Consider the following 70,669-nt stretch of genomic DNA (forward strand, 5'->3'; position numbering starts at 1 on the left):
TTCAAGTGGCTAATTCTGACAATGCAATTTACAGACGTGCCAAAGGCGTAGCAGCACAGAGCCAGGTTGAAAATAGCATTGGTGGTTATGGAGGAGAGAGAGTCGATGGCGTTAGTCAAGTTTATGACAAGGATGCAGAGACAATAGAGAACCACCTGAGTGGCAATCATCCAAATGACTCGCTTGTGGCCCTCCAGTTGGGGGCTGGAGAATTCACTGGAGCCACTTTCCATTCTACGGACGTGTTTGCATAAGTAAACAAGGATTGCCACGCAGGAGCTTACCATTAAACCAACTGGGAGGGCCACCAGAAAGAAACAGCAGAGTCCAAAAAATACGCTGGTAGTATTTTGTTGAGACACGTCGGCACCTGATGAATTGACAGCAGTGGTATTATAGAGGGTGGAGTTTGAAGGATAGACATCCAGCACAAGGACATAGCTGGACATCGTGCAGATAATGACCAGGCTGACCACGAGGCCCCACTGCAACCACTGCGAGATGTTCTTTTTGATCCTGAAGAAGAGGCTGGATTGAGCTGGGAGGATTTTAGCGCAGTAGAAAACGCACAGCAGAGAGGTGAACCAGATGCTGGTGTATATAGAGACCACCAAGATGTAGAGAATAGTTTTACAAGCCCACTGATGCTGGCATTTATTCAGGAATGCCAATAGGAACCACAGCGTCGATGACAAGCAAAGGAGGGCGTTGGATCCGGCCACAGAGGCCACAGCCAGGTTCACAGCACCACTTCCCTTCACCTGTCCTTCTCCTCCCCAAGGTAGCAGCAGGCAGAGAATGATCAGCAGGTTGCTCAGGACTCCAGCACATGTCAATATGCAATGCACAGTTGTGCCAATCACAGCAGAATTCATAGTGACACGGTGTGCACAGGTGTATTAGTAAATCCTTCACTCCAAAAGAGAGAGAGAGAGAAAAAAACAGTATTAAGTGCAAAATTGACATCTTAAAGATTTGTACCCTAAATGTCTATTTTAAATTTTAACCCTCATTTATTTCTACTGTGAGTCCATATGTTCAGTTGTGCTGTAGTTCTATAGTCAGTAACAGTCACGTGATATCATATTTTGATCCTCAATACAGCGTGTAGGATGGACATAGTTTTTATAATGTTTAAATAAAATACATTTGTGTTTGCAAAGTCCACTCTGGTTAATAGTGGAAACATGATTGAAGTATAATAGTCTCTAAACAGTAAGTATTACCAAATGCAATCCTGAAACAGGCATTATATAGAACTTTACAGTGTATTTAATTGGCACAAATTTATTTTACCATCTATATACAGCCCTTTATTTTGTTGGTTGAGGTTTCTCATTGTTTTAAAATGCAATATATATATATATATATATATATATATATATATATATATATATATATATATATATATAGTGTGGGTCCTTTGCTTCTTTTGCAATTCAAAATAAAAATCAGAGAGGACTAAAGGGACAGGGAAAAAGATAATGTACATTTTAACAAAGAACAAACGCTTCCTATTTTTGGAAGGAGAAATTTTCTCATTAATCTTACAAAATGAAAAAATAAACAGCTGGAGAATATTCCAGAGAATTTGGACCCAGTATGTTTATTATATTGCAGTTCTAGGATCTAGTTTTGTAAAAGGTGTTCAAAGTACAAAACGTTAACATTTCTCTTTTTCTATTGAAAGTTTGCCTACAAGTGATGGCCAAAAAGAAAACATTTTAATACATTTTAATAGAATTTGATTTAGAGTTTATAGAACTACCCTAAGATATATTTGCAATCATCTGTTTTGACCTGAAAATTGGACTAAATAGTACTGATACACATAGAAAAATAAGAATGAGGAAACAGATCATATACCCACGGTACTTCCATTAAATAATACATTTTTTATTTTTTTGGACATTAATTGTAGGCAGAATTTCATTGTATAGCCCCTTATCCCATTCAAATTAATATAGGCATCATTACCTGTGTGAAGGAGTCAGTACAGCACCAATTAGAGGGTTCAGAAAAGTTGCTCAATGTGAAAACTCCAGAATTGTTCCGAGATTTCTTGCTGGTAATAATGCCTGACAGTTTTCCTTTATTTCACAGAGACCAGCTCGCTCCCAACCTTCTTCAGAAGCTCCAAACAGGTTCTCTACACATCAGGTGAGTCGAAATTGCACAATAATAATAATAATAACATTCATTCATTTGCATTGGGAATAGCCAACAGTTTGCATGTCAACCAGAATAGCTTTAGTGTTTACACAGGTCACATCACTAATTGCGCTTTTGATAAATGACATTCAAATCAGCCAGTAGGTCACATTGATTCATTCATTTGCAGGTGTTTGCAGGGAGAGTTTCATTAAGCATGTTCTCCTATTCACAAACACAAGGCAACATACAGATGCTTGGGGATTAGGAAGGTGGAGAATCAGTCTCCTCCAATGTGGCCAAGTGTGACATGATAGAAAGACACCACACTGGGTTTGACAGACACAGGGTTCATTCTTTGTAATACCAAATGGAATTTGGTTAATGATTTGGCTTCAGTTACCCAATTAACCACCAAATACATTTTTTATTTGAAGCTGTATTTATGTAATTTGATACATTCTAAATCAATATTTCTTTGTAGAAAAAAATATGAAACCCTTCATTTTGGCTACAGACAGTTCTATTTTGAGGACAGTCTAGTTTAGACGTGCCTGTAATCAGAGCAGGGAAGCTCAATACATAGAAAACGCAGCTTTATCATCATTGTGGGTAGTAAAACACTAAGACATTTATCATTTTTAGGCTTCAGTTTGTTATTTTATATTGAGGCATCATAGAAGCATCTGAAGGGCTGGATTTGCAGAATTAACAGTTCTATTTAGACTAACAAAATTAAAGCAAGTTCTCATAACAATATAGTTAATGAGAAAATTAATCAATTTTTTTTTTTAACACGTAGAGAAAGGTCAGTGTCGGTTTTATTGAAGTGATATAGACAGGCCCTTTGAAACTTTGATTCAGTGGAGACTCACATCAATCCTGTACTATCAAAGAATACCGACTTAGACTCCCCATTGAGGTAAGTGGGCAGGCAGTTCCACTGTTGTATAATTTCCAATACGACACATCCTGTTCTGTAGGTCAATTTCATTGGAATGGTCAAGCTGCAGCAAGACCATGTGACCCACATCAGCAGTTACATTTTTGATATAGGGTGGGAGTTCTGAGCCAACGTAAAAAAACAAAACAAAAAAACAAAGAACCAAATATTTTTTATTTGAAGGACTTATCGTTCCACCTCAAAACCAAATTTATAAGAGTTAGAATTCTGTAACTCGCCATTTCACATCTTATTATACTCATTATCCTGTCGTAAACATGATTAATAAAAACTGTCTTGTGTTGTGTGCCTGGAACCGCCTTACAATATTATTTTACCCCACTGGGAACCCTTGCTTGCTCCCTAAAAATCTTGGTACCCCTGTAGATATGCTCATACCCTTTTCAAACACATGCAACATTTTCAGTCTGCACATGTTTTCACAGCTACTTCCCACGGAGAATGACTGGGTGGGAGATTTGATCTCTGTGATGCTCCTAAAAATCAATGGTCAATTATTATTATTTTTTTGAGCAGATGCCCTTATCCAGGGCGACTTACAATTGTTACAAGATATCACATTATTTTTATATACAATTACCCATTTATACAGTTGGGTTTTTTACTGGAGCAATCTAGGTAAAGTACCTTGCTCAAGGGTACAGCAGCAGTGTCCCCCACCTGGGATTGAACCCACAACCCTCCGGTCAAGAGTCCAGAGCCCTAACCACACATCCACACTACTCCACACTACTTCTTTTCACTAAAATCTTATATATTTAAAGATGGGACAAGATGACCAAGCAAGGGGTTTGAGTGATGAGAAATGGGTAACAAATGCTGCCCACCCACACACCCAGTTATTCATCTGCCCATGCTTGGATTCTAGTGTACATAGAGCACTGCTGGCGTGACTCATAAATAAAGCATTTCTATGATGGTCATTAACTGCAGCTGTTGATCAGTCTCTTCTTGGTTGTTCCTTTTTCACACACGCTGCATACAATGCACTGTCTTTGTGTGTAAGTTCCTGCAAAGTAAATACAGAATATTAGTATTTCTACCTGCACTGTCTTGAATAGTGTTGATTATTCGTATTGAATCAGAAAGCAACAGTACCTGGTACTCACTTTCCAGATCGACATTGGCAGCGTGGGCCTGAAAACAACAATACATTATGGAAAACATCCAAAATGTTGATTGATTTTAATTTCTCTTTCAGCAATATCTAGCCAGCATATAAAAAAGTGTTAAATGTTGTTACTGACATAGAACACAGCGGAACACAATGGTGCATTGCTGGAGAATAATCATAGGACACACAAATGCTGAATGATCTGAGGTCTCAGAATCGTGGCTTTAAAGAGGCTCATAGTCATTAGCAATGCGATATGCATATATGGGACATTTTTTATCACATCACATTTCTGTTTAGATTTTTTATTTAACATCATGTAATCAAAGAAACAAACAAATTACATTGTAAAAGTCTACCGGAAGCCCTAACAGTAGTACAGTATTTCATGTTAGATTCCGTTTTTTATATGGAAAACTACAAAGCGGTATGTAATTCAATATGCTAACATAACATTATTCAGCAGGTTTCATTCGATTTTATGAAGCAAAATGTGTTAATTCTATAGGGTGATGCAAAACTTTTGTCCATAGCTGTAATGACATATAATGAATCAACTGAACCCAGATTTATTACAATTCCTGTACAGCCTATCCTGTGTCCAGATATCATTCCTTGCAGAAGGATATCCTTAGCAAGTTTCATAACAATTGATAAAGAATCCAGAGAAAAGTAAGACCTATATTTTACACTTAATTTAATATGCAGGACAATTTATAAAGACAATAGCCGAAATGTTTGTCTACTTGACTTAGTATTTCCCTAATTTATCATAACTGGTTCTCTAGATGGATTCAAAAATATAAAGTGCGACACACACTCTAAAAGTGTATTTATTTATAAAACATAAGAAAGTTTACAAATGAGAGGAGGCCATTCAGCCCATCTTGCTCGTTTGGTTGTTAGTAGCTTATTGATCCCAGAATCTCATCAAGCAGCTTCTTGAAGGATCCCAGGGTGTCGGCTTCAACAACATTACTGGGGAGTTGGTTCCAGACCCTCACAATTTGCTGTGTAAAAAAGTGCCTCCTATTTTCTGTTCTGAATGCCCCTTTATCTAATCTCCATTTGTGAGCCCTGGTGTTAATGGAGATTGAAACAGGCATGCCTGAGTAATAATTATCGCTGTTTACCTGATAATCTGATTCATGTCTATTGGATTTTCTGGTGGCACTAGGTTTGGATTTCACTCTTTCTGGAAGGAAAATAAATAAATGTGAACAGTCTGGTCTGGACCCGAGCGACGGTTTGTCTTCCGAGGGAGCAATTCAGTCTCCATTCCTCAACCTGCCCTGGAATGGAAGACCCATTGCACCCTTAACGCTGGCTCATTCCACACCTTGATAAAGATTACCACTTCAGAAATGAACTATGAAGATATGAAGCAATGTAATACAGTGCAAGGAACTGGTATATCAGTCCACTGAATTGAATGGAAAGGCAAAACTGCAAATCATATTGTACAAAGACGAATGCCTTGCCATTCAACTAAAGGGCAAGCGCTGGATTCAAGAGGCAAGCGAGGAGGAGATATATTAGAGATATGTTACTATAGAAACAGAGGAAAAGGTCAAATACCTTGTTGAAATATGTGAAAACCACAAAAGGCAACACAGGAAATGGCTGTGACAAAGAGCGAGGTACCGAGCAGTGTCCAGCACAGGGGGAGGGGAACAGATTCTCCTGTGTCTTCTGAAAATAAAAGAGAGATCACCGAGACGCACGGTAAAGATTATTTGCAGTAGTGTGCAGCTATGGCCAAAAGTTTTGCATCCCCCTATAGTCTCAATCCTAAAATTTTGGCCATAGCTGTATATTTACAGACTTGGTTAAAGGGAGTTTTCATATTTTATATTATTTTACAAATAAACCTTTTTTTGTCAAACATTATCAAAGCTCCTCTCTAAGTGAGCTAGTGGTTTCTTTGCACGCTGTTTGGTTTTGTTTGTTTGTTGTATTTAAATAAATCAATTAAAAGCTGTATTGGAAGTGGTTAAGTGCAGCGTTTGGCCCCAGACAGAAAGAGACATCAGTTGAGGTTTAGCTGTGCTTTGTTCTCAGTATCTAATTCCTCATAAGCTTTGGTGTTTTCCTCAAATGGATTTTCACTTTTACTCATTAGAAACCTTATGGGACTCAAGCTTGTTTCTGATTAGCTGAGCAGTGTTGATAAACTTAAAATATATGCATTTTATTTTTGTCATAAATTCGCTTCAATTTATTTTAAACATATGAAAGATTTAATAAAATGGGGCATTATACCAAATGAGAATGCTGCTGATAACTAATCTTAAAACTTAATGTATTACTGAAGCACTTTCAAATCGTAAACCACACTAGGGAAACAAACAATATGCCATTTGTCATTAGATTCCATTGGGACTTGGGAGGGGCAAATATTGTACCAGAAAAACAGGAGTCTCTGCTCATTCTCAACATTGTGGAGAATGGGATGAATAAACTGATTGAAATCAAATAAACAGTGACAGATGATGTATAATAAATACTATTTATGAAATGTGAATCTTATTTTTCAATGCAAGGATGGAAACAAGACTCCTATTGCGTTGTAGTTTCATCCACTATGCGCTGGTTTAATCACAGTGTGTAGGTAACAAGCTCAAGGGCGTTTTTTATTAAACTCATTGTAAAACCAGGAATGGATCAAATTGCTATGCAATGGGAGTCTTATTTCCATCTGTGCAATGGAAATGGTAATGATTAGTCAATACTAGTATCTCCGAACCCAATTCCATTTATACAATGCAAGTGTATTTTAATTAGTTTTTACCAATCTGCAGTAGTATTTTTAATGTCAAACTCTGGAAACCCAGGTACCTCACCAAATAAGTCACAGCTAGATTTTAAAAGCGCATTTTACAAAGCCATTATCAGTTACTCATTTTAATGTTAATACTGGGATAACCAATGACTGGAGATGAATGCAATCTAGAGAGATTCCTTCCCCAGTGCTGTTAAAATGCTCTTTGTTGCAAAGATTTTTCAGTTTTCGTTTTTGCCAGGGACCCTAACAAAATGCACAATGTTATTTTCGAAATGTTCCTTTTACGCCCCCAAAACTGTTTTCTGCAAATGCGAAAGCAAGGTGCAGATTTCAGTAGAAAAATGATTTGTAGGATAGATAGGCCTAAACATCTCACCTGCAGACACAAGATGGGTTGAATTTCCGAATCGGATATCTCCTTTTACTCGGACAGTGCAGAAATACAGAGCAAAATCCCACTCAGAAATATTCTCAATCTTCAGATTGACTGTCCAGGTCGTGCGGTTCAGAACGGAAGAGAAACGAGGTCCAAAGCCATCGTGGTACTCTGGGTCTGGCTCAGAGCTTCGGATGTTTAAAGCATCTTGAAAGATCACAACAGGTACTTGTTCGGGATGCTGCCTGCACCATGATGTCTCCTGGCCATGCCGGACATCGCATTGCAGAGTTACATTTTCTCCCTGATGGACCTTCTTAGTGATAGCGTGCACCTCTGCTTTAGGACTGGAAGTACCTAACCCCAAACAAGAAAACAAACGCATTTGAAGTTGAACATAAAATATTTTTGGTTTTTCTTTTGTTTACAATGCTTTACAAAGCAAACAATTAAATAAAAAAGGTGGTGCAGTTACAGTGGTACTGGTCCAGTTTATATTTTCTCTGTTCTGGTGTAATACTGTCATTTACATATACACTGCCTGGTCACTTTATTAGAACCTGCATCTAGGACAGGTTGGGTCATCTTTGGTCTCAATCACAGCTTTGACTCCCTTGTAGTCTCGTCTCAGTCATTCATATTTCAGCTGTGGCTGAAACGTCCCTCAGTCCTCTGCCAGTCACTGTGTGTGTGTGGCCAAAGCTGTGACTCTTGCCAACAGTTTCCCGGTCGTTTTTCTAAAGTGGATACACTTTCTTGGAGCAGCCAACCAACATGACTGCCTTTGCTACTGCAACACCTGCTTGACTCAACATCAAAAGAATGATTTCCCCGTTTCTTATAGAGTGTTTGCAGTGGTGCTGTTCCATCTACCTAATTTTCATCTCTACACAGGGTAGAAGGGTCCTAATGAAATGGCCAAACAGTGTGCAGCATAGACCAAACTTCACAATGTAGAGGAACCACAGGGAGCATCAAGTCCACAAGAAGATAACAGTTATCCGAATAAATACAATCTGTGATGGAGTCAAGGTTTTATACCAAGTACCTGGTTGTCTTGAAGTACATTCAATGTGTTCTACAAATATTATAGGATAAATCTAAGGTCCAGGATTTTGAATAAAGCAGTGTTGCTTCTTTAGGTCTGACTTCAATTGAAAGGAGAAAAGCAAATACTGCATTTTTTCAAAACTGCCGTAGAACCGACTCAACAAAAAGGTATCTTAAGCACTGTCAGGTGGGTTTTTTTCATTTTCTAACATTAATACTCAGAGTTTTACCTATCATCTTTAATAATAAATATAGAAATAGTATTAATTTCATATGAATACTCACATATCATTAAAAGTAAGACTTGTGGAATAATCATTTTTATTTCAGGAGCAGTTGTTTGTTCATGAGTAAGTGGTTTCAGACTTCCCTTTACAAGCTTCAAACTGGCTGGGTGTACACTTTATCTCTATTGGTTTCTAGCTTTAATGGGCAAACAAAATGACACCTTCAGACTGATTTCCTGTCCACCTACCACAATTGAAATGATCACTTTCGAAAACAGCAAAGTGTCATGCTATGTGTTTCCTTATAAGGATAAATAGGGCCAACGAGAACAGAATAACCACATATTTCAATTCGCCATCCCACATGAGTCAGTACAGCTTCATGGCCTCTGGAAAAAATATAACTAAAATAATAAGTTGTATTTAAAAGGGGGATACCATATCCTGGAACAGTACCACTGTTAAGCATTTGGCTGTTGTGCTTAATTACCATTTAAACAGTGACAATATGAAAAGTTCTCTTTCAGATATTGCTGAACAAATTGAAACCGAAAGACAAGTTTTCCAAGCTGCTGATCATTTTAGTTGATAAATAAAAAAAGGATGAGGCATTATTAGATCTTCAGCTTACCTAGAAGGAGACTAGCATGTTTTTAACCCCTTCAGGTACACAAGGATTTGAGTAAAATACACCTGAGTGTGACTCCACTATCAAGAAAGAGGAAACAGACCATTTGGATGACCTGATCCAGCCTGTCAGGACATTTTAAACCCTGTTTCGTGCACCTCATTGCAAAAATAAGAAAGTTAGCATAGTTTGTAGGAGGTTGTGTGGTCCAGTGGTTAAAGAAAAGGGCTTGTAACCAAGAAATCCCCGTTTCAAATCCCACCTCAGCCACTGACTCATTGTGTGACCCTGAGCAAGTCACTTAACCTCCTAGTGCTCCGTCTTTCGGGTGAGATGTAATTGTAAGTGACTCTGCAGCTGATGCATAGTTCACACACCCTAGTCTCTGTAAGTCGCCTTGGATAAAGGCGTCTGCTAAATAAACAAATAATAATAATAATTTGTATTTATGAGACACTGAAGAGAAATGTGTGTACAAAATAGTATAGAATATGAAATTAGCAATGAAATGCTCAATCACAATTTGACAAGCAATTCTCCATTGTATCATTTCTGTGACGTGTTTGGCTTTAGCTGGTTTGGGTTCTGTTTTTGAAGTGGTTTCAGTATCGCTCTCTGCCTCTTGTTCCGTTAGGCTTAGCCTCTCTCAAATCTCTCATTTTAACGTTATTTGTTTTGGACAGGAGTTATGATTTAAATAGACACTCATTCTAAACTGTTAGATATTTGAGAAGACACGGCAACTATCTTATTGAGGTTAACATTGAATAATTGTTCCATTTAGAATTATAACTCCAGGCTGACATCTGCTGTCTAAAATGTATATTGCGTTAAAGATAGATAGATAGATAGATAGATAGATAGATAGATAGATAGATAGATAGATATTACAATTATTAAGTGTGTCCTAGTTGCGGTTTACATAGCAAACAAAAAGTAAAAATTAAAAAAGCACTGTATGACACTGTGTGATCATACGCGTCATACACATGGGAGGGGTTATACCAAAAAAAAAAAAAAAAATCATTATCATATTATAGATGAGTATCCCCCCCAACTCAACACGACACGACCATCAGGACAGTAAAAATAGCCATAATGTATAAGTTAGTGATGAGCAGAAAAGTCAGCCGCACAAAGAGCACAGCGTGTGGTTTTCACTAACTCTACTGTGCAGAATACTTTTTTTTGGGGGGGGGGGGGAATATCTGAACTTTCTTCCAATGCATCCGGACGCGTGACATTTGCTTGAAAATTGGAACTGTCCCGACCATATAGGGAGTGTTGGCATGTATGCTACTACACTACACGAAAAAGGCATCTTGAAACTCAGGGGAGTCAAATTCGTCCATTCGTCTTTTCAGTAGCGCGGGAGATTGAACAATTCCACGCCCACATATTACAAAACCTCGCCCCTACACCCTACTTCCCTTCAAAGTGATCACTTCCAGGAGTGATCACTTTGAAGTGGAATAGGGCGCAGTGGTCGCAAAAGTGTTTCAGTTGAAACACACTTCAGCGTCATGATTCACAGCCAGGAAAAGGCGTCATTATTAATCAGCACTGGAAATGTGTACAGACAAAAAGAAGATGTGAACTCGGGAGGTCATTGTCATTTTTGTTTGTTTATATATGTGGAAGAGAGTAGCTGTTAAATATTGCTATGTTTAAAGTAGCTATCCATTTTAAAGCGCATGCTAATAAAACTTTTCGTGTTGTCTATAATATGCGTGCATGTGTCTTTTTCTGGGCATGGCAAAGTGTGTGTGTGTGTGTTTTTTGGGGGGGAGGGGGGAGGGGGGGGGGGGGTACTTGATTATTAGTAGAACTACAATAAAAAAAAACCTTAGCTAGTTATTTATCAATTAAGTTATTTTTATTTCAATGTCCTCTGCTCTCCAGAGTCTTGGCGCTCAAAATGAAATTCGAGCGCCGAGACTGGAGAGCAGAGAAAAAATGGAGATAATTGCTATAGCCGCAATAGCCATCGCTATATTTTTAATAATAAATGAAAATCGGAAGATGGGATCTGCAATCAGAAGGAGAGCCCATCATCGTCGTCGTGCAGGGGCATTAATGAGGTTGGCCAGAGAAGTAAGTTGTAAACTTAATAAATTAATTAAGTGTGATTTTATGAAGTATTATTATTATTATTATTATTATTATTATTATTTATGAACCTGAGGCAGCCCTATATACAAATGTACCATGGCTTGGTACTTGTGTACCACTGGATTTTGAAAACAAGCTGATACGATATAATGTTATCCGTGTGAAAGTACAATGGTACTGTATAATATATGTATATATCCTATACCATCAGTGTACAATGGTGTGTTGGTAGTATCATGCAGTATCACCATAATACATTAGCATTGTAGCCTACTTTTTATTTCTAAGATAAGATGGTATCTAATTGCAACACTGTACTGTCTCTAGTATAGTGTAGCTATATATATATATATATATATATATATATATATATATATATATATATATATATATATATATATATATATATACTATTGTATTATTATGATTGGACTGTATTATAGTACCATAATAGGTTACATTAATGGTATAGGATATATACATAAATGATACGCATGTAAATTAAACCATTGTACTTTCACACTGATACCATGATACAATTGTACCTTGTTCCAAAAATCCAGTTGTACAAGTACCATGGTACATGTTTCATAGGGGAGATAGTATGTATCCATCTAGTTTGGATCGTCACTACAAAAAATATACCAATAAATCATAAAGTAATAATCATAATAATGAGTATTGTTATATGGTAAATAAATGCTATGTATAATACTGTCTATTAAACCAGTCGGAAGATATACGTAATAAAAGAGAAATTCCAGGCGGAATTAACCCGCGTATAAAGAGTTCAAAATGTAATACCGATTAGTATTCCTTTTTTTAAGGGAGACTCAGCCAAGAAGGCGTCAGTACCAACATACACGCTGAACAAAATACTAATTACTAATATTAACCAATACAACTGAGATATGCAAATATACATGTTGTCATTTAAGATAAACATAATAAAGTGAAAACAGTAAAACCAGGCGGAGTTAACCGACGTAGAGTGAAAAAATGTAGTTCCAATTAAAATTATGCAAATTATTCCTTTTCTTAAGGGAGACCCGCCCACTTCCGCCCTTCGATCTTCATTCGTAGGGCGCATTTTCATGAATTGGAGCACAGCCCTAAACTCACCACGCTAACACAACCAGCAGGAATATGCTCTTCCTAGTCTGATTCGTAATGGAAACCGGGTAAGACTTCTTTGCAATTCATAGTTCAAAGCTACCATAATAGTAAAGTGTTCTGCAGTAAATTGTTTTCATGTAAGGGTGCCAGTTAAATAGATGCATTCAGTAACTACATTCGTGTGTTCAGTATGGCTATCGTATAGAAACTTAAAAACTTAAAAACATGAGAAAAAGCTTTTATTTTATTTGATCATTTTTAAAGGTTTCGGAATTCCAATGTACAACAGCCAGGACCCTTGAAAAACATTTTTAAACGAAACGTATTGTTTTAATGTGTTCCCTCCTTTTCTTTTATCCAAACCTAGACAAATATAATATTTTGCTTACTTCACCCAGATGCTATTCTGTATTAGCTGTTTAATAACCTTAATCTTAATCTCAAATGTTTACTTTTTTGGGAAAAATAAACCCCACAGATTTTAACAAAAATAGGATCCAGCGAATCCGGGTCCAATGTTACCCACAAATGTTACATAAGTGTCTTTTCAAATCGAAATGGTTATGATTGACCGACAAGGAGCTTTACTGTGTCTGAATACAGATACTGCAGTTTTACCAAATAAGAACAACCACCCAAATACATGCTGGGAAAACACAATAGGATGTGCAAGTGCTTCTGTCTCCTCAGCTACCCTTCTGATTGCTGTGCCGATTGTAGAATATACAATATCTGTGCATTTTTTCGTAACAATTATGTACTGCCATATCTTCAAAATACTCTGGACAAAAGTTACATTTACTTTCAAGGCTGGTGCATTTTTTTATTTTTAATTTTTTGAAAAATCTGTAAAATTTCACCCGACCCCATTGGCTCATTAAAAACTTTTCTTGCGGAAGGCGGTCGAATATGTCTGCTGTATGAGAATCCAATCCTGAGGAATGTAGTGAGCCACTCCCCCTACGTCATTGCTTCAGCTGGCCGCGGGAGATTTGGTTGTTGTTAAATATTTTGCAGTTTCCGGAAAAATAGTTAGGATTGGAAATGTATACTTTTTTGTTTCTGGTTTTGCTCGCGTCGTGTGGTAAGTAGCTACAGTTAAATACTTTTTGTAATATGAATGTTGTGTTAGGGCGCGCTTTGCTTTTTGCAAACATCGCAAACCCAGGTTATTTAATCGCTGACCGATCCCTGTTTAGGAGACCGGACGGGTTGTTACACTCTACTCTTTTTTTTGTATTCTTATTTGTAGACATTCTAGGAGGTTCTGTTCCTAACCAAGCAGAAGAGTAATCTTTCACAGAGAGATATTTTAATATTGGTTTAACTTTACGCACAATATGTTTTTTTTAAAAAAAAATGGCGCACCTGAGAACCCGCCCCGTTTGGTTGTCACAGATTAGGTTGCTTTTACGATGGGAAAATAATGCGATATTTGTATTTTTTCATAATAATGAATAACATAAATGTTTTTATTGTGTAATGCAGGATTACATTTGCCATATATGATATTTTCTCTTTTCATATGAACATAGGCTATATATGATATGACTAAGACTATAAACAGACTATAATATTTTCAACTGAGTTGAACCCGTAGTACAAAATCATATCCATAGAAAAAAAGTCTCCATAGAACGGGGGACAAACATCAAATAATTCAGTTTGATATATCTGCTGACAGAGTCAACATGTTGGAGTAAAATTATAGGCCCATATGTATGCATGTACAGCTGTGACCAAATGTATTGCATCACCCTATAGCAGGGTTTCCCAATTCTGGCCCTGGGGACCCCCTGTGCCAGAATTGTGCTTAATTAGACCTTTTTGATTGTTCTCAGCTCTAAAAAGTTGCTGATTTCAAGTTACTTATAACATTGTATAGTTAATCTCCAATTGTTTAAAATCTGAAGAGTTTAAAAGGTCTAATTAAGCTAATGAATAGTCCAGTTAAGGGTTCGATGAAGTAATTGTGGGCAGCAGTGTGGAGTAGTGGTTAGGGCTCTGGACTCTTGATCGGAGGGTTGTGGGTTCAATCCCAGGTGGGGGTCACTGCTGCTGTACCCTTGAGCAAGGTACTTTACCTAGATTGCTCCCAACTGTATAAATGGGTAATTGTATGTAAAAATAATGTGATATCTTGTAACAATTGTAAACCCTGGATAAGGGCGCCTGCTAAGAAATAAATAATAACAACTTGGTTGGAATGAAAACCAGAAGACACAGGGGTCCCTCAGGACCAGGATTGGGAAAGCCTGCCACAGATATCTTGCATTTGGCCCAGTTCAACATGATGATCACTTCAAACAGAACTCGATACCACTAGGTCCTATAACATGATAACAAGCTCTCAAAATTTGACTTGCAGTATAAAAAAAAAATCAAGGTATAGGTCCTGTGACAACCAACTCTGGTCTTTTTTTTTTCTAGACTCCGAGGATGTTAAAGTTGTTGCGAGGGCCGGGGAAAACGCAACTCTGCCCTGTGTGGTACCAAAACACCTGCAAGGAACATCTTTTGAAAACCTGATCGTTACGTGGAGCACACTGGAACAATCGCAGCTCTGTAGCTCTCGCAATGCTACTTCTAAATGTAAAGAGGATGTCAAAGACAGAGTAAAGATGGTAAACCTGGACCTTTTTATTGCAAACGTTTCATTATCCGATCAGAAGTTGTATTCCTGCACAGTAAAAAGAGGAGGAGACCGTAAGGTTGTAAATGACGTCAAGCTGTTAGTAGGTAAGTAAATGTGTAAAACTAAGAAAAAAGGAAAGGAAAAAAACATTAAAAAATAGGTCTAAATGAAAATATAAAGTCTATTTAGGGAGGCTATGTGGTCCTATGGTTAAAGAAAAGGGTTTGTAACCAGGAGGTCCCCGGTTCAAATCCCACCTCAGCCACTGACTCACTGTGTGACCCTGAGCAAGTCACTTAACCTCCTTGTGCTCCGTCTTTCGGGCGAGACGTAATTGTAAGTGACTCTGCAGCTGATGCATAGTTCACACACCCTAGTCTCTGTAAGTCGCCTTGGATAAAGGCGTCTGCTAAATAAACAAATATTTCCATTCCCACTTTTCTTCCCAGTGTAGCACATCAAACTTTAGTTCACTTCTTGGTTTTGAAGTAGTATTGCTGTTTTCTTCCTATGCTTTAAGGTGAAATGATTCAACGTTGTATTAGAAGCTGCTTCCTTTTCACAAGATGTATATTGTTACAAGACTAAAAGCACTACATAATAACTTTCTTGGGTGATGTATAAATGAGATTTCGTAGTTGGTACATGTGGTTTAAATTCAGAATTGTGTACAAGGATCAGGCAACACATGTAATATGTCCCTCCACCACATACTGGTTTGAAGATTTAAGTTCTGAAGATTTATCCTGCGTTGTCTTGTGTTTTTTCTATACTCAACCAGAGATTCTCTGAAATGATCAGCAGCAACGGTCAATGACAAGGATGTTGATAGTGCTCATACAAATCATCAGAAAAAATAAAATAAATAATTGCCGTCTGTAATCTGTACTTTTAAATGTGTTTTATTTTCCAGAAAACTCCATCACCCCTCTACCTGACAGTACAAGCACTCCAACCAGCTCCCTGACTTTAGGTGAGTTAATATGTTGGGAGCAGCTCAACATTTTTCATAAGTGAATATGTTTGACCAGATTTCTGAAGGTCCTTTCCCAAACTTGAATTCTTTAAAACGTTTAGCAGTTAGAGACATTACCACAGAGTAACTCAATCGTTTCAATACCTGTCTCGGTAGAAAAACACATGGAAGGGAGTATATTATAAATAAAAATGTACGGGGTCAGAACATGTACTCTCACGATATTATATGTAACAATAGAAAGGGTACGCTGTGTGAAAACTTTATTTTTAAGTGAATAATCTGAGACGATGCCATGCTACTCACTGGGTGACTTCTACCAGGAATGCCAACATATTATGTGCACAGTCGTATGAGTTTGTGGTTGCGGAACAGTCATTTGATATTGCCTGCCATATATCGCGGGTCCAATATAAATCTGCTATAAAGCTGCGATATTATTATTATTATTATTATTATTATTATTATTATTATTATTATTATTATTATTATTTATTTCTTAGCAGACAGGGCGACTTACAGTCGTAAACAAAAACAAATTTCAAGGTCCAGTCAGGGTCCAGTATAAATCCTCAATGTAACCTGCTTTTTGTCATTTTTTATATAAAAAGCAGCACACCGTTTTAATTCGTACAGCGGAGGTTAATTGCTCCTCATCAACTTCAGCCTCTTCTCCTTTCTCAAATGCACAAACCCGCTGCATTGAAAGAATCCATTCCCAACAACAACACAGGAGGCTTGTTGCTAGGGAGCTGACATCACTGCCCTGTGTCTTTTGCTAGTGCATTGCTGCCACAAGTGAAAACCTCGTTGGCTAAAATGAAAACCGCTTCAGCAAGTAGATATTTAATTTGCTTTGTGCTGTTGTGCAATACGTGTGTATATGATAACAGTACGATAGTAATGCTTTGTTTTTAATTGTTTTGTATATTTGTTTGTTGTGCAGTAAGAAATAAAACAAACTGTAATTCTAAGTGCCTATGTATGGTGCAGCTAAGGCAGGCGCAGTATAGCGAGGGGTGGGTGTATCTGGGTTTGGTTGATCATAAACCTGCCCAGCTATCTGAATTCACCAAGTCCTGTAGCACCTTGTCAATTTAATGCCCTTGCTTTAGGTATTATAAAAAGAATATTGACGGTGCTCCTACAAATCGTCATAACAGACGCAGAGGGAAAAAATTCAATAAACAAATTGCCATTCTAATCATGTTGTGCGAGGGAAAAGTCATGAAAAGAACATGTGTAATCTGTGCTCCTATGTGTTTGTATTACAGACTATCGTATAACCCTTGAACCTGACCAGACAAACAACACAGCTGCAAACACTAGCAGTACCACAACTTCAGGCAAGTCATTGTGTAGAAAGGACCCTAACACTGTTCATTAGTGTATATGTGTGACAAGGTTTATGAAGGTCCTTTCTTTAAACAGTGTAGCACTTTCTATTGAGTAGGGGTGGACAGGTATAACATTTCAACTGTGTGATACCCGTCAAAAAGAATTATATATATATATATATATTTAGAAATCTAACTTCCTTTCATGAAATTCTTTAAAATGTGGCTATTTTATAATTCACCAAGCTGAAAAAAAAGCCACGGCAATGTTCTCTTTTTTTTTTTTTTTTTTTTTTTTTTACTGCTTTAAATGTTTTATATAGACAATTTTAAAAACACCCTAAAATTGTACAATATGTTATACTGCCACAGTATGTATTGTTCTATTAAGATCTATCCTTTGCTCAACACAATGTGGCATTGCAATGTTAACTTACTGTATTTTATAAAGTTGTTTTTTTCCCCCAATGTGGCTATAGAGCAGTCTGCACTTCTAAAGTGGTCTGTTGAATTTGGATAGTCCTGTTTTTGAACTTGAATCTCATCTCATCCCTCATTTCTATTCCCTTCAGACTCAAACTCGATCAAGGACTCCATTATTTGGTTTGCAGTAGCAGTAGTAGTAGTAGCAGTAGTAGCAGTAGTAGTAGCAGCAGTAGTAGTACACTACATAAATAAAAACAAGAGACAAACAAGAGACAACGGAGACCCACTGCCAACGGACTTCTTCTTACGGCGAGAACCAGTCCATTTGAAGAGAATCTGCACACTGAAGAAACTCCAGTCTAATAAGAAACTGATACAAATCTGAATAGGGTAGGGTGAGGGTGGGGGTGGAGTGAGCTTTGTGGAGTAGTGGTTAGGGCTCTGGACTCTTGACCGGAGAGTCGTGGGTTCAATCCCAGGTGGGGGACACTGCTGCTGTACCCTTGAGCAAGGTACTTTACCTAGATTGCTCCAGTAAAAACCCAATTGTATAAATGGGTAATGTATGTAAAAAATAATGTGATATTTGTATAATGTGAAATAATGTAATCTTGTAGCAATTATTAGTATTTTTTTCTTAGCAAACGCCCTTACCCAGGGCGACTTACAATTGTTACAAGATATCGCATTATTTTTTACACATTATGTTTACATACAATTACCCACCTTGCTACAAGTGTACAGCAGTAGTGTCCCCCACCTGGGATTGAACCCATGACCCTCCGGTCAAGAATCCAGAGCCCTAACCACTACTCCACACTGCTGCCCCAATTGTAAGTCGCCCTGCATAAGGGCGTCTGTTAATAAATAAATAATTTAAACATGCTGGTTTCTCAAGCTGCATTACACCAGCTCTATGAACACTAAGGGGTAGATGTACTGAAGTGTTGTGCCTGTCGCAATAGTCACAAACGAGTCGGAAGTCTAGGGTGAAATGTGCTAAGCATGAGCAATGCTGTTGGGGAATGCTTTGCGTCAATACATAATTATGGGCGTTCTGCATAAATTTGCAAAAAGGGGGTGGGGATAGTGCAAATGAGGGCTGTCAAATATTATAATGAGATGTACTAAAGCTGCCGGCAATTGCGATACTTACAATTGCATCAATTTGTTAAGAACTTTTGAAAGCACGTTTTGAACAGTCGCAATTGTTGCTGGCATTTCCCAGTCCGCTTTTTCTCATGCGTTGCAAGTTGTGCTCAATGCATTTTTGAGGCAAACAACCAAGTACCTAATTTTCATTAAAGTCAAGGTGTACTTAGAAGACTGCAAACATGTGCCACTAACCCCTCCAGCTCATTCTGAGCATCTGTATAGGACCATGATCTATTTTGTGTTAGTTGTCTAGGCTACTAAAAAAAAAAGCTACAATCATTTAGTTTCAATTTTAAATAATCTTTTTTTCGCATTGTACACCCAATGTGTATAATGCAGCAGCATGATTTATTTTTTGTTACCGGTAGGCTAAACTAAAAAAAAGTGTGCTAGGTATTCATTTGATTTTATTATTGTACTGTACACTGTATAGGCCTACTGTACAGATTTATGTTTTTGTTCATAATGTAATGTGTAGCGTACCCAAAACACATTATTATTTCAGTGCAATGATTTACTTTTAAATGCATTGAGCACTAGAAATATGTGTGTGGAATTTTATTGTATTGTTTTTAAACCCGATGCCTCCTTATGTCAGACAAACGTGTCCGGTTTAGCAAAGGGCTGCTGTATGATTATGAAAAGCTTTTTGGGGTGAAGGTGGGGGCCCCACTATAGAATCTGATGGGATTAAACTGCCTTATCATATATATAATATATACAGTATTAAAATAGGTACAATGAAGACGGAACAGAATGCATGGTACAGATGACGTTTACATTTAACAAAAACAATGTTATTTTGATTCTTGCACCCTTGCATGTATAGACGTTATCCTTCGGGCACCCTCTGCTGCAGCAAACCACAACTCAACTCCCGCTATTTATATGAAGTGCCGCATGACTCTCGCACTGTATAATGCTAGAGATCTAGCTAAGAAGAGGCAACAGTTATTTAAATTAGTATATTGCGCCTCTTGTCATTAACATATTTTCTACATATGACAAAATGTATGCTTTGCGAAGTGTCGCAACGAAAATGCAAATTGGTATGTTTGCGCTGTGACTGGCCCATCTAGTACATCTACCCCTAAATTATCAGTGAATGATGTGAAATCTGTCCTGCTGACGGAAAAAAACTATTTATGTCTCTTTAAGCTTGCCCAACCCCCCAAAAAGCAAGCCCTATTTATGTGAGGGGAAAGAAGCACTTTTATATGTTTATTTATATACATATTTATATTATTTTTAATATATTTTACCCTGGGGTCAGCAGGACTGCCTTTTTTAAAGTATTTTTTAAAGGCATGTGATGGACAATGTTGTAATAACGAGGCAATATAACACGTTTTGATTTTTAATAGGAATAATAATATTAATTATATTCTGCAAAAAATAAAGTTTGTCTCGTTACCTTTTCTCTGTTGTTCTTTTGCATTAGTGGTCTTTTCTTATAACGTCAACACACTCTAATTTTGGGGCCTTGGCACCGATGACATGATCTCTGTTCCAGGATGTGTCATAGCAATAATAAGCTGTGGGGGTAATTATGGAAAAAAAATGAAATACTAGATCGAGCTTCAAACAGGGTACACATTTATTGTTGTGTGTGTATATATATATATATATATATATATATATATATATATATATATATATATATATTACACCTTTAATGTTTACTGTACAGGTATAATGCAATTGAAACACATTTTTATATAACAAACATTTTTAAAACAAAAATTCCTCTCTACCTACAGGGACAGATCGATAGTGGTATACCAGCATTGTAAATGAATCCAGATCTAATATGATAGCAAGATCACACCTAGGTTAGGCTTCCACCAGAAGACAAAAATAAATAAAGAAAGAAAGAAAATCAGAAAGCGACTTCACATCCTGAATCAACTAATCTTATCCCCAGGGGAACCAAATTACTTGCTTTGGGAGCAAATCAAATCCCAAAGTAGTGTATGTGAAGGCAGGTAACAGCGCTGTAAAAGTACTTCCTGAATAAACACATGGTCCATGCTGCATGGATTTAATGTGCTCTAAGGCAGCACATGTTTGTAACTAAGCTATTCCCTGTTGAAGGAAACAAGGAGATAAATACCCATCAAATCTATTTTCACATACAATACTCCCAATGTGATTCATTTGGTATACAAACTATTTCTGGTTTCATTTAGGAGCTGGATGAACTCACTCCCCCCAATTTTCCTCTAGTGTAAAGACAACGGTAGCAAAACTAGCGTGAGTGCACTCCTCAACCCAATCTTTGATTCTCAGACTTCTTTATTTCTACTTTTACTTGAGGGACACGGCATAGAATATTGTGTGTAAACAACCACTACAAAAACATGTTTTTGATGTCACACTTTTAAGAGAAGTTAAAAAATGATATTAGGGTTCAATCGCTCTTTTTCCTCTCCTCCTCCTCCTCGCTGGAAGAGTCTTCGTCCCTGATGACAGCTTCACTCAGAGCCTGGAGGTGATCCAGAACAGAACTGAGAGATTCTGCAACAATAAATACAAAACAGGACCGTGTCACACAGCTAAGGCACCAGGAGAGGTTTTTGGTTTTTCCGAAGATAAAATAAACACAGACAGAAGGATACCTAAATATATTCCCAAATGATGGTACTCTGGTAAAGAATTTCAGAACCCAATTTCAACACAATTTGATGGGAAGTTCTTTCTATAATGTTATGGCCGTAGAACAGGGTTGCTCAACCCTGGTCCTGGAGGGCTGCTGTCCCTCCTGTTTTTTGTTCTAACTGTACAATTGATTAATTGGACCAATCGAATAAGCACTTAATTGGTCCTATTAAGTAATTTAGGGTAACAGTTGGAACAAAAATCAGGAGGGACACCGGCCCTCCAGGACCAACCAGGCTTTAGTGAGGGATCCCAATATATTTATTTAACAAAAAAGAAATAGATTTCTGAAGTAACTCTCTCCCAACTTACCTTTAGATAAAGGTTTGGTGTCAGGCCTTGGAGCCTGGAGCTTGCGCAAAGGTCTGGCCAGCTGCCCCTCATCAGTAAGGGCTGCAGAAAACTGGAGAGCCGCAGATCTGTTGTTCTTATAACGATTCAGGAGGCCCTCTTGGCGCAGGGTAGCCAGGAGATTAAAAACATTTACAATAAAGACTGAAAACCAGGATTAATAGGATATATGAACACATCAAAGCGTATTATGTTCACACACAGCATTTGAACAAAAGCTTTGAATTGTATTCAAAATGTCAATGGGAAAATAAATGTATTGGGAAGTTCAAGAAGCTACAGAGGTGAAAGGATCTAGGAAGTGCAGGTTTAACAAATTACAGCTATGGCCAAAATTTTTGCATCACCTAGAACATTAGGATTGAGACAATTAAAAAAAAAAAGAAACATCATTTAGATCTTTTATTTAACATAATTTAATCAAAGAAACTATAAAATGATATCTCATGTCATTTATTTATTTTAGCTAACGCTAATTATTTTTCAAATTACGTTACATATATATTTAAAGATGGGACAAGATGAGCAAGCGAGGGGTTCGAGTGATGATAAATGGGTAACATGCTACACATTTCTGTGGGCACAGGGATTAATTTAAAAGTGATCCTTGGCAAATTTTGAGTAGTATATAGCTATGGTGAAAAGTTTACATTTAGATTTTTTTTTTATTTAACATCATGTAATCAAAGAAACTACAAAAATATATTGCAAGTGTCTACCGGAAGCCATAATAGTAGTACAGTAGTATTTCATGTTAGATTTGGAAATGTCACATTAGTTTAAATGTTTGTCAGTTTATTATTATTAATCAGCCAGACATGCTTGGTGAGTCCAATTACTGGCATTATTTATACGCAGCCCCTTGAGTGAATTGAATAGGTTACGTGATAAAGAATTACACTGAATTGCAGTATAATTCAAAGAAACTTTCTGACAAGGAATCTTTGTCAATGTCTTACAAACAAAAAACACTACAACATTTATATTCTTGAAGAGGGACTGAGGGTTAATTGCCATGACGTGGTTCTATGGAAAAAGACACCAAAAAAAAGCCTATATGTGGTTTTGAGGAGCTTGCTGTTGTTTTTAACAATAGCTGAGTGTGGTTTTGAGGTTGCATGTAGTTGCTGAGAAAACTGTAAGGCTATGAAGGGGATGCGTCTGATTTACTGCGCTCAGGTTTCATGATGCATTGTTATGGATATGTAAAAATAAACTCGATTTTCTCAATAACGTGTTCAATAGGGGATTGATTTCATCCCCAGCGGGGATAAGAATTGTAGCCATTTTTAGACGTGGGCTTTCTTAAAACTGGAAAAACTGGAAGAGTACAGTAACTTTTCATCAACGAATCAGATTATATTACAAGACACTGCAGCTTTAAATAAATTATTTTAGGTCGGTGTGCTGCTTGTTTATTAAGTGTTAAAACTGTGGTCAAGTCAGCAGGTGTGCAAACAATGCGCTCATGATGAAGTGTCAGAAAACTCAGGCTTTAGGCTGACGCACTGCGTTAAGAGCTCAGGCATTCTGAACCGCTGCGTACGTGTTGCGTGGCCACAATGAATATAAAGTGTGAACCAGAGGATGTGACATGGTTACTAATTCATTTACAAATCTATGATGTTCTGCGTTGTAGTTAGCCTACTTAAAAAAAAAATGCTGCTGTATTTAACTTTTATTGTGCTTTGTAGTACGTGGTTGAGGTGCAAAAACGAACTTTATTTAAAACAACAACAAAAAAAAAAACACACACCCACTTTCAAAATCAGTAATAGCAGCAATTTTGATTGTGATTGGACGCAAAATAAAGAAAGCATCTGTGATCTGACATGAAATGGAAATGAATACCTTTGTTAAAGGTTGATAATCATGTGATTCGTGTCTGATTCTGTGCATTTCAGGTCTAAATCAATGTATTTGGATAGTTGCTTATCCAATTGTGATGACACTTGACCTTCTTTAGCAGCAGTTATTGACAATATCAGAATCGGTTTTATATGACCTGTCCATCAGTTCATCCATCCTCTACTGTACTTTCTACATCACACTCATAAAAATAAACTCAGCTATAAAAAAAAAACAAAAATGTCTTGAATTACAAATTTTTATTCCTTTCTGAAAATGGTCTTCTCAAACTCAGACCCACACAAGCTTGACGGAAGTGTGTAATAATCAAATCTGACCTTTAAAAGTACATCTTTGAATAAGACATGTTTAAAAGCTTTGTGATTAAGCCCAGTCCTCTTGTTTGAGGGAGAGAACTACAAGGTAAAGCTGCATGGTTCTGGATGTTTATACTGAGAGATACCAGACAACCCAGGAAAGAGTTAATTATTTGCCCCGGTCGGAAACAATATGTTAAATCGTCCAGTTGTTTCTATTGTATCCACATTTCTATAAAGTACAAAACTGTATCAGTGTGCCCAGAAAGTTAACAGTAATGCATTAGGTAGCGCCATTCAAAAAACAAAATAAACAATCTTATGGTTTATGTGTTTAATAACTAATATTCTGTTTAACTTTCTGTACCATGTCTAGTTAGCCTTTTTAGTTAGACCCAATTGTGTCTTGATAAACAGACATTTTTATTTTATATATATAAAATCTGATTTATGATCTAATGGCTGATAAATGTCCCGGTTTTTCAATGTAAATCCTGCAACCCTAAATCAGAGACATCTTTCATGTTACCTGATTATGAAGACTGGACTCTGGAATTACATATAGGCTGTATCAATGCTATTTTAGAACCAATCAACTGAGTGCTGATTGAAAGCTATGAGTTCATTCTGTGTTTGAAGTCAGCGCTGGGACCTGTGAGCTCAATCTTTAGATCAAGGGAGCAGCAACACGTGTGCAGACCTGTGTGCCTCTGTTAGTGCAAAGAAATACCTGCAAAGGAAATGTGCTGTATCTCTAACCAGCTTGTACATCTAGACACCAGCAGCAGATTTCATATTTCCATGTGTCTCGCAGCACACAGAACAGCAATGTCTGGAATTAATAGCATGTCAAGAATTCTACTGTTCCTCATTATCTGTGAGTATAATCTTTTCATTCTAGTGGTGTCATTTAGATATTTTAAGCTGTGGTAAACATAACACAATTATTACATTTCAATTATTTTAAAAAAGGTTGAAAAAATCAAAACAACTCAGTCTTAGCATTAAGTAATTGCACGCACAGTTATCATGTTTTTTTAATTTGTTGCAATCTAAAAGCTGCAATAAGGGTGGTGGCATCATGATTAAAATGTAATAGTGAGGTAAGACACCGATCCAATCAGAGAACTGTCTGTTTCTGTTCATTTTGGCTGTTCCAAGGTAATGCTAACATTACAGAACAATTAGACATTTTGAAACAGCAATATTTTCTTTTCTTTTTAGAAAATACTGATATCAAATCCCTTAATTATATGCTTCATAATTATGAGCATTTATCCCAGACTTTAATTAACTATTATTTTTTTAAAGGAGAAAATTCCAGTTATGCTACAAAATGGGAATTTGAATTTGACCTTATATTACTTAGCTGTTTTGCTACCTTACAAATCTTTGAAAATCAAGCCCCCTGTGGACTCGTGTGCTATTCTTGTGTTTTTATAAGGTACAGTTCTGTGTAATTTTCAACCAAGTTTTATAAATCATTAATGATTGAATTTGAAGCATTTCTCTTTTGCCTCTTGATTGTTTCACATGTGTGGCTCCAATGTGTTTCACGGCTCACATTTCTAAAACATGTCCCATTAAAACATGTCAACTTGTGTTTCTCCAATAGTGGTTTTACAAGAAACATGTGAGACAAATATTAGGTTAAAATGAGAATGAAACAAGATAAGATAGAGATGAGCAGCACATTTTTACAATGAAAGCAAATTTAACCAAACTCTTTCATAAAAGAATTGTGTTTTACAATCAAAAATTGCATTCCAGTCCTGACACCCACTACAAACTGCCATGAAGGTGAACCAACATAATTACATGAAGAGGCTGTACTGTATATTGTTGAGATTTAAAGACTGGTGGCTGGTGGATCTACCATGTTACCTTTTCATTGCTCTTTTATAATTTGTGTACTATACAGTTTGTTTGAGGGATCTAAAAATGTCAAAAGCAGCAATGAATTCCCAGTTTTAAAATGACAAGTGAATTTTAGTCTATGTTTCAAATGCACGTCTGTGTACATTATTATTAAATGGTGATTTTTTTGTTTTTTTGTTTAGTTGCTTCTTATCTGAAACACCAAGTCCAGTCAACGGCAGTTAAAGAGGTCCTTCCTGGAGACAATATAACTCTAAACTGTGACATCGAACATGACAGTGAAACCTTTTGGTTTGTACTTTATCCACAACAAGCTCCGATTAACATCTTTCACAATGCTTTAAAACTAATAGACAATACATCAAGCCCTGTATACTTCAATGGCTTCAATGAGTTTCATTTTTACCCCCTGCTGAACCGCACGACCTGGACTGTCAACATGAGGATAGACAATGTTTCTCAGCAGGATTTCGCTTTGTATTTCTGCATGGTTCGAGTGATAGGAGAAATGAAATCTGGAAATTTAACAAAACTTGTGTCGGGTAAGATTTCTCTAATTATCACTTAATATAAGAACAGAATACACGCGTGTGTCCAGTCTATCATATTTCTGTATGACATGATTACATTCTTCAACATATCTTCTTCCTAAATGTAATTGTAGAGTTTGCCATACTACAGTAATGCTTGTAAGATGTTGATGAAAGATGCACAGGTCTTCTTTAACATAAAGTGTTGATTATATCATCATTTCAGGGTATATGAAGGCTGTCTGTCAGACTGTCCATCTGTTTGTCACACCTATATTTAACATTTATCTAGAGAACAGTTTATCGTGATCTGGGTATATGTGGAAATGATCTGTCTGTTGATCTGTATGTTTCATCTGGAGAAGCCCTTGTAAAAATGTTTTTACTTTTATTGAGCTATTATATTATGTTCAGCTAAGATATGGTTTCAATATTTTTCAATATTTTTTAAAATTAATTGAATTAATATGTAGGTTATAAGCTCATATATGCACTGGCTACTACAGAAGATAAAAAAAAAAGATAGACAAATGTTAGCCAACACCTTCGTCATAACTGATTTGGTAATTTGATTATGGATTTATGAACATATGAAAATAAATAAAATAAAATAAAAATAAAAATATATTATTACTATAATATATTATAGTAACGCCGCATCTTTTCTTATTAAAGTAAAACAACATGCGTGCGTACAAAACCTCTGCTGATAAGAAAACACATTTTAAACGTAGATTTCATTATAGCTGAAATTCGTAAAAATATACAGAATTGCGTTATTTATTTATTTATTTATTTATTTATTTTAGCGCATAACTCAACGTCAGAACCGAAAACAGAAACTAACAATGGTAAGGAATCCATATTTATTACGGGAATGAAAAAAACAGTCATTAATTAGTAGGCATGAGAGACACCACGGAGTCGGTGAATGTTGGCTGCAGTGGAGATTCTAATGCCTCAGATGGTCTGATAAGCCCTTGATGGAGTCATTCTGATGCGTTTAGGTAGTCCTTGTGGCCTTTAAGATCCACAGCTCCGCTGGTAGACCGGGGCTTGGTTCAAAGATATTTCAATGTTTTGATTTCTATAGCCTACCCTTCTGCTCCCTCAACCTATTCATTTACACAGCTCATAAAGTTACAGTACGTTATTAGAATTATATATAATTGTAGTGTTACTTTATTGTTATTGTAGAATTTAAAAAAGACGAGTAACAAATCCTGGTATTGAGATTTTGTTTTACCCACTCCCCTTACGCCCTTATGGAACAAATATATATTTTAAATATATGGTAGAAAAATATTATCCTTCTACTTTTCATATATAGAAGTTGGTCCCTTTTCTATATATTTAAATATATGGATTACAGACTACAATATATTTTAAATATATCCCATATATTTTAAATATATAAAAATGGGCGCATTTCTATATATGAAAAATATAAGGATCACACTATTCTAACATGTATTAAAAATATATGTTTTTTCCATAAGGACAATGGTAGGTGATCTGTTTTTAAAGATGAAAAACTAAACCAAACACAATACAGGTCGACAAAGGTTAACCAACACCTTCATCATATTTTTTTTATGGATTTATGAATATATATATATATATATATATATATATATATATATATATATATATATATATATATATATATATATATATATATATATATATATATATTCTGAGATGATGGCGGTTACGAGTCCATTTCTAATATTAAAGTAAAACAAAATATTTGCATTCAAAACCTCTACTGATAAGAAAACACATTTTAAACATAAACTTTATTAAAACTGAAATTCTTGAAAATTAACAGAAATACGTTGTGTTTTTTTTTTTTAGCGCAGAACTCAACGTCAGAACCAAAAACAGAAACTAACAATGGTAAGGAATAGATATTTATTACGGGAATGAAAAAACAGTAATTCATTAGTAGATGTGAGAGACAGCACTGAGTCGGTGAATGTTGGCTGCAGTGGAGATTATAACGTCTCAGGTGGTCTGGCCAGCCCTTGATGGGGTCATTCTGAGATGTTTAATCTTTTGTATAATTTGTATACCCCTCTGCTTTGCACCCTCCACTGGCTACCTCTCTACTCGCATTCAATTCAAGACCCTTGTTCTTGCCTACCGCTCTCTTCACCACTGCCCCATCCTACCGCCAATCCCTCGTGTCTCCTTACACCCCTCTTGTCCGCTCCGCTCCTCCACTACATGCCTTCCCTCCCCTCTCCATCCTCCCGTCCCGCTCCTTCTCTTCCTAGCCTCTCTGTGGCGGAACCAGCTACCTGCGAACTTCAGGACTAATGTCCTGTTTCTGAACCCTCTGTAACTGTCATTTTGTATAGATATTTTCTATATACTAACTCACAGTTGCTACAGTGGCAGAGGGGGATTACAATGGCTCACCCGTGTTATTTCTAAAATCAATCACTTTACAAATCCAGCTTTTAGTATCACTGGGTGTATGGTCAAGAAAACATGTTATAAAATCCAATTGAGAGCTTAACTATATGGTTACATGCAATAGCTGCAAAAAGTGCAAGCAAGCAGATTTCACATTTTTTATTTGCGACTGCAGCTGGATATGTCGGTACACTTCTAACTGATCTTAGAAAGCTCAGGCTTCTCCTTATGGCTGATCATTGTCTTTTTGATTTTCAGGATCAAACTGTGAGCTGGGCTGTATTTTGCAGGGCTACGTCTCCTTAGTATTTGTGGTCGTCTCCTCTGCCTTTGTCTGTTACTTTGAGAAAAGAGGTACTTTGGACAATCTCCCAACTACTTGTATTAAAGTATAAAAGCTGCATTTCTATTTGTATGTTCTAGAAGCACTTTGCATCAAATCTAATGATTATACGCAGGAATTAATTTGTAAGCAAAAAGGTACCGGATCTTCTCATTAAGGAAGAGGGTCAGCGTTTATGTTTTTAGACTGAATGCTTCATATGCAGTACCGGTAGGTCCCAAATATGCTTCATGTTGTTTCGTGCCTTATTGTTGATGTCAGTAGCCGCACGCCCACCTTTGCCTCGCCGTGTTTTATAATCTTCACGTTTGAACAATACCAGTGGCGGGCTGACTAATCTGATGGACAGGAGCGACGGCACTGTTGCTGTTAAGAATTATAGTTTTTCTTTTGGCATTTTGATCATTTGAGGTGCTATGTATATAGTTATTTTCTGCAACACAACCTCAACATTTTTTTTTTTTTTTTTTACAGTTCATCATTTGCAAACCGTGTAATTCTCGTCTGTCAGACAAAAAGGTAGCAGATTTGGATCCGGTGCGATCCGGCACAAATTAACTCCTCATTATAAGAACGTAGACATCCTATATATTATAAATATAGCCTGTATATTAAAAACAGTATCTCAACATTACCATTAAAAAGCGTTTGGGATTGTTTTACTATAACTAACAAGAAACTAAATGAAGTAGTCGATAAATGTTTAGGCTAGGGCCTTCGTCTTAATTTAACTTTTGTATAAGTATAACCTTATATTCTTAAAGTATGCTGGGTGACTGGCATGCTGTATTAGCATAGCTACCCTGGGAATTAACTATTCTAAGAGAGGACTTCTATTGCCCCTTAGTGTCATACAGAACCATTACACTGCCACTGAAGACTCTGTGGAGGTGCTTAAAATAACCATTTTTTTTTACTTAATATACGTCTTGATTCTCAAAGCTATTAACTCCTATAATGATTTACGGTGTTTTATTTTTCAGAAAAGAAGTTAGCAAACCAGAAATAAACAGCACAGACAGTTGTAGGTTTTACAGCAGCTTTAAATGATCCCTGTTTGTTTTAGAATTGTAATTTGTACGTTTTCAGAAATAAGTTGTGCGGATAACAATTTGTAGTAAAACAAACAAACAAACAAAAAGCTTTACCAATCTGGCCCATACAGTCTTAAGGGCATTTCTAAACTATGCACTTAAGCATAAGATTGAAAAATGATTTTGAAACGTTTGTTGGTTCTCAAAATGTCTGAACAGGGGCTACGGGTGCGAGAACACAGGGAGAGAGTACCAAGGCGAGCAACTCAAATTCTGTTGTTTATGTACTTTAATTATAATTATTCCATTTATCAAGGAATTGACTAATTAGATATATTCACCTTTGTCCCTGATGCACTTTATAGTGCTTTCTTAAAGCCCCTCTGCCTTATCATGATTTTTTTTTTTTTTTTTTTTTACTAAGAGCTGCAACCTTAAAAATGCAGTCATGGTTTCAAGACACACATCAATTAATTTTCGTTTTGTTCATTTTTTTTTACTGCAGGAGGAAGAGGAAAGAGGTGTACAGTACGCTACTCTAGATCTGACAACAACTCCAAAGCGCAAAAAGACATGAAAAGGAGAGAACACGATTCTAGGCAGTGACCTATTTCTATACTTATATATTTTTCTTAAATGCATTGTTTTAGTCAATCCAGATAACGTCCCTGCAGATAATGCTGAATATATTCTCCTGGCCCGTTTCATGGATGTTCTGTGATTACGATGTGCTTTGCGAGGACGCAGAGGTCATCGCTGCGATCGCTTCATAAAACACATCGCAAGTGCTGTCGCTTGTGGTCACCATTTTGCGATCTATGTTGAGAAAAATCAGTAACTACGGTAATCAACTTTGAAGCACAGTGATGTTAAAAAAAAAAAAAAAAACGATTAATGCATTACCTATTATACGTGTTACTAGAAGTTCAGTACACAAATAAAATGTGAATTTGTATAGTAATTGTTGTTTAAGACAATCTATATTTTACTTCTGGTATCTTCAGATTTAGTAATACACCACTGTAATGTATACTTATCCTTCCTGAATACACATGTGGTCCTTGCTGCAGGTGTTTAATGTACTATAAGGCAGATAGTATTCCCAATTGTGAAGGGAACAATAGTTCTAGAAGTGAATACCAATTTAAGGAGTCAAATTGAACTGTGTCAGAAAACAGTACTAGGGGTATTAACTTAAAATTAGGCATTATAAAGGAGTGACAGGGTGTGATTACTATAGAGATAATCACCCATCAAATACTATTTTCACACACAATACTCCCAATGTGATTCATTTGGTATAAAAACTACTTCTGGGTTCATTTTGAAGAACTCACTCCTTCCAGTTCCCCTCTAGTGTAGTAAAACTAGCATTAGCGCACTCCTCCAACCCAATCTCTGTCTTTCAGACTTCTTTATTTCTACATTTACTTGGGTGACGCAGCATAGAACCTTGTGTGTAAACAAGGCTTAAAAAATAAGTTTGGTATCACAACCTTTAAGAGAACAAAAAAAATTATATTAGGATTCATCGCTCTTTTTCCTCTCCTTCTCCTCCTCCTCGCTGGAAGAGTCTTCGTCCCTGATGACAGCTTCACTCAGAGCCTGGAGGTGATCCAGAACAGAACTGAGAGATTCTGCAACAATAAATACAAAACAGGACCGTGTCACACAGACAAGGCACCCAGGAGATATTTTGGACTTCATGCAAATAGAAGAGCTTTTGGACTTTCTTATAATAAAATAAAACACAGACAGATGGGCAGGCACCTCAATATATTCCCAAATTATGAACCCAATTTCAGCACAAATTTGATGTGAAGTTCTCTCTATATATGTAAAAATGTACAGCTATGACCAGAAATTTTTGCATCACCTAGAATTTTAGGATTGAGACATAATTAAAAGAAAAAGAAAAAAGAAAAAAAAAAAAGTATATATGAACATAATTTAGATATTTTATTTAACATGTAATCAAAGCATAGGATTTTGCAAAAGTCTCCTGGAAGCCAGATTGCAAAGCAAAGTATTTTATGTTAGATTTCGAAATGTCACATTTTTCAGTTTTTGACAGTTTTTCGTTAAGTATATGAAAAACTACAAAGCGGTGTGTAATTCAATATGTTAACGTAACGTTATTCAGCAGGTTTCATTCAACTTTATGAAGCACAATGAATTAATTCTTTAGGACGACGCAAAACTTTTGGCCATATTTATTAAACAAAAAAATAAATACATTTTTGTAATTATTATTATTATTATTATTATTTATTTCTTAGCAGACGCCCTTATCCAGGGCGACTTACAATCGCAAGCAAATACAAATACATTCAAGTGTTACAATATAAGTCATACAATAAGAACAAGAAATACAATAATTCTCAAGTGTGACAAACCACAATTCAATAATACAGCAGATAATAGTGAAAGTTACATCAGGATATGATTAAGTAGTGATAGTTACATCAGGATATGATTAAGTACAAAATACTACAGATTAAACACTTGGGAGATTACAATATTCTGAGGTACAGGATTAAATGCAGTAAAATAGGGGGCAGATAAGAGCAAAATAAAGCATATTTAAATGAAGGGTGATAGTGTCCCAGGATACAACAGAGGAGTTCTACAGGTGCTGTTTGAAGAGGTGAGTCTTAAGGAGGCGCCGGAATGTGGTCAGGGACTGGGCAGTCCTGACAGTGTGTGTCGAATCTGACGTAACATTGCAGTTATAGCTGATGAAATATAGACAGTGTGTGTCGAATCTGACGTAACTCTTTCCCAACTTACCTTTAGATAAAAGTTTGGTGTCAGGCCTTGGAGCCTGGAGCTTGCCCAAAGGTCTGGCAAGCTCCCCCTCATCAGTAAGGGCTGCGGAAGACTGGAGAGCTGCAGATCTGTTCCTCTTGTACTGATTCAGAAGGCCCTCTTGGCGCAGGGTAGCCTGGAGATTAAAAACATTTACAATAAAGACTGAAAACCAGGATTAATGGGATATATGAAAGCATCAAAGCGTATTATGTTCACATACAGCATTTGAACATGTATTCAAAATGTCAATGGGAAATGTATGGGGAAGTTCAAGAAGCTACAGATCATTGAGTATCATGTGCAGCTGAGGGGAAAGGATCTAATGCAGGCTTAACAAAATACAGCTATGGCCAAAAGTTTTGCATCACCTAGAATTTTATGCTTGAGACAATTTTGAAATCATGTAAATCAAAGAAGAAACTACAAAATCATATTGCTACAGTCTACCGGAAGTCAGAATTGTAGTACAGGGCTTCATGTTAGATTTCAAAATGTCAATTTTTTTCTTTCAATTAGTAATTTTTTTGTGACGTACATGAAAACTACAAAGCGGTATGTAATTCAATATGTTAACGTAACATTATCCAGCAGGTTTCATTTGACTTTATGAAGCATTCATTCGTTAATTTTATAGGGTGATGCAAAACTTTTGGCCACAACTGATAATAAGGACCACATTAAAGACAGGATATGAGAAGTCTACATAGTGAATTTAAGTAAGATATTTAGACGATTAAGATATTTCATCAGCTATAACTGCAATGTATTTAAACTCAGAACTCCTAGTGGTAGACGCTGGCTGCTCAGCTCACCATGAGCAGGTTTTTGTCCCTCTCGGAGTCCCGTAGCCGTCTCTGCAGTTCCCGTGCCTCTCTGTCTTTCTGCTCCTCCAGCAGTCTCTGAGCCTCCTGGGCACGCTCTCTCTCTCTGCCCACCTGCCGTTCCAGCTGCCGCAGAGCCACCACTAGAGGGAGACAGGGAGCAAAGGCAAACCCACTTCAAATATCACAGTTAAATCAGCACTAGTTTCTTGTTGTTGTTATTTTATTAATTAGTCATTTAGCAGATGCTTTTATCCAAAGAATAGGAGGTGAACTATGCATCACAACTGCTTACAATAGGACCTTGTTTGTTTTATGTCTCATCCGAAGGACGGAGCACAAGGAGGTTAAGTGACTTGCTCAGGGTCACACACAGTGAGTCAGCGGCTGAGCTGGGATTGAACTTGAGGCATTAGGTTGTGCTCTCACTAATAAAAGTTAACACTCTCAGTGGGTGACTGATCCTGACTGATTAATGCCGCCCCAGCTGATTTGTGATATTTTATTGCACTGAATGCATTACGATGCCTTGTTTTTGGTTTTTGTCCTTTGACCTGGGATGCTCACCCGCCTTGGTGTGCTCCCTCCTGGCTGCGTTCAGCCGGCTCTCCATCTCCCGGAGCTCCTGGTGCAGGAGAGACTCTGCTTCGGACACCTTCTCCTGCAGGGCTGACAGACCACACAGACAAACAAGCAGGGACCCCAAGTTTATACATTTACATTAACATTGCACGTTTTTCAAAGAAGCGCATGTTTAGGATTTCTGTGGTGGTGGTATTAAAGAACGCCACTGTTCAGTTTATTGAAATAGACCTCTTACCCTCTTCAATGACACTCCTCACCTCTCTGGTACTGGTCCTGTTGCTTGGCCAGGTCTGTCCGCAGCACCAGGATGATCTCTGCGTTCTCCTGCAGCTGCTCATGCAGCTCACTCAGCCTCCTCTCCGCTTCCTGCCTCCCTTCCTCAGCCAGGGTAAGCTGCTCCCCCAGCCTCTGCTCAGTCTCGCTGCTCTCTTTCAGAGCACGCTGCAGCTCCCTCAGCGCTGTCTGGACTGGAGATCACAGTAATACACAGGACCTCTGAACTTTAGCAAGCAAATTGATCAAATAGTCACATAACTGGGTGTTAATGGACCTGAAACGACTTGCAGTTTTGGACTACGTAATTCAAGGTCCATTATCACAGACGGACTCAATGCTCTGCCTGCTGTTTAGAATCATCAGTACATTCCAACTGCTACTTGGTCGAAGCTTGAAAAGCCACCTTGTAGTTTGTGTTTATATTCCTTCACAATCTAGTCTCCAGTCTTTCTTAAGCCATGTGATCTAATTGGAACAAAGCCCTCTGCCTGCTGCTTTTAATGAATTAAACTGAAACGTGGCCATGTTTAATCTGAACAACAGCACTATGACTGTTTCACGCGAGAGTTAAAGATAGATTAAAAGGTAGATTCATGTAAAAGAGAGACTTACACTGTCCTCTGGCCTCAGAAAGCGTTCTCTCAATGAGCTGGGGGGTGCGTTTCAGTTCTGAAGCCAGTCGTTCTCTCTCCTCGTTCACTAACTGCAGCTCATTCTGCAGATCCTCAGAGACAGACCTGTGGATGGATTGCATTTGTATCAAACAATAATTTAGTGTAGTTTTCTGAGATGGGAAAAAAAAACAAAAAATCAGTACAACTGTGTAAGATTTCATTCAGATAAAAACTGGCAATATATTCTACAAAATACTTGAAAACACTAGGTTTGGGCAATATGAAATCTAGCCTGGACAATGAAAGAAAAGTCAAATAAATGACCCCAAGGGGGGCGATGTTGTAATTAGTGTTCTACGGCATTGTTTTGATGTTACTAATACTGGTGATACAGGATCAGTAATCATCTTGTTCTGATTTCAATTACGTCTATACCTTTATACAATAAATGATGCTGTAACTAGGTCATTACAATACAAACTTACAGTGATAGTACCAATGGGATACTTCTGATGTAAGATTATTACATGATTGATTATTATATAATATATTATATTATATATATATATATATAATATATATTTAATATATCTTGAGTATTGATGGACTAGTTTCAAGAAGCATGTACTGCAAATAACTGTAACAAACGCAATATGATGTATAATCCAAGGAAGTCTCACGATTCTTTGCTATGCAATGAATTGTCTCCCATAGCTGTACCTTCCTGATTCAGGTGTGGTCGGTCTGTGTGTGTCCCGCTGCAGTCGCATCAAGGCTTCCTTCCGCAGCAATAACCCTGTAGAATAATTTGAACGATACCGAATTAAATCCTTCCCCTTACTTAAGCGACAGCAGCAATGCACGAGCAGAATAGAATTTCTGGATGAAAATAAGGTACCACCTGGTATCTGGTACCATCCAAGGTTAAAGACATTTCTCAGTTTGCATGCCTTACTTTCAGCTGATCTGTTACGCTTACACTTTATTGGTCATTTCTCCTGAGCAGATTATTTAAAAATTGTCCTCACCACTCAACTCTGTTTCAATTACCGTCATAAACTAGCCACCGTTTCCCCTGAACGAATGATACAATTTGAAGAAATCAACATTATTTGAGACATTGCCAAGGTGAAACGACCCACCTTGAATCGTGTCTATCCTCCTGCTGGCAAAAGCGACTCTCTGTCCCAGACTTAGCAAGCGGCCCTCAGAGGAACGCACTTCAGACACCCTCTGCTCAAAAACCTGCCAAAACCTGAAAAGATGAATTAATGACACAGGTTAGCTTCTTGCTAAATGGTAACCTCTGCAGTAGTTTACCTTTTCTCTGGACTTCTGTGATTACTATATTGTTTAAAGTTTGCCAGGGGTTTGATAGTGCTACCCCTTGTCCCAGAGCAAAGGGGGCAGTGAAAATAGCCAGCACCTACCCATGCACGCTGTCCTTCAGCTGAACCAGTGCATTCTCTGCCTCCTCGGCTCGATTCTCCAAGTGCAGAACCTGGCCTTGAACTAGAGTCAGCTCCTTGTCAAAAGCCTGAAATGAGCAGACATGGGGTGAGTCAGTACACTGATCTACATCAGACACAGCTGACTGGTAATACAGTACAGGGATGGAAATAAGACTCCTATTGCATAGCAGTTTCTCCCATTCCAGGTTTTAATACAAGCTTGATTAGCCACAGTGTGTATGACATATTTTGAAGAGCAGGTGTGAATGAATGAATGAATGAATGAAGCTCTAAAGAATTCTCATCCTCCTCACCTCACTCCTAACTCTCTCCATCTTGAGCTCAGCTGCCTTGTCCTGCAGGCTGTGGAGAAGCACGCTGTGCTGCTGACCCTTCACCCTCACCTCTTCCTCAAGATCAGAGATCTGCAGGGACACACACACACACCCACAGTGGGGTTTACCTACAAACCACTCCCAGCAGAATTCGGTGCGCTTTCTCGTCCAACACATTTATGATCAACAAAACTAGGAAAAAAAACAAAATCTGTGCAGCCACCTTTTATGAAGCAACCCATACCAGAGTGACAGGGCAGAGATGTGTGCCACATGGGTTTGATGCAAAGTGTGGAATGTGGCTCTGCCCTGTCATACCAGTTAAGCCGGAATCCGTTACATGAAACATTTAACTGTTAGCATATTTTCAATGTTTGTAACCAAATCAGGAGTTACAAGGAGTTCAAGTCCATTCCAGTGGCAGATGGAAACGAGACACCATGCACCAGATTAGGATTGGAAATCAATGCAATCTGGTACGGTGTGTTTGTCAGTTCTCCGGTACCTGGTTGCGGAGCTGGTTCCCCTGGTTGCTGTCCTCTATCTCCCTTGAGCGCAGCTGCACTAGCAGAGAAAACACTTTCTGCCTCCAATGGGTCAGCAACGCCCGCCCCTTTGAACCAGCTTCATCGAGGGGGTCCAGCAGCAGCTAGGAGAGAGAGGATGATCATTCACATTGAACAATATAAATGTAATGACCAAATACTCCATCAGTCATGGGGATTGTCACACATGTATACACATAGACTGTTCGCTTTGCACCAAAACAAATATTACCCATGGTCATCCTGCACTGATAATAAATAAATGGATCGTTTTTGAGGTCCACGTGGGATGTCTTGCTCATTCATATTTTTGAATACCAGGATATTTAGTTAACAAGGGGGCTGAGTGGAGTGCTAATAAGCAGTGAGCACGGGTTCAAATCACTCACCTTATTGCTGATCTCGCCCTCCTGGATGGCGAGGATGTCGCTGAGGGAGTTCAGCCTCACGTTCAGCAGCTCAGCTGTTACTCTGAGAGCCTCCTTCTCGCTCTCCAAACGCTGCCAGGACAAGATCAGAGAGAGAGAGGGACGGAAGGGGCCAGGTGAGCATTTTTCATGCAAATGTAATGTAAATGATCTGAGCGTTGTGTGTATTTGTACTGCCAATAATTACTGTTATAATTTTAGTTTACAATCAGGCTTGCAAGAGAATTCTAAACTGAACAATTCATATGCTTCACACTGATTGCCTAGCAAATACATGTTTTTATATAGCAGAAAGCTTAGCAAAGACTGCCACAATTATTTTGTAATTTAAAACTATGTAACATCATAGCAAATTACACACACAACACAACTTATACCAGGTATATTCACCTCCAGTTTGCTTTCCATGAATACCTTCCCAAATCTGGCAATCAAAGTTTTTTAAAAGGGGTTAAAGCAAGTTATAATTTCATAAATATTACCTGCAGTAGACTTGCTATGCAGTTCATAGATTTATAGAAGTATTTCACTAGCCAAATGAATTGCCTACGGTACTTGTCAATGTGTAGTTTGATTTATTAGAGCTGCTGTTTCTCTGTGGATCGGAGGAACAGTCTTTCTTTACCTTCACAGACTTGCAGAGATCCTCTTTCTCTGTTTCTCCCCGATGCCTCTCTCTCTGCTCCGGCACCAGCTCCCCAATGTATTTCCTCAGGCTCTGCACCACAGCATTCTGGGAAACCAGGGCTGAGTTGGTCTGGCTGTTTGAATAAAGAAAATTAGGTTCATTCACTCGAAGGGGTCGGGATGAAATGGCAACCCATACAGGTGTGTTCTGCCCCCTCTGTAACTGTGCCTACTGTAAGTGGAAAATCCAATTTCCAGACGAGTCCAGAAATTAAAGCTACACCCCGTCTAGTGTAGCGTTTAGGAGTCTTTTCAGAAGCAGTTCCAGTGGTTGAAAAATGTTAGTAAGCCTGTCAAGCCTTCGTCAGATCCATAACAAAATGTGCATCAATACCGGAAGGCGGAAAAGGGTGCAAATGTACCCCCACATAGATAAACGCGGTTAACTTATAATTTAAAGCAACGAAAAAAAAAAAAGAAAAATGGTTCATATTATTTAAACAGTTCGGTATTGAATAAACATTGTTTTGAAGGGCTAAGCATTTTTTAAAATCTTTTCTTTATTAAAAATAAAAAAATTAAACCTGCTATCGATAGTAAGTATCAGTTCCAGCACTGCTTTGTAGGATAAACCGAATGAACCAACCTCAGATCCTCATTGGCCAGTTGAAGCTGTTCTCTCAGGCGGTCAGATTCCTGCTTGGCTGCAGTCAGCTCTTCCTGCAGAGTGGTCCTGTTCTGCCTCAGTGCTGCCAGTTCTGTGGCGTGGGTATCTGACACAGACTGAAGCTAGGGGGAAAGGGGTGCACAGAGGAGACAGGTAATACAGGTAATACATAGAATCATTACATAGCACAATACATTCACCTAAATATACATTGAAATCCTTGTATCTATTAAAATACAACTTTATTTTCTTAGGATTCCTTTTATAAAACAAGTAAAGATCAGGAAATGAAGCCTGATTAAAACCTTTTTTTTAATATAAAGAGGGGGAAAAAAAAGACATACTTCCATTATGTATCCCCACACATTCTCACATATCACAATTGGTATGCGGTTCTCAACGCAGTGGCTGCCTCCACTAGAAATCAAACCTTCTACTCTTACCCCTTCCGCCACCTCCCCGCCCCCAAAACAACTCTTAGACCTCTGGCAGCCTGTTATTAACCAGCCAGCTGCTCCCTCACCTCTGCTCGCCACTGCCTCTGGGTCTCCTGCAGCTGCTCTTGTAGCCTCGCTCCCTCTCTCTTCCAGCCCTCCTCGGCCTCCACACCTCTGCGCCGCTCCTGCTCTCTTGCCCTCTCCACCTCTGCCCGGAGACTCTGGGAAGCAGCCTCGAGCTCAGCCAAGGCTTGCTCTGCCTCCTGGACTCTCCTCTCCAGCTTAGCCTCCCTCTGAGTCTTCAGTCGATCATCCTGGGATGAAATGGGAATGTGTTCACTAGCCTGTTTTTGCTCTGGCGGGTTCAACGTGAAGGTGTGATCCTGACCTGTGCGCGCAGCATGATCTGTTCCTGCCTGCTCCGGTCCAGTTCAGCCCGGGCCTGGTCTCTCTCTCGGATCAGCCTCTCCAGTTCAGCCTGGTGCTGGTTCTTCAGCCTCTCCTCCTGCGCACGCTGCCTGTCCTGCTCCAGCCTCGCTCGGCTCAGCTCCACATGCAGCTCCTCCAGCTGGGCTCTCTGTCTGAGCACACCAGGGACAGGAGACACACAACATGCGCAAAGCAATGGCATTTTTACAATGAATACTGATTACAATAAAATCTCAGTAGATCAAGAAATCAGATCTCGAATTAAATCAGCCTGTTCAAAGGACCCTACTTAACTGAGAAAGGGGAGCAGGTGTTGATACTGACTGGGCAGCACATTTATGATTTAAGAACAATTTGGATGACAGCATGAAGATATTGCTTAATATGCCATTGCTAGTGGTCTTCTGTGATTGAGAAATACTGCTTGAGTTATACCTGCACAGGGCATCATCTCTCTCCTGAACATCCTCAACCAGCCTCCTTGCTGCATCTCTCAAAGACTCCACCTCTCCACACAGCCTCGCCCTCTCCCGGCTCTGCTGAGCCGAGGACTGGGTCAGCCTGCCAACATCTCCTTTCCTGTCAAGGGACCTGTGGATACATAGAACACCACAACAAAGTCAAGGAAATGATTCATGACACAGTGCAACACAAACCTATCTTTTTGTTTGCAATTATTTTGTATTTAAAAGGACAACAGCCATTTATCTGAAAGCACAGGGTGTGAATACGATAAGATTGATACAACTGAGTATAATACTCACACACACACAAATCTGAACATAAGATAACAGGGTTTGTAGTACATTAAGTGCAAATTAAATGCGGCATTTTGCAACAACAGAAACAATTTTTGGGAGTTGACCCAAAAACGAATGGGAATATCTGAGCGTTTTAAGCAAACAAAGCAAAACAAACTATTTTAGATACTTTTTTTTTTAGTTAGTAAGTAAGCATGCCAAATACAGGGAATATATTAAGTCTCTTAGTATTTCTAAATCCAGAACTACTGTTGAATAGTTATGAATAAGAAATAAACAGGATAACAAACGCTGCTATTCGAAAACGCTGCTATAAACCATCCATTTAAGTTTTTCCTGTAAATTGAACATGTTTATGAATCATTGCACCTTAAGGCTAGATATTACTATATGTTCACTGTCTAAACAGGATGAGAACCCACTGGGAACTGTGTTTCATTCCCAAGGGGGGCCTTGGAAGACCATAAATGCATTCCCATTCAATCAGGTACAAACAAGCTGACCGAGATGCATTGTAACGCACCTGGTTCTAACATTGCCCTCCTCCAGGTCACTTCCTCCTGCTCGCCCCCGGCACATCTCCTCGCCTTGCAGCTGCAGCCTCAGGTTCTCTGTACGCAGCTCAAACATGTCCTGGGTGGTTTGTGCCAGCGCTGCCCAAGGATCGGGCACCCGAGGGGCAGGAGGCAAGTCTGTATCCAGGGGCCTCCAGGGGTGAAGGGTGCTGGGGGTGGCAGTGGAGGCACTAGGGGGCCTTTGTGCAAAGTGAGAGGGAGGCACCAACTCATTCTGAACCGGAGCTGCTGAAAAAACAAACACACACACACACACACACACACACACAAAAAACACAAAAAGAGTTGTTTAAAAGGTTCTTCAAATTGAAAATCCACTTGTTTTTCCCTTTGATTATGTTTTTAATTTTATTTCCCTGAGCTAAATCAAAACTTGGTATGGTATTCATTCCCTGCTTCACTGAGGGGCAATGCTTCAACTCAGGGATGGAAATAAGGCTCCCATTGCATAGCAGTTTGATCTATTCCTGGAGTTTAATAAGACAAACCTGAGCTTGTTACCTACAAACTGGGGCTAATCAAGGTCATAAGTAAAACCTGGACTGGGTGAAAGCGTTATGCAATTACAATTATTATTATTATTATTATTATTATTATTATTATTAAATATGTATATTTTTACCTGCTCTAGACGGGGCACCAAATGTAGCAGGTGGGTTTAGTTCTTCTCCCGTTTTCCTCCGCTCATCCATAACCTCCTCAGTTACATAAAGTAAATAGGAAAGAAAAAATAAATAAACTTTTCTTGTGTCTAGAAAAAGTTTCAATGACAGTTTAATGAATACCAGCAGTCCGTAGTATGCAGGGTACAGTATACGCATGTGTTACACAGCTAAGCCTCCCACCTTCCCCGTTTGCTTTTTTTTTTTAATTATTTTAAGTTTCCTAGTTTCTTTGACGTATCTGTAACATTTTCAATCAAACTGAACAGTCACAGGCGCTTAACTAACCGCGATTTGATGAGGGCTCGCAACATAAACACTCCGGCTAGGAAACAAAAATATTAAAAGGCTTCAGAAACCAAGTGTTGTCGCAGGAAAAACTTTCTGGTTCCGACTTTGTCCAAGGCTTTGGCGGATAAAGGCGGAGCCCTGTTTAGAAAAGGGGCGTGGTTAGTTAGTATGAGGCGTGACTATCATATGATTGGCATACCGTACGCTAGTCATTGTATATAGAAGGGGCGGTCTGTTGAAAATAGGGCGTGTCGGTTGTTATGGAAGCCAGTCGGTTGCTACGGAAGGTGGGCATGTTGCTGTGGAAGCGGGCGGTTGCTAGGGCGAAGGGAGGAGCTGCGAAAATCTCGCGCTAGCAGGCTGGCGCGCCAACTTTCAAAGCGCTTCCTGTCGGAGACAAAACAACAGAGGAGAAGATGCAGATTACTATAAGGATTTAAAATAAATTAAGACTATGATAAAGAGTTAATTAATAGCATTGGTCAATTAAGGGCTAGATTGGACAATTCAGGAGCGACTCTAGCGTTCTACTAGAGACTGAGAATCGAAGCGTCTTCTCTTAAGCCGGAAACAGCTGTGATGCCATTCGTATCTGTTATTATTATTGGAACGAATACATATTAAAAATTAACTGTTATCGCGTCATGAAACGCAGCAAATATATTGCTGGTCGGATAGCTGCTGTCAACACACACACACACTACTGTATATAGTCGCTAAATAGCGTTAGGATTCGTATTAATAATATACCGGTGTGTTGTGTACACAATACTTGGGCGTATCTAGCAAGACATGGTTATTTAAGCAACAGAAAAAGGAATAGCATTATTTTTTTTAATGAATTGGAAAATATTAAATTGTAGTATATTAGTGTGGCAAACAGCGAGGGTTTGACAGCTCTGGGTGGGGTGGGGATGAGTCATGTAAATGGTTTGATATTAACTGACCTATAAGCTATTTGCATAAAGCGAAAGTTTAAAACGGGCGTTTGCTTTGTTTATAGTTCTGTCTTTTCATACAGGGTTGCGGTGGTGTTAAATTTAGTTTAAAAGTGATGCGGTTTCGGGAGTAGTTTCAAAAAAAGGTCCTACCATTGATTTAAGCTTTATAATCATTTTGAATAGAAAAGACGTCTTGCTGTTTTATTGCAAAATCAACCCGTTTTTTTTTTCTCTTTTTTTTAAATATTTACACGCGTCCATGTTTTTTTGCTTTTGTTATTGTGGAGCAGCATTTCTAAAGCAACCTCAGAGATGTCGCTGTCAGAGATACTGTTTTAAACCGATTTGAAGGATTTCCACTCCTCAGTTCTCAGTCTGAACGCAGCCCCAGGGGCGGTATTGACAGTGCGTCGCTGGGATAATGCTGTCAGAAGTTCAGCCGTGCTTCCAGCTTTTACGAATCGGTTCTGGTCCAGACTCCGGTTCAGGTTCAGGTCGGGACCTCTACACTTTCCGGCCGGCGTTGGCTCGCTGTGTGTTCCGACTGGGCCGAGCAGAGGCGTGTGATGTCACCCTTCAATCGGATAGCTGCCCAGGACTGATCTCCCGTCTTCACGCAGAGATCCAGGCTGAAAGGGAGGAAGACTGTGTTACAGCCGACTGGAGAGTTTTTGTAGTTGACTGCAGCACCCACGGTGAGTAACTGCATCGAGGTCTGTTTGAGTCTCACCACTTCTTACTAACATAGTATTGTCAAAACTCTCAATATAATTGACCATATAGATAGACGTGTAGGGTGTGGGGTATTTCAGTTGTTCTAAATGGGTATGTGACCAGTCCTCACTGATTACCACCTCCAGTTGTTTCCTGAATCTGTATTGGGGGTAATGGCAGTCTTCAGCCAATCCTGTTCTGCATACAGGGAGTACCCACATTTTGATTTGTTCTATGCTAAGCAATATCAGTACTAATATTGGCTACAGAAGCACCTACCAACTGAGCAACCCCTCCTGTCAGATCTGGTGTCTTACCCATCGTGACTGAAATTGACTTGATACAGAGAAAATCAGCTTTTATATATTGCTGTATACATAAGGATTACCGTTTGTAAACCAAATTGTCACACTTGTATGAGACTGCTGATACAAAAGTGTGTCCTACAGATGGCAGGTGTTTTGATTTTTATGTCTAATGTTATATAATATTCTCCTACAATACTTTAATTTTTAAATGTGTTCATCAATTTTTAAATCCATTGGACATCTTGTTAACGTTCGCATCATCATCACCGTTCCCCTTGTCGTTGGGATCGTTTTGCTCTCTGTGTGGCCCTGGGCTGTAGAATAGGTGCACACACACGCTTAACTATCTGCAGCACAATTATAAGTGTGGGTAATGTTGCCAATGATAATACAAGACAGGAGTTTAATTTAAAACACTTTAGTAACTGAGCGAATGTTGCTTATTAGAATACTGGAGTCTAATCCTATAATTTGTTTGTCTCTCTCTTTCAGGCACCCTGGTAAACGATGTCCATCTGATTCGTGGGGCACGAGTGGAGCTGACCGACGGAGACACTCTGACATTCGGGCAACGAGGCGACCTACCACTGCTGCCGACCTGCTCTGCCCAGCCCCAGAACCGCTCGGAGTTCTACTTCCTCTTCCAGAAAGTCCGTCTGCGGCCCCAGGACTTTGACGCGATCACCCTTCCCAAAGCACCTGCCTTCACCAGCTTCACCGGGACTGCCACCCTGCTCCGGGGCTTCACCCCAGTCTCCCCGAGCAGAAAAGGAGTGAAAGAACTCACCAAGCGCCCGGAAACCTCAACCTCCCCGACCCCCGCTTTCAAACGCTCAACCCTAATCCTGAGCTCCATCGGCAGCCTCAGCAAGCTGCAGGCTCAGCCGCTCACCTTCCACCCAGACAAGGCAGACGACAAGAGGTTAGAGAAACAAAATCCAACAGTGTCGTTCTCAGTCCCTCCTGTTAATTCAAACGCCCGCCCATTGGCTCCACCCTCTGGCTCCGCCCCTTCCCCCGCGAACACGACGAGCGGCTGCGTCAGAATCTCGAAGAGCCGCCGGAAATCGGCTCACACGGTCTTGCCGGAACTGGAAGACGAGATCCAGAGGTTTTCCGAGGAAGTGAAGGAAAGCGCCTCGGCTAAAAGGCGGCACTGCAAATCAGAATCGGACGTCCAGTCTGATGTGTACCAGCGGCAGCAGCGCCCCCTGGCGGAGTGCTCAGAGCATGACCCAAGCCCGCTAAGCAGGAGAAGGAGGATTCAGAGCGACACCCCCTACATCCCGAGGAGCGAGAGTGAAGGGGGGCGGGGTTATGCTAATGTTCTGCTGCTCCGAAGCCCCTCCCAGTCGATTTCTTCATGTCTCTACAGCCCTGTGCATAACGGACAGGGGGGTATTGATAGAGCGCAGGGGGAAGCCAACAGGGTGATGCTCCAGAAACTGCATATCACACCAACAGGGTGCGTGTAAAGGTTTTCAAATCTGTTTTCCTTTGTGTGAGCTTCAGTATATCTTTTGCTGTGCTGTGTGTGTGTGTATTGCAGCTATTGCCAAAAGTTTTGCATCACCTAGAATTTTAGGATTGAAACATAATAAATAATGTAAAAATAAACTATATGAATATAATTTAGATTTTTAACTTGACGTCATGGGTATGTGCATGTTAACAGGAATACCGACACACTACTTTGTGGTTGATTTATTTCTTTTTTCTAATCTTTTTCTCAATTTTTAAGGAAGCGACGTGGCCGACCTCGAAAGCACCCGGTGTGCCAGGTCTTCTCTCACACGCTCTACGTGGAGGATCGCAGCGAAGGGGGCAGAATAGAGACTGGCCACGGTGAGGTGGCAGAGCCCTGTGCTGCCCGTCACTGCCACCTCCCGCAAGAGGACACGGTGCAGTGGGTGCAGTGTGACGACTGCGATGCCTGGTACCACGTCGCCTGCGTGGGTTGCAACTACAGCAGCCTGAAGGACTCCACTGCAGAGTTCCACTGCGGCTGCCAGTGATCAGAGGCTAACGAACAGGAACACAGGGAGCGATCTGCTTAGTTCTGGTGTCTGTGCCAGTGCTTCTCTCCGCACCAACTTAGTGTTTAAGGACCTTTCCATGGCCCACTACCACCATGGGACAAAATCCTATGATCACTTCAATGGCTGGTTGATTGCTGTGTACGGTGTACTACACAATCTACCAGCTGTGTGGTTAGCAGATTAATGGTCAGCGAGTTGGAAGAAGTATGGAGTTGCCTAACTTTCTGTATGCTGGTCACAGTAAAACAGCTGTTGCGATGCATATTGGTCCTAATGGGTTATTTAGGACCAATAAGAGTAATACCCTAAAATGATCATTAATTATAGACAATTTAGTTGAAAGGTTTAAATAAGAGGATGTGTTCATACCAGCTATAAATCACATATTTCCCGTTAATATTTTCTGGACTACAATAAGCTATATCGCGCTTTTGGTCATTTTATTACAATAGAGATCATGTGAACAATGGATTGTTTCACTTCTACCTGTGTGTATTTTTCCTCTTTTTTTATTGCAATCGTGGAACAAGATGCACGGTTGCTGCTTGCAGATCTATGTGCTTCCATTGTTGGAGCTATACAAACTCCCTGTCATTGTAAGTAAACCCTATTTGATGCTGCGGTGGGCTGTGATTGCTTAAGAGTCATGATCTGACTAGATACCATAAATCCTGGTACTACAAAGCCAACATCTTTCAATAAACAAACCTTCCGGAACCAAATCATTATAGATTTCTAATTCACAAAGGACAAACGTTATAGGCAAGGCTTAATATTTCTATTTTACTTTGAATCTAGTAAGAGATTCGATTAGCTGTGCAAAAAACAGCTAAGAAGTGGGTTTCCGGCTGCAGCTGACGTGAGAGTGTTCCTGTCGGCTTCCAGAACATTAGAGCTAGAAGAAAATCTTCGGGTCCCGACCCAATCCTTTCACGCACATTGTGTGCGTGTGCAACTTTCTGCAGCCCTGCTCCAAGGGGCTGGATACCTCAACTCTTCAGTTCTGCTGGCTTGAAAGAAATACGCCGGCAGTCCGCGTGATCCTTGAAGGTAGCTCAGGAATGACTCTGCCTTCTTGTGCTGGCTCTTCTCCACCTGCTCCTCTTCAATCCTGATCTGAAGTTAAATTAGGCAGATTAAGGACACCAATCCTCCATGTTTCATCACTTGAACTTTCTGTGGATTGCTTTAACTTGTGAGTCATACTCAATAGAAATTCAGCAGATCTGATCACTCATTAACCAGTGTAGAGTATACAGTAATCAATTAAGGATTACTGTATGGATCAAGCTCAGTTTCTTTTGGGTGTGTCTGAGTGATATTAATTAATCCTTGCGCAGGCCAAATACTTTTTTTGTAACTTTTTAGCTTGTGGGGTTTTTTGTCATTGGTGCCAAATGTCAGAATTGCTGGACATGCTTGATTTTGAGATCTTGGATTACATGGTCTTCTCATCTGTTGCTCTACCTGGGTAAAGATATTCTCCTACCTGCAATCTTAATGAATGGACATCAATGATTCTCTTATACCAGGCTAAAGATCTTACTGGCTTTCATAAATGTACCAATACATTACAAAACTCACCAAAGTATGGGGACTGATCAGTGAATGCAAAGCAATTGGGGATTTCATGCAGATTTTACTGGATATATTGGTATGCTTGAATAGATGCAAAGATGTACTACCAATGCAGAATGACTGGGTGCTTTGCAATGGTGACTCTCAAAGATTTAAAAATATTCAATGCAGTAACAGTCTTGGCAGTGAATATTGGCAATGTCCTTGCAGATATAACTCTATCTTTAGAGGGTCTTCCTTCCAGTCCAGGGATCCCTCGCCCATTAAGAGAAAAGGTGGTACAGAGCTGACTTGAGACATGCTCCCTCCCTCCCTTCCTTGTCCCCTTAGGGAAAGGATGGTCACTCCAGGCCAGGCCAGGGCAGGCATTAGGCAGGGAGACTCAACTGCTCCCACCCTCACCACCTAAGAGTAGGGGTAGTCTCTCCTGCCCTGGACAGACTTGAGACAGGGAGATAAACTGCTCTTCCCTCACCCCCAGAGTCCAAAGAAAAATGAAACACAGGGACTGAACTGCCTCCCCTCACCCCCTGAGAGTAAGGGTGCTCCCGGCAGCACAGGGCATGCTTGATACCACTGCTGGATTTGACCAGAATTGTAAATAATTTGATTGCGAAGTTTTTTCTCAACTGGAGCACCTTATCCTGTAATTGTTTTGTACCTGATTTTACAATTATTTGTATTATTTTTATATATGTGTTTTTTTCTATTCTGAGAGCTTGCTAAAGATTCTGACTTTTCTCCCAAGCCACTCATGCATTAATTCTCATTTTAAAATGTTTTAAAAACTGTTTTTGCTATCATTGACTAGAGACCGTGCCATCGTCGCAGTTTCGTGTCTAGTAACATTTTCCAAACTGAATGAACAAAACTATGGAGCAGCCCTCTCCTGTATGTTGGTCTGTGGATATTGCAGTCCTGCTCTCCATGGCAAAGCATATTCTGTATTAAGTCGAATCTGGAAAGGAGCCTTGTCCTGCAAAACCATGTGTGGACCAACATGGAGCAGTGGGCTTCTTTATAGTATTGTATCTTTATAACTGAATATTTTAGTTTTATTGTATATATCACATTTATTGCTTCAATAATACTGTTCAAGTACAGCGCTTTGGTAGCATCTAACACTGCAGAAAATAATAATAATAACCAAACCACAGGTATACAGCAACTTTTTTTCATTGCCCAGTTTTCCATCGGCATTAAAATCTCTGAACCAGCCTATTAAAATACAGCTTAACTATCCAGATATTCCAGCGTCGGTTTCTCACTGGAAAAACCTGTTTTCAGAATGATACTGTCATAGACGGAGCACATAGTAATACAGATACACCTAAAGGAGTGCTAACTAATGCCCCCCTTTCTGGCTGAGAGTTTTGCAACACAATAGAGACACGGCTGTATTCTAGTGGCTTTGCCGTAGGTCACGTTGTCTAACTGCAGTGAATTTGAACTACATTACAGGCAAGCACCAGGATACACAAGCAAGCTTTCATCTTTGAAATATCTGTTTAGTCAACATTGAAGTATAAAATAAAGCCAATAATCAGAAAAAAGGGGACCGGTTTTTCTCGTTCTATTAAGAGGTAGAAAAATGTATTGAAATCCTTGGTTAGCACTTAAATGTGAATCTCTTGACTGTATTTAGTATTTTTTTATTTTTTTTTGCAGCAAGCTTAGTTTTGGGATTTTTGGAATGATATGTTCATGTTATCTATGCTATAAAAAATAAATAATATATACAGATGGACGCGAATGCCTTGTATGTAGTTTTTTTTCTGTGGAATATGAAGTTATATTCTTCAGCGCACAACACTATTTGTGACAATCATCTGAAACAAAACAAAATGTACTGGGAGAGACAGAAAATAGGAGGCACTTTTTTACGCAGAGAATTGTGAGGGTCTGGAACCAACCTCCCAGTAATGTTGTTGAAGCTGACACCCTGGGATCCTTCAAGAAGCTGCTTGATGAGATTCTGGGATCAATAAGCTACTAACAACCAAACAAGCAAGATGGCCCGAATGGCCTCCTCTCATTTGTAAACTTTCTTATTTTCTTATGTTGAGATTAATTAAATTATATATATATATATATAGTACAGGGGGAAAAAAATAAGACTGCACATTTATGGCTGGTTTCACAGACCCTGATTAGCGCTAATCTTGGATAACCTAATGCTGTCTTAGGCAGGGTAGTCCAAGGCTAGTGTTAATTGGGCTCTGTGTAACTAGCCGTAAGTTTTAAACCTCAAAATCAACATGTCCTGCAATTCTTATTGGCACAGATGTATAACGAAGAGTTATGGGCAGTTTTTTCCCACAAGTCCTGGCTATCTACATTGAGGAATGCTGAATCTCATTAAAGAGAAGACTGTCCTGAAGGATTGAGAAGTTGAAACTAATGTTTGGAAGTGCAGCCAATTAACCCCCCCAGACTTCTACACACTATGACATTTAGAAAGTGAAAATAAAAGGTTTTAAAAATATATATTGTTCTTTTTTCAAAATATGCATGCATTGTCTTTGACATCATTGAAAAACAGTATATTCAGGGTGTCAGTACTAATAGGCACCAGTGTATTATATGAAATGAGTACAATTTGAGACAAATCACCAGTAAATGTATAATATATGTATATAAACCTGCTGTACCTTTTGTGCTGGTCATTTAAAAATGCATTAGCAGGTCAGTTGAATGGTATGAGGAAATCCCATGAGACGGTGCTCAGAGAAACTTAATACTATATTTTAATAGAGTTGATATTTAGACATCAATAATTCAACAACAGGAAATCCGAAACACAGATATATTTCAAACGTATTCATGGGCAATTGTATTGATGTACACGATTACTGAGGGAGGGTAACTGACTGGGGTAAAAAAGTGGGGAGCAACCTGGTTTTAAAGTTTTTATTCTTAGCAAACTAAAGTCAAAATCGTCAAATGTTTTGGCCAAAATGCTTATGAAGTTTGCTTGTAGTTTTACCTCAGAGTTTGTATTTGAGCATTTGAACTTAAAGATACATATTTCAAAACTGAACCCACAGCATTATTTAGGTAAGAAATTGTAAAACATGGCAGCAATGAGTAAGACTTCAAATAAAAGATCAGCAATTAAGGATTTGCAAGAATTGTTGTGCTAACTTTTTTTAAGCCTTGGTGGGTATACTTTCAAGTAACCTTGCAACATAATAAATGAAAATATTTTTTTATTATTATTTACAAAAACACTCTCTTTCCAAAAAGCCCTAACTTTTTTTCTTTTGTTTTTTTTCAGGCAATCCTTCCAGCCACCTCTCTACACAGTCTCACCATCCTCCAAAAAGCACGATGAGACATTGTCCTTCTTGCCATCCCATGATGCTTTGGGAGTGCGTCCGCCCATTGACGTCTCTCGAGTCTACATGTTTAAAATGTTATTTTGTTACACCCCAGAATTCAGCTGGAGTGCATTGGTCGCCCCATTGAGGAGGATACTGATTGGGGGAAAGCCTCACCTTCATGGAACTGGGGGACATAGAGAGTGCTAGCGAAGGCTGAGCCGTAGCCCTGAGGCATCATGGGATTGTGGAGGGCCATGGTGGGGATACTACTGTACTGCACAGTACCGCTGTCGTATTCCTCAATCCCAGGGAAGGCGTTTCGTTTTCCTTTTTGTCTTCGATTGCAGAACCAAACACGCACCACCTTTAGAGGAGAAGACAGCTTGTTAGTTAGTATTTTGCATATACAATGTTTTGCAAAAATGTGTGCATATTTTTTGTGTGTCCCTTGTACCTTTTAAAGGGTTAAAATAAAAGCTTTGAAAATGCAAATGTCACTAGGACTAGTACTTTTATTTCAGTCAATTACAGCATTCACTTCAGCAATTTTTTGGTTTGCAATTTGAGCTTGTATAAGACATGAGACTAAGTACTGTTAGTTTCAGAGGTAGGGCACTTACATCCTTCTCCAGATTGAGGTCGTCTGCGATCTGTGCTATCTCCGGTGCGGAGGGCTTGGGACACTTGCCGAAATACGACTCCAGCGTCCCCTTCACGTTGTTCTCGATGCTCGTCCTCTTTCGTTTGCGAGCCTGGATAGCAGCCTGCTCCAGATTACACAACTGTAGAGAGAGAGAGAGAGAGAGACTATCAGGATTCGAGGCCTGCTTGCACTAACCACTTTCAGCACATTTGAGCGTTTTTTTTCTTTCAAAAATTTAGTGTGTCCAATTAAAATTTTTCCCTCGATTTTCTCCCAATTTGGAATGCTCAATCGTTTTTCCCCTCACCGCAGCAATTCCCTCAGTGATCAGGATACCCGAAGGTTCAGTGGGCGTCCTCCGATCCCATGACCAAGCCAGCTTTCTTTTTTTCCCAGGAACTTGAGCGCAGAAGTCAGCGAGCTACCAACCTCTGGAGGACAAAGGCCAGCCCTGCAGGTATCTGCTCTGAGCTCACTGGACACCTGGCCAGCATGGTTCTCTGCAGAGCGATGAGTCTTTTTAACCTCCCTAACCCATGGAAGAGCCAGAGCCAAAGTGACACTCCCTTTGGAGTCCCCAACGAAGACCGGGCCTACTTCACACAGCCAGAAACCTTAGCAGTCTGTAGCATTTGTGAATCTATAGTCAGCATACGGTGGCACTAATCTATCAAGAACAGTCAAGTCCCCACTGTAGCTTCCCTTGTATTACCATTCACTCTTGGTTTAGTATACAGCTATGGCCAAAAGTGTTTGCATCACCTAGAATTTTAGGATTGAGACATAATTAAAACCAAAAAAAAAAACCAATATGAACATAATTTAGATATTTTATTTAACATCATGCAAGTAACGAAACTACAAAATGATATCACAAGTGTGTCCTGGAAGCCATGATAATAGTACAGTATTTCACGTTAGATTTAGAACAGTTTTTTGTTAAGTATATTGAAAACTACAAAAATTCCATAGGTTAAAATAACATTATTCAGCAGATTTCGTTTGACTTTATGAAGCACAATGAGTTAATTCTATAGGGTGATGCTAAACTTTGGCCCATAGTTGCTGGCCCATGGAGTACACTGTAGAGCCTGTAGTTGAGAGCAGCTCACCTCCTGAAGGTTCTCGTTGGTGTCCACCTCTCTCAGCCAGCGCTCCAGCAGCGGCCTCAGTTTGCACATGTTCTTGAAGCTCAGCTGCAGAGCCTCAAACCTGCAGATAGTTGTCTGGCTGAACATCTTTCCTGAAACAAACATCTCAAAGTCATTCACTTGGAATTGCCCACTTAGTGTAATACAGAACCATTGTATCACCCATTGCCTCTGTCTGCCATACTCAATGCAAATTGCAACCAGCACCCCTCTAATCTCCATGGATCTTTAGGGAGGGTCAGTCTGGAGAATAGAAGGCCCACTCGTTTTTTTGTGTTTAGTTTACTTCTGGAAATGCTCCAAGTTACCGTACGTCTCTGTTAGAGACAAATAACTCTACCTATGCACTAAGATTCATTTCAAAATCCCTGAATTGAGATCTAATATGGGCTAACATGCCTTTGTATATCAGACATCTCATCTTAGAAATTCCTTGCCTTCGAACATATAAACAGCCCCTGCACAATACCTTTCTAAATCACTCAGAAATATTTATTTTCAATCTAACCAGGGTTGTGAATCCTGTAAATACCGACTATGACCAGAATCGTGTGTGAATTGCTTTTTACGGTTTTATTTTGCATTACTGAGTTGTTGTTTTTTTGTCCAGTTTGTTTCTCTTTGCCATTGATTTTATAATGTTATTTTTTGCCGCCTTCTAATGCCAGGACCTCTTCAAACAGCTCTGGCAAAACGTTTTGCACCATCCTATAGAATTACCTGATTTTGCTTCCTAAAGTCAAATGAAACCTGCTGAATAATGTAATGTTAACATATTGAATTACATACCGCTTTGCAGTTTTCCCTTATACTTAAAGAAAAAACTGTATCATTTTGTAGTTTCTTTGACTACATGATGTTATATATATATATATATATATATATATATATATATATATATATATATATATATATATATATATATATATCATCCTTTGTCTCAATCCTAAAATTCTAGATGATGCAAATCTTTTGGCTGTAGCTGTACAGCTCAAGGATTCTATACAGCTTAAATAAATACATTTGAAAAATGTTGAATTTGTCTGCAGCGATGAGTCTAGTTAACATTCTGTGGTACCATTCTATCAATAGCAGCCTCACCCTATAAGGTGCCCCCAAGTACAGAACCATTGCATTTCCATTATAATCTGTCTGCGTTGCCACTGAAGGTCTTTGGGAAGGGTTCTTACCATAAAGCACCCCTAGAGCCAGCCCCACATCAGCTTGTGTGAATCCCAGTGTTATTCTCTTGTGCTTCAGCTCTTTGGCAAACTGCTCCAGATCCGCTGCACTGGGGGTTTCCTGGGACACAAAGACAAGAAATACATTGAAACACATTGAAACTTCCCATTACCACCAGTACGCGATAGTGTAATTGCATATCCTGATTACCCATAATCCTATAGCCACTGCTTTTTCTCATCTTAACTGGACAGCTACTTTTATATATATATATATATATATATATATATATATATATATATATATATATATATATATACTGTATATATATATACATATATATATATATATATATACACATATATATATATATACTGTATACATATATATATATATATATATATATATATATATATATATATATATATATATATATAACTGCAGTGTACAAAAAAATGAGATTTTTGGATGTACACAAAAGGTTTAAATGATTCAGCTGTGTAGAAATAAAATTAAACACACAGTGCACGAAACTTCTTATATTACAAGTTTACTTTAAACAAGTCTACTGTGCTGTGTTTGCTTTTCTTTCTACACAGCTGAAGAAGGGCTTTTGTTCGAAACGTCCTGAAATAAACACTTTTTTTTAAAATCTTTTGTGTACATTCAGAAAAAAAGAATACATATACTTAGCTATAGGTCTAAAGCAGCAAAACAGTAGAATAAAACCACCTGCCACCCAATATAAAACAAACCAAAAAGCTTTGAAACCCATCAGAAATTGCAACAGAAATAAAAAAAAAGCATTGCGGCTTTATTTGGAAATAAATAATTGATAAAGCATACTCAAAATCACAAGAGACCTATACACAGCCCTGCACCTTAACAATAAGAAAAAAAAGAACCATGACTTCTCAACTGACCTCATCTCCACTATCGCTGGAAGTCCCCTTTCCATCTTCACTCTCTGGGCTGCAGCTGGCTGGGGGGCTCTCACTGCTTCCATCGAGGGGGCTAAGTGGTCCCCCAAGCTGCCCTTGTGCTCCTAAGTTGCCCAAGTGCCCTCCACCATTCCCAGCTAGAGTCCGAGTTGACACTGGACTGCTGCAGGAAAGCATTCCCCCCGCTGCTGAGGTGGGGACTGGAGGAAGCAAGCAAGAGTTCCAAGGATGGCAGAGGAAACTTTCCTTCTCTGCTTTCACCCCCTCGCCACCTTTGAAAGAATCGTAGACACCTGTGCCCCCTCCGTGCGACATCGCCATTCCACTGTGGGCCCAGGCTTCAGCCCCAGGGAACGTGTACCATGCCTTGGGTAGTCCATGAGCCCCTATGCGGGCATTGGTAACAGAGTGGTCTTCAGGGACCACCTGACCGTAATCTGCTCCTTTATAGGTATATCCTTGAGCTGAAGTGAAAGCGTCCGGAAAATACTGGGGTCCAGTTTCCTGGAGGTACAGTCCATCGGCAGGAAGGTGGAAAGATCTTCCAATATCTTGTCCACCTAGCCGTCCTGTCATGGTTTTAGATGTGTTTTCAGACTGGAGAAGTTATTTTGCTGGTCTTAGACAAGGCAACTAAAATACACACCACGCACACTTGGAATTCATTCATCGGCACCTTCCTCTTGCTCACCTCCTAAATGCTCCTATGTAAATGTCCCTCCCTTGATTGGCTGCTAATAGGACGAAGAGGCGGACCCCTCAATGATCTCCCCAATCACAGGCACTGATCATCCTCTGGATGATTCCCTTGTTAGGAGACTTCAAAGTCAAGATCAATCAGGCTGTGGAGCACTGCAGGGAGGGGAGCTCGCCTCTACCTTACAATCTTCTAATCTTTTGTCCACCCCCACCTGCCCACAGCCATGGGCATGCTAATTGGCCCACTCCCCAACCCCCTGCTCCTCTGTGTCCATCCAGCCATCACACAATAGAATCCCAGGCTGCTTCTTGTGGAATCCTGCTGGTCTGGTTTCCATTGTCCAGAGGCTAAACGACTGTCTTTTCTAGCTCCAAAGTTCAAAGATATTGTGCTTCAACAGAAACCTTGCTGACCCCTTTGGTCAGTGGTGCCAGCAGTTACCCCCGCTCACTGTTTGGTTGTGATATACTGTAAAGTGGCACCAAAAAATATTCAGGCAGTTATCGAAAGTTTCAATACCCATATTTTGATATATTATACAGAGGCACCAAAACGTAATTAGAGAGTATCCATAGTTTCACAAAAAGTCACCTTCCTTCTGCATTACTGCCTCTTGTAACAGGAATACATTGTACAGTCTTTGACCATTTCATCCACACGGTTTCCCTCAGAAAGGTTTTCCATAGTAAAATCAAAGTGTAATAAAGCATAGCGAAAGCATAATCAAGCATAGGCAAGTGGTGTGATGACCAGAGAGGCATGGTAAACCATGGTAAATGCACAGTATACACAGAACAAGCATGGGGAAACTGTAAATTACTGTGAACAATTACTGTAGTAAACTTTTATAAGCGTTTTTGCTCAATATATGCATGTATGTATGTATGTGTGTGTGTAAGTATGTGTATAATATATATCTGTAAAATAATGCACACATATATATGCTCAAAGAGACGACTTGCCAGCGTTTTGGTGTGTTTAACATACCTTTGTCAAGGGAAAGTGTGTTTGAAAACAAACACTGGAGGGATTTATAGGCTTTTGACGCCATGGTAACCACACATTTATTTCTCTTTAAATCTAATGTCTTTGTGATGTCATTCACTATATAGCTAATGATGTAACAATCTGCTGGTCCTTTCTATTTAAACCATCAGGCATCATAGTATCTAGTCTATTTATCAATTTATTTTATTTTATTCTATACTGTACATTTTTTTAAAACCACAGTCTGTTCCTTGTAAAGTGCTGAACTATTGGTTCATTTTATTTTTTATTTCTTATATTTGATAGGTGGTTCTGTATTCTTTATATAATGATGTACCTCTCTCTCCTACATATTTTATTTAATTACATTTTATGCAAAATATACCATACACAAGGTTGCTGTCCTTGCATGATGGATTTTTTTAAGACTGAATAATAATTTTCTTTCTTTGCGATTTCACTTTTATCAAATGAAAATAAAATAACTTTTTTTGGATGTACAGAAAAGGTTTAAATGATTAAAAAATATATATTTCAGGATGTTTCGGGCGTTTTGCGTTTTAGTGTTTTTGTCTGGATGATATGTGGAGCCACAGTATAATATATAAAACGAAAGCTTTTCAAACACAGGAATTCAATGGGTATATTTTGGTATCGCTGTACTGGATTTCAGTGCACTGTTCAGAGCCATCTCAGAGCCATTAAGCCCAGCCTCAGACTCCTCTCTGCTGTCCCAGCCCCTCAATGGCTCTCCCGGAGAGCATTTCCTGAAGGCTGTTCTCTCCCTCGTCTGGAACAATGGGCTCCAGTGACACCTCTCTCCCAGGCAGGGACACCCATTTGCAACTCGTCAGCCCTTTGTCCTCTTCAGAGGGGCTGTGAATCAACGGGGGAGCTCAGGATGGGACTCAGCACAGGCAAAGAGGAGCCATTGCAGTCTTATGTGGACGTGGGAAAGGTAAGCCTGCAGCCTCCCACAGTCATGAGGTAGAACTGTAAGAGAATAAGTCAAGTAGACAAAAGTTTTTGCTACTGCCTTTTTTAGTTTACCTCTACAGTGTACAACTATAGCCAAATGTTTTGCATCACCTGGAATTTTAGGATTGAAACATAATTTTAAAAAGATATATATATATATACAATTTAGATTTTTTATTTTACATCATGTAATCAAAGAAACTACAAAATGATACTGCAAAAGTCTACCAGAAGCCATAATAGTAGAACAGTATTTCATGTTAGATTTTGGAATGTTAAATTTTTCAGTATTTGTCAGTCTTTCATTACAAAGCGGTATGTCATTTAATATGTTAACATAACATTATTCAGCAGGTTTCATTCGACTTTATGAAGCACAATTAGTTCATTATATAGAAGTTGTTTAAAATGCTTAATTAAAGCACAAAGTGGTTTTCACACCTGAGTGCCTATTGCTTCTATATCACTGATCACTGGCCAAAAATTGAAATTCTCACACCCAGAGGTTTTCATGCAGGTAGGTCTATAAAGGATGTCAATGACAAATCTTGAGGTGTTCTAATGAATGTGCTCACTACTATATATATATATATATATATATATATATATATATATATATATATATATATATATATATATATATATATACATATACAGAGTGAATGAGAGTTGACCTCAATCCTGACCTAAACCTCCCCTGCCTGCTCTTCAGTCCTACATCGTTCCCAAGCACAGACTGCCATGTGTGCCGAATGGTGTGGTTTGAAACGAGAATTACACTAACGGTCCACTTGGTGTTTAATTGAGATCCCACAAACTCATTTCACGTGTGACCTAAAACCGGATTTGAACTTCCTGAGGTTACTGCACCACCCTTTCCAAATGTTCTTCAATGGCAATTTCATAGTGACCCTACAGTGGCAATATAACAGTTAACTAATACTAAGGTAGCATAACTTTAACAGTGTACTGCTATTGGTGGAATGGTACAACAGTGTGTGCGGGGGTGTGTGGAGGGGGAGGCATATGTTGTCATAGCAAAGGTATCGCAGTTGATGGTGTGAACCAATATGCATTGGCAATCTATTGAAATACCATGGCACTGTACGTACCAAACACACGGTTCACTATATCAGGCTCACCATTTTGAAGTTGCCATTCCTGGTAATGCTGTGACTGGTTTTACTAGTTAGGTTTCCTTCAGGATAATACACTGGGGATTATAATGGAGCCGACATGTATATCCCCCTACATGTTAGATCAGGCGATAACTATTCCAAGAAAAACTGTGAAAAGGCTGTCTGTGCTTCATCAGTGTAATAACAAGCTGCCAAGCGCTTGCCCTGGATTGATACCTGCCTGACGAGATGCAGTTCTCAGAGGTGTCAGTGAATGGTTTAACCTGGAGGAGATAATCCTCTAACACCTTTTCAAAACGAGTTTAACTTTCATTTACATGCGTCGCTGTGCAATTGGGTGACTTGGTACTCTTCCAAGGATCCAATACATAGTTAGATATCTATGATAGAAAGCTTTCACATGAACGTTGGTTAGTACAATTCAGGATGTTATTATTTTACACAGAACTTGGTTGATTTGTAATTCATAAAAGGATTTGCTGCTTAGTTTTGCTGGAGAGTTCCAATGAGTCACTGCAGACCACCCAAGTGACCCCCATTTCGCCATCCAGACCCACAAATTGACATTCAAACCTCCAGACCTGCAACAGTCATTATACAACCTTGCAAAATAAAACTTGGATCACTGAGTGATTTTAATGTCAATTTGCGGTTCTGACCTGGTGAAATGCGGGTGGTCTGGGATATAGCATGAGTCGGGGGAGATATGTGCAGAAGAGCATTCTGAACCGTTTACTTGAGCTGTTTCTTTAGAAGTAAAAGTAGACAGGCAAGTCTCTGATCTGTTGTCTAAGGAGACAAGGGGAAGCCAGTTGTGAGGAGGCAATCATCCTCTATTGTCGTCCTGAATGAATTTTAATTGACTTTGAACTGCCTGCTAAGCCTCTTTTTAACCTGAAAACATGATCTCATTCATGGGACTGTGCCCCACCGTCATGCTCAGTTTCCACTGAAATGGAAGTCCTTTTAATCTACCTAATTGTTCTAAAAGGGAAACAGAATGCTTGGTTATATAGGCAGAAGTGTAGAGTACAAATCAAAGGAGTTTGATGATGATGTTACCAGTGAGACCATACTTACAATACTGTGTTCAGTTCCCACAGCTTCCCACACAGGTAAAATGAGATCATTAACTACTTCAGGGTCTGGATGCAGGTTAAATTGGTTCAATTAAATAAAAAACAATTCAGAACAGGGTTGGAGTGAAAGGACCAACTTTGGCCACCCCTGCTCTACAGCCACATATGATGACAAGGATGACAGAAAGCAAATTGCCATCTAATCAGATGGTTTTGCCACCTACAAAGTATATAGGTAGCAACAAAGAAAACAGCTACATTAAAAGCAGAAACTAATGCTACATTCAAATGATGCAAGGAAGCAATTACAGCCCTACTGGAGCCAGCATTACACTTCAGCCATCAACACCAGGCAGAAGGATATCTACATCATCATATGGAAGGAAACACAGATGGATGGAGACGCAGATGGATCACATTAGTTTACTGTAAAGCTACGTCTTAGTTGGTGCTTATCTTGGCGAGAGCTGAGTTCAAATCAGCATGAAGTTTTAACATCTACTCTCGTGTAATGGAAATCATAAATCGGGTATGGCTTTGAAGCTCAATTTTCACTGGTTTCTCTTGTAATATTTTACAGTAAACACCTATCAAGTTGCTTAATTTTAATACTGCATGGGGCTGTAGAGTATATCATGTTAAACACACAAGTGTTTCTGCTAATGCCTTCGTCAGTGTCCATGGACCCCAAATACTGCTTTGTGTAAGGATGACTGTTCTGCTTTATTCATCTGTCCCAATGCTGGTGTGGAGGAGTGCAAGTGTTTAAAAAAACATCTAGTTGATGAGTTATTAAAAGTGAGTTGTTTAAAGCCACCATCTTTGGCTGTGATTTCGCCACACTGCAGAAGTGTCTGTACTCGATTGAGACCTCACTTATACAAAGCACAGGTTGGCTGCAGGAAGTTTTTTAGCTCAGTAGAGGGCGCTCTTCCCTCTGGCATCTGAATGCTGTCCGTATATCATGAGTGACAAAATTTTAACAAATTTGTCACCCATAAGCTTTTACAATACATTTTTGCTGATTCAGAATGGAATGTCCTTTGTTATATGTATTCCACTTTTAGAGCTAAACAAAGCAATTTTAATGCAATGCATATAAGAGGGAACATTGTGAATCAGCAAAAATGTCCTGTGAAAGCTTATGTATTTTAGGGTGTGAAAATGTCAGACCACTTTGTGCTTTAATTAGGCATCTTAAGCAACTTCTGAAAAGTTTCATGCTTTTTACCATTTGCGGCTGTGTGTTCCTTTTCTCTTACTATTAAACACATTGCATGTGTGGTCTATTAAAGTCAGCAGTACAATTTGACAATTGCCTATTATGACAATTGACCAAGGTGGTCAGTTCCAGTGGTTTGATTTCATATGCACAACAAATCAAAACAACAGAAGCAATGGGGTGTTCTGATGAATTTGCACATGACTGTAGTGCACAGCTATACATCCACACTTTTCCTTTCCTGCATTCCAGAACAGGGAAGTTTTGATGTTGCCTTCAAAGACAATCACAAGACAAGAAGAAGGGCTTTCGTTTGTCTTCCACGTGGCTTTGGCAAGGGAGTCTCTTGTTCCACTCTTGATTCCACTTTGCACAACAGTAGCACAGTCCACATGCAGGCCTGCTGTTGGTTCCCTCTTTGGTCTTGTGCTGAGTCCCATCCTGAGCTCCCCCATTCATTCACAGCCCCTCTGAAGAGGACAAAGGGCTGACGAGCTGCAAATGGGTGTCCCTGATCTGGGAGAGAGGTGTCACTGGAACCCATTGTTCCAGACAAGGGAGAGAACAGCCTTCAGGAAATGCTCTCCGGGAGAGCCATTGAGGGGCTGGGACAGCAGAGAGGAGTCTGAGGCTGGGCTTAATGGCTCTGAGATGGCTCTGAACAGTGCACTGAAATCCAGTACAGCGATACCAAAATATACTCAGTTTGAAAGGTGTTATATATTATACAGTGGCACCAAATGTCATTCAGATAGTTGCTGTATATTTCAATAGCTATATAATTCAGTTAGTGCAATTGGACAAAAAATAATAAATAATTCCCAGTAAAGTAAACTTTAATACATACACACACACACACACACACACACACACACACACACAATTGCCAATATATATCTATATATATATATGGCCTAATGGCTGTGAAAGTTACTGATGGGGTAGGGAGAGGGAGGTCTATACAGAACACTGAGAATCTCACAACAGTATTTATAGTTTTGCATATATACTGTAGAGAGAGAGAGAGAGAGAGAGAGAGAGAGAGAGAGAGAGAGATGGATAGACGTTTGTCCAGTTGTTAGTTGTGATGAAACTTGGGGGTATATCAATTCAAATTCAAATTCAAATGTATTTCTTTAACCAGGTTAGAATTCTTGAGCAATACGTCTCATTGACAAGGGGGTTCTGACGAGATGGTGGCAAGAAATTATATTATAAAATCAATGGTGCAAAGAGACAAATCGTTCTAACAGTTAAAACAATCATAGAAGCAGTAATACAAAATAAAACCATAAAAAGTATAAAGCGAAAATATTATTACAGTCTTTTTATATGCACTGGTTTACAGGGATACAAAACATTGTTAATAATAATAATAATAATAATAATAATAATACAAACTTCTGATTTTTTTTTTTTTTAAATGAACAATAAAAGCAGTAAGTATCATTATCAAAAATAATTTATTTTTTATTCTCAAACTTGTACATTGTTAATACAACAAAACACGTTCAAATACACCAAGAGGTTTGTATCTGGCCTACTTTCAGCATGCTTAAAATTATCAAAACTTTTAATAACGTAATAACTGCATTAAACAAATATGTATTATATGTAGGCCTACCTTAGATGTATGTTTTCTATTATTATTATTTATTAATCCTGAGAGTCACTTTCATCGCTGTCACTTCATTACGCTCAAGCTCCTCGTCATCTTCCTCAGCTTCAATGGCAATGACAGACACCCAGCGTTTAATAGAGACCCGGCGTTTATTTACAATATTTACCAGCAGACCCGGCGCGTAGTGGAGACAGGCGATTATTTTAAGTTATATATATATATATATATATATATATATATATATATATATATATATATATATATATTCATTATATTGGGACGGTAGTGGATTTGAAAGATGTTTGTCACACTTACATTTTACATACATTAGTGTTAAAAAGTTTGTACACAACAACTGATTTACAGCCAGACTAGGGGTGAGGATTGTATTGCCCTGTTTTCCTCCTCACTGAGTCCCTCTGTTATTAAATACCCTGGTATCTCTGAATAGATAATTGTCTCCTCTTGCTAAGGATTTTAATGAGCAAGACATCTCACAAGTTCAGTGGTACCCTAAATATGGTTAATTTACTAACGATGCTGAATGACTGGTGGAGCAGTTGTTCTCCTTTTTGAGCAGGGGTACAAGCTGCATGTCTGGTTTAATCAGACAGGCTTGTGGTTTTTCAATAGAAATATTTAAGCAGCTTTTGAAACATTGGTTATACCGGCTCATCTTGGTCTTACTAAAACAGCATGGGTATAAAGTGTGTAGGTTCAGAGTTGCATGCTTCACAAATTAAACAGGAAAACCACACAATGTTTAGAGCCAGACTTTAAATGATTTCTCACCATTTACCATTGAAAGGGGCACACAAGCAAGGGTGGCATAATGGAAAGAAACGGCTGATGAAACAATAAGATCTTATGCCATTTAACTGGAACAGAACAATATGTGCACTGCACCACACAAGGTGCGTGTTTACCAGAAAAGGCCTACGTGTTCAATCTGTATAGTGTGTTATTATTTCTTACAAGAAGATTATCTATTGAGAGATACCAGGGTATTTAGTAAGGGGTCCGAGTGAGGAAAAATTGCAATACAACTCCCACCCCTATTCTTGCTGTAAATCATTTGTTGTTTCTAAACTTTTGAACACTACTGCATATCTAGATGACTTATCCAGTTAAGAAGAAGTATGAAAAGCACATGCCTAGAGAGTACTGGAATTCTGCCTGTATGTTAAACTTCCATTTATACAGGGGCATACCATGCATCACTTTTTTTTTTACATGTTACTGAAAGTAATTAGAGTCAATTTAATATTTGTAAAACTAATTACAAGACATGTTTCAGAGGCTTACCAGTAATGTCTGTGTAATAAAACTTGATTTGAGGTAGCAACTCTTTTGCTATATTGTTTAAACCTCAGAACAGTATTTTATTTTGTGTTTGCCTGTGTACTTATTCACTGTGCTACTGTCTACTTCACTGAAATAGACACTTCAGATACTGAATCAACCATTTCACTGTCTGAATGTTCTCTTAGTAGTTAATTCTACACCTCATTAACTTTCAATGAAACACATTTTAAAGACAATACATGGTTAGCATAAGTCAAAAATAAAAAAAATGAACGATATGTTAAGTAAAGAAAAGTCTTCTAAAACAGGTGCTGCTTTCAAAACCACATGAAAAATTCAATAGCAAAATGCAATTATACCTCTTTTCCGCTGGCACAACCAAGCTGTGATTGCCCAGGCCCTTATGGTACGGGTATCTCTCCACTGCCTATTTGTGAAGCCGAGCGAAAACCAAAGCGTGACACACTGACCTCACAACACATCTGAATCTGGCTCGGAGCAGAGCAGTGCATTGTGGCGTCTAAAGGCTAAGTATCTTGCTCATCGAATATATATATATATATATATATATATTGTAAATGACACTCACCCACTCGGGTTCGTTGCCCCTTTAAAAATTGACCCAGCACACAGAAAGGGATTTTTTTCAGCGCGGTTGCGCTAATTTTTAATAAACACAAAATAAACAAACTACAAAACAAACACCTAGCTCTGTACGAGCAAAAACTAAACAAACAGGAAACTAACTAATAAGCCGGACAGCTGTTTACCGGCTAAAAACAAAACACACACAGTTTAACACCAACACAAAAAGAACACACAGTTACTTTTTTTTTTTTTTCCTCAATACGATTGACTACACCAACAATCGGGCTTCTTACTTCGTGGCAGCCCCGAACAGACTGGTGGTCTTTCTTTTAAACCCTGCACCTGGCTCTAATTTACAATTAACCAGGTGCGGGTGATCATTAAACTAATAAAACAATTAAACAGGAGAAATGTGCATTCCGCACATGTTTTTACTGCAGAGAGGTTTTAACCCCCTCCCTGCTGTCTCACAATATGTATATATATATATATATATATATATATATATATATATATATATATATATATATATATATATATATATATATTGTTTTTTTTTAATGTTTATGTTATAGTGTGTGTGTTATGGGCGAGTCTGGTTTCGCCCAGGCCAATCTAGTTTCTCCAAGGGCTTCTGGGCAAATTCCGGTGCTAATAAAGAGTGGTTTTAACCATCATTAAAACCAGCATTGGTGTCCTGCCTTTTCAGCACTGCCGCTGGAAACCCAATACACCGTCGCTACATTGTTGTCAGAAGTGCAGTGTAGCAATGCAAAACTAGCATCGATGTTGAAGCATCGGACGAAACTGGACTCGCCTAGGCTAGTCCAGAAATTCAGTGAAAACTGTTGAATAAACGGGTTTCGCCCAGTCAACTTTTTGAAGTTCTGGGCCAATCTAGATTTGCCCGATTGGACAAGGACGAATTCTAAAAAAAAGTGGTAACTTCCGGCTTTGCCCAGAAGCCCTTGGCGAAACTAGATTGGCCCGAGCAAAACTAGACTCGCCAGAGTACCAGGTTTCACCCTTAGTGCACACACACACACACACACACACACACACACACACACACACACACTATATATATATATATATATATATATATACACAGTACTGTGCAAAAGTTTTAGGCAGGTGTGAAAAAATGCTATAAAGTAAGAATGCTTTCAAAAATAGACATGTTGATGTTAATAGTTTATATTTATCAATTAACAAAATGCAAAGTGAGTGAACAGAAGAAAAATCTACATCAAATCAATATTTGGTGTGATCACCCTTTGCCTTCAAAACAGCATCAATTCTTCTAGGTAGAAAAAATAAGTAATATTTTTGTAATAAGTAATATAATATATAATAATAATAAGTAATATAATATAAAGTAATAAGTAATATAATATTTCGATAAGTAGAAAAAGAGTTATCAAGTAATATGTGTTTTGCTTTTATAAGTATTAAAAATTGTATATAGAAATAAAATAAAAAGATATGTTTGTAGTTAAAGCTGATAAGACTTGTGGGGACCTTGTATATTCAGCTGATGTCGCATCAGCCATGTAAAGACCAATCAGTATGTTTGTAAAGGACCAACTTCCCATAGCAACTGACTCAACAAATCAGTAACCAATAGAAGATGCTGGTAAACAGGACACAATGATTTCCATTACACGAGAGTAGATGTTAAAACTTCATGCTGATTTGAACTCGGCTCTCGCCAAGATAAGCACCAACTAAGACGTAGCTTTACAGTAAACTAATGTGATCCATATGCGTCTCCATCCATTTACGTTTCCTTCCATATGATGATGTAGATATCCTTCTGTCTGGTGTTAATGGCTGAAGTGTAATGCTGGCTCCAGGGATCAGCTTATTTTGCCTCCCTGGCGCATCAGCACACACAACGGCTGCGATGCTGGCTCCGGGGATCAACCAAAGTGCGGCCTCCCCAGCGCATCAGCATGACAACCGTCTGGATTGAGCTAAGTAGGGTACATCTCTGGGGTTTTCAAGTGGGCACCTTCCATCCTCAGTGTTTCGTCGACTAGCCCACGACACCTCAAGAGGGCTCGACGGTGATTCTGGCGTCCCAGCATCACCCCCCTCCGTCCCCCACTCAACTCAGCCCAGCTTACTTACCTGTCCCCAGCCAGAATCTTTCCGTCTCAACCACAGCCAGTTGCTGCTCCTCTCTGCTGCTTCAGATAAGTTCTTCACTGTGCGACGCAACTCTTGGCCACTGAATCCGACGTCTCTGAGAAACCGGGTTGTAGAGTGTGCCACAAATCCTCAACAACCCACTTCCACTGGGTAAACCCGAACTCTCCATCCTCGCTGTTCCGCTTCAGTGGCTAGTTGAGCATACCGCAGTTTCTTCCTCTCATACGCCTCATCTACAGCGTCCTCCCATGGCACTGTTAACTCTACCAGGTGAACAAGGCGTGCTGATCCAGACCACAAGACAATATCTGGTCGAAGGTTAGTGGTGGCAATCTCAGGTGGAAAAATAAGCCGTTGACCAACATCTGCCAGCATATTCCAGTCTCTAGCAGCTTCCAGTTGTCCTGGGCGAGGATTGGTTTTAACACCTTTTCTTGGTGGTTGCTCTCCTGGGCGGAGGAATGTTGTCTTTTGTGTGTAATGTTTTGATGGAACAGGTGGCAACTTATTGGTCATGTTACGCTTGTCTTCCAATGCTAAGGCCAAACATCGCAGCACCTGGTCATGGCGCCAAGTAAATCGTCCTTGGCTAAGAGCCACCTTACATCCTGTCAAAATGTGCCTTAATGTTGCAGGTGATGAACACAAAGGACATGAGGGATCCTCTCCTACCCAGAGGTTTAGGTTCTGTGGTGATGGGAGAACATCATATGTTGACCTGATGAGGAAACTGATCCTGCTCTGTTCCATTGACCATAGGTCTTGCCAGCCAATCTTGCGTTGTTCCACACTCTCCCATCTCATCCATTCTCCCTGTTTGGCCTGGGAAATGGCCTTTATACACCTCATCCTCTCCTCCTGCTTTTGCACCTCGTTGACTACCAGCTTCCTTCTTTGAGCTGGGGCCGCCTTGTGCCATGTAGGAGGAGTTGAACTGAAACCAAGACCCCCTCTTCCATGCTGAACTTGCCCCATGATATCACCAATTCGAAGGGCAGCCTTTGCATCTTCCACAGCTTTCTTTGCCGCCCACTTTCTTCCAGTTTTCAACACAGGTGCTGCCTCCCTTACGCATTTATCACGTGACTCTACTAATGTCATTTCCAGTCTGACCTTGGCGCACTTAAACTCCTCGGTTAGAGCAGAGACTGGTAGCTGCAGTATTCCTTTACCATAAAGTCCCACTCTGCTGAGGCAGCGTGGAACTCCCAACCATTTCCTGATGTATGAACTGATTAAAGCTTCCAGCTTCTCTACTGTTGTCAAAGAAACCTCGTACACAGTCAGTGGCCACAGCAACCTCGGCAGTAGACCAAACTGAAAGCACCAGAGTTTTAGTTTACCTGGTAGAGCGCAGCTGTCTATGCTCTTCAACCCTTCCACTGCTTGTTGTCTAACTTCTCCCACACGAACTGTGTCCTTTAGATCCCCGTCGTACCATCTCCCAAGACTCTTCACTGGCTTCTCAGACACTGTTGGTATTGCCTCACCATTAATGAAGAATGTTTTATCTACTACTTTGCCTTTAATTATAGAGATGCTCCTTGATTTAGTGGGCTTGAATTGCATTCGTGCCCATTCAATGTTATTGGTTAATTTGCCCAATAATCGATTAGTGCAGGCTACTGTTGTAGTCATGGTTGTCATGTCATCCATGTATGCTCGAATTGGTGGTAGTCGCATTCCAGAAGCCAAGCGCTCTCCTCCTACTACCCATTTTGATGCCCTAATGATTACTTCCATTGCCATGGTAAAAGCCAGTGGAGAAATGGTGCATCCTGCCATTATTCCAACCTCTAGGCATTGCCATGTAGTGCTGAATTCTGAAGTTGAAAAACTGAATTGCAAATCTCCAAAATAGGCTTTCACTAAATTTGTTATTGTCATCGGTACACTGAAAAAATCAAATGCTGCCCAAAGTAGTTCATGTGGCACTGAACCATATGCATTAGCCAAATCCAGGAATGTCACATGGAGCTCCTTCCTCTCCTTTTTAGCTGATTGAATTTGTTGCCAGATCACATTGATGTGTTCTAAGCAACCTGGGAAACCTGGAATGCCCGCTTTTTGTATTGAAGTGTCAATGAAGCAGTTCTTTAATAGGTAAGCTGACAATCTCTGAGCAATAATGCTGAAGAAAATCTTGCCTTCTACGTTTAATAGGGAAATGGGACGAAACTGACTGATGCTTGTAGAATCTTTTTCTTTAGGTATAAAGACTCCACCTGCTCGGCGCCATGCTCTTGGTACAACCTGTTTTTCCCATGCCACTTTCATCAATTTCCACAGAATTCGTAGAACTCCTGAAGCACTCTTGTACACTCTGTACGGAACTCCATTAGGCCCTGGAGATGATGAAGCCCTTGCTTTTTTCACAGCTTGCTCTATTTCTTTCCACTTAGGTGCACAGTCCTCCATTTGGTATTCTGGTGGATTGATAGGTGGGATGTCTGACGGAATTGACATAGGCTCCTGCCTTTTTGAATCTGTATGTGTTTCCTCCAAATATCTCTCCAGCTCAACCTTAGATGCTTTTAGTGTGCCATTCTTCTCACTGGTGAATAACTTCTTTACAAATTTGAATGGGTCTTTATAAAAGTTAGCTCTCGCACGCTCCTTCTTTTTGTAGCGTTTCCGTAGGCGCTCAGCTCTGCGCAATGTTGCAAGCTTATCTTTTATGACCCTTTGTAAGAGATTGAGTCCCTCCTTCTGACTTTGTTCTGCTCTTCTCCATTGGTTCCTCAGCTGTCTCCTTTCTCTAACTAAGTGTTCAATCTCCTGCTGCCGTCTAGACTTTCCAGGAATAGTTTGTACTTTTTCCTTCCTTTTTTCAACTCCAAACCTCTCACTTCCATATGCGTAGATGATGTCCCCAAATTTATCCAGCTTCTTTTCAACTGTTCCACTTAATCTTTCCAATGCAACGCAGAGATCTGTGTTTACTGTGTCCCATGCAGTTTTCTCACAAGCTCTTGGCCATTTAACTCCAGGCTTGTGCCCGTTGAGGTTCTTTTCTCTCTTATGCTGGTTTGTCTGACCGGGTTCACAAGGATCATTAGGTTCATCACTAACTGTGCCCATGCAAGTCCTCCTCACATCTATGACAGGGGTGCTGATATCCTGCGAACTGTGGTTTGCTTCCTGTCGCTGGATTTCATTCGACTGACTTGACTGACTTCGTAAGAAGTACTGATCAATGCGAGGCCCTTGTCCCTTCTCCCTCAAGCATTTCATTCTCCCTTGATGAATCTTCAAACCCCTGACCGTTGTCGCCTTGCTCCAGCCGCAGACACAAACCTGGAGTTCCATGTCTTTGTTAACTGCAGATC

General features: G+C 39.2%; 6 protein-coding genes across 15 annotated transcripts in view; 2 read left to right on the forward strand and 4 right to left on the reverse strand.

Annotated features, from left to right (window-relative positions):
- LOC131707070 (taste receptor type 2 member 40-like) overlaps window positions 1-2,374 on the reverse strand; it is a 3,167-nt gene extending 793 nt beyond the window's left edge. Inside the window, exons 1-2 of the mRNA XM_059009176.1 lie at window positions 1,978-2,374; window positions 1-909 (exon numbers count right to left, since the gene is read on the reverse strand). The exon at window positions 1-909 is cut by the window's left edge and continues 793 nt beyond it. Of these exons, the coding sequence (XP_058865159.1) occupies window positions 1-875 (875 nt within the window). The 5' untranslated portion in view covers window positions 876-909; window positions 1,978-2,374. The remainder of the gene's footprint in view (window positions 910-1,977) is intronic.
- Window positions 2,375-2,385: 11 nt separating this feature from the next.
- Window positions 2,386-8,860, reverse strand: LOC117962997 (uncharacterized). Of its 2 annotated transcripts, XM_034919220.2 has the most exons (6): window positions 8,726-8,860; window positions 7,391-7,747; window positions 5,808-5,921; window positions 5,363-5,424; window positions 4,214-4,252; window positions 2,386-4,124 (listed from the first exon to the last, which is right to left on the reverse strand). In XM_034919220.2, exons 1-6 carry the CDS (start codon window positions 8,757-8,759, stop codon window positions 4,056-4,058), a joined length of 675 nt encoding a protein of 224 aa, XP_034775111.2. In that variant the 5' UTR covers window positions 8,760-8,860; the 3' UTR covers window positions 2,386-4,055. The 2 variants fall into 2 exon arrangements, with proteins under 2 accessions (XP_034775111.2, XP_058865162.1); XM_059009179.1 differs by lacking the exons at window positions 2,386-4,124; window positions 4,214-4,252 and having other exon boundaries at window positions 4,808-5,424.
- Window positions 8,861-24,833: 15,973 nt separating this feature from the next.
- LOC117964857 (uncharacterized) lies at window positions 24,834-31,320 on the forward strand. 3 transcript variants are annotated; one of them, XM_059009180.1, is made up of 6 exons: window positions 24,834-25,103; window positions 26,287-26,646; window positions 27,444-27,485; window positions 28,492-28,533; window positions 29,314-29,409; window positions 30,938-31,320. In XM_059009180.1, exons 1-6 carry the CDS (start codon window positions 24,968-24,970, stop codon window positions 31,036-31,038), a joined length of 777 nt encoding a protein of 258 aa, XP_058865163.1. In that variant the 5' UTR covers window positions 24,834-24,967; the 3' UTR covers window positions 31,039-31,320. The 3 variants fall into 3 exon arrangements, with proteins under 3 accessions (XP_058865163.1, XP_058865165.1, XP_058865164.1); XM_059009182.1 differs by lacking the exon at window positions 30,938-31,320 and adding an exon at window positions 29,873-30,059; XM_059009181.1 differs by lacking the exon at window positions 28,492-28,533.
- A 73-nt stretch (window positions 31,321-31,393) lies between these two features.
- On the reverse strand, window positions 31,394-42,882 carry LOC131707062 (coiled-coil alpha-helical rod protein 1-like). 7 transcript variants are annotated; one of them, XM_059009149.1, is made up of 20 exons: window positions 42,745-42,882; window positions 42,417-42,489; window positions 41,743-42,019; window positions 40,894-41,049; window positions 40,418-40,610; window positions 40,116-40,343; window positions 39,572-39,714; window positions 38,924-39,059; window positions 38,260-38,370; window positions 37,831-37,974; window positions 37,305-37,415; window positions 36,970-37,076; window positions 36,682-36,794; window positions 36,260-36,335; window positions 35,538-35,662; window positions 34,907-35,116; window positions 34,632-34,733; window positions 34,056-34,207; window positions 33,223-33,376; window positions 31,394-32,069 (listed from the first exon to the last, which is right to left on the reverse strand). In XM_059009149.1, exons 2-20 carry the CDS (start codon window positions 42,484-42,486, stop codon window positions 31,954-31,956), a joined length of 2,724 nt encoding a protein of 907 aa, XP_058865132.1. In that variant the 5' UTR covers window positions 42,487-42,489; window positions 42,745-42,882; the 3' UTR covers window positions 31,394-31,953. The 7 variants fall into 7 exon arrangements, with proteins under 7 accessions (XP_058865132.1, XP_058865130.1, XP_058865133.1 ...); XM_059009147.1 differs by having other exon boundaries at window positions 41,743-42,022; XM_059009150.1 differs by having other exon boundaries at window positions 42,417-42,492; window positions 42,745-42,866.
- Window positions 42,883-42,990: 108 nt separating this feature from the next.
- LOC131707066 (transcription factor 19-like) lies at window positions 42,991-50,074 on the forward strand. Its single transcript, XM_059009158.1, has 3 exons — window positions 42,991-44,383; window positions 45,203-46,175; window positions 46,452-50,074. The coding sequence occupies exons 1-3, from the start codon at window positions 44,110-44,112 to the stop codon at window positions 46,723-46,725; spliced, it is 1,521 nt and encodes a 506-aa protein (XP_058865141.1). The 5' UTR covers window positions 42,991-44,109; the 3' UTR covers window positions 46,726-50,074.
- A 977-nt stretch (window positions 50,075-51,051) lies between these two features.
- Window positions 51,052-54,807, reverse strand: LOC117964858 (POU domain, class 3, transcription factor 3-like). Its single transcript, XM_059009188.1, has 4 exons — window positions 54,635-54,807; window positions 53,406-53,536; window positions 52,271-52,432; window positions 51,052-52,014 (listed from the first exon to the last, which is right to left on the reverse strand). Exons 1-4 carry the CDS (start codon window positions 54,780-54,782, stop codon window positions 51,766-51,768), a joined length of 690 nt encoding a protein of 229 aa, XP_058865171.1. The 5' UTR covers window positions 54,783-54,807; the 3' UTR covers window positions 51,052-51,765.
- Between the last annotated feature and the right edge of the window lie 15,862 nt (window positions 54,808-70,669).

Source organism: Acipenser ruthenus, chromosome 38 (genome assembly GCF_902713425.1).
Source record: "Acipenser ruthenus chromosome 38, fAciRut3.2 maternal haplotype, whole genome shotgun sequence".
Lineage (NCBI taxonomy): Eukaryota > Metazoa > Chordata > Actinopteri > Acipenseriformes > Acipenseridae > Acipenser > Acipenser ruthenus.

Excerpts from the sequence above, each read along its gene's own strand:
- LOC117964858 (XM_059009188.1), bottom strand. The coding sequence starts at position 54,782 with ATGTGTTTCAATGTATTTCTTGTCTTTGTGTCCCAGGAAACCCCCAGT. Across the intron at positions 52,433-53,405 it reads CCAACGAGAACCTTCAGGAG|TTGTGTAATCTGGAGCAGGC; the intron begins GTGAGCTGCTCT and ends CTCTCTCTACAG. Across the intron at positions 52,015-52,270 it reads ACCTCAATCTGGAGAAGGAT|GTGGTGCGTGTTTGGTTCTG; the intron begins GTAAGTGCCCTA and ends TCTCCTCTAAAG.
- LOC131707062 (XM_059009144.1), bottom strand. The coding sequence starts at position 42,615 with ATGCGTATACTGTACCCTGCATACTACGGACTGCTGGTATTCATTAAA. Across the intron at positions 36,336-36,681 it reads GAGGATAGACACGATTCAAG|GGTTATTGCTGCGGAAGGAA; the intron begins GTGGGTCGTTTC and ends ATTATTCTACAG. Across the intron at positions 35,117-35,537 it reads TTCTGAGGCCAGAGGACAGT|TCCAGACAGCGCTGAGGGAG; the intron begins GTAAGTCTCTCT and ends TGTGATCTCCAG.
- LOC131707066 (XM_059009158.1), top strand. The coding sequence starts at position 44,110 with ATGCTGTCAGAAGTTCAGCCGTGCTTCCAGCTTTTACGAATCGGTTCT. Across the intron at positions 44,384-45,202 it reads AGTTGACTGCAGCACCCACG|GCACCCTGGTAAACGATGTC; the intron begins GTGAGTAACTGC and ends TCTCTCTTTCAG. Across the intron at positions 46,176-46,451 it reads CTGCATATCACACCAACAGG|GAAGCGACGTGGCCGACCTC; the intron begins GTGCGTGTAAAG and ends TCAATTTTTAAG.
- LOC117962997 (XM_059009179.1), bottom strand. The coding sequence starts at position 8,759 with ATGATTATTCCACAAGTCTTACTTTTAATGATAT. Across the intron at positions 7,748-8,725 it reads AGTCTTACTTTTAATGATAT|GTACTTCCAGTCCTAAAGCA; the intron begins GTGAGTATTCAT and ends GTTTGGGGTTAG. Across the intron at positions 5,922-7,390 it reads AACCCATCTTGTGTCTGCAG|AAGACACAGGAGAATCTGTT; the intron begins GTGAGATGTTTA and ends TTTTATTTTCAG.
- LOC117964857 (XM_059009180.1), top strand. The coding sequence starts at position 24,968 with ATGTGCTGTATCTCTAACCAGCTTGTACATCTAGACACCAGCAGCAGA. Across the intron at positions 26,647-27,443 it reads TTTAACAAAACTTGTGTCGG|CGCATAACTCAACGTCAGAA; the intron begins GTAAGATTTCTC and ends TATTTATTTTAG. Across the intron at positions 27,486-28,491 it reads GAAAACAGAAACTAACAATG|CGCAGAACTCAACGTCAGAA; the intron begins GTAAGGAATCCA and ends TTTTTTTTTTAG.